Source organism: Sturnus vulgaris, chromosome 3 (genome assembly GCF_052056855.1).
Source record: "Sturnus vulgaris isolate bStuVul1 chromosome 3, bStuVul1.hap1, whole genome shotgun sequence".
NCBI lineage: Eukaryota > Metazoa > Chordata > Aves > Passeriformes > Sturnidae > Sturnus > Sturnus vulgaris.
Genome location: NC_142245.1, coordinates 68,972,537 through 69,044,625, shown reverse-complemented (window position 1 = coordinate 69,044,625; position 72,089 = coordinate 68,972,537). Strand labels below are relative to the sequence as shown.

At 38.2% G+C, this 72,089-nt stretch overlaps 1 long non-coding RNA gene across 1 annotated transcript; it reads left to right on the top strand.

Annotated features, from left to right (window-relative positions):
- The first annotated feature begins 24,291 nt into the window (after positions 1-24,291).
- On the top strand, positions 24,292-51,964 carry LOC148224396 (uncharacterized). Its single transcript, XR_015802882.1, has 4 exons — positions 24,292-24,416; positions 49,022-49,109; positions 49,950-50,205; positions 51,774-51,964. It is a non-coding gene; the product is annotated as an uncharacterized LOC148224396 (long non-coding RNA).
- Positions 51,965-72,089: the final 20,125 nt, after the last annotated feature.

Here is a 72,089-nt window from a genome sequence, read left to right as displayed (position 1 = left end):
CAGGGGGGAAAAAAAGGAGGCCTCATTTACATTCTGGTGCATAAATCAGCTAAGTGATGTTTCCTGAATAATTTCTGGAGGTTTGAAACTGCACATTCACTGGGAGATTATATTTTTTTATTACAGAAAAACTGAAATTCCCCACAGCAGTTTATCCGTAAAAATTTGTGTGTGGGGGGGTGGAAATACAATTGAGCAACAGGAATATTGAGCTAATTTTACTGTCTGCTCTAAAAAGAATAAAATGGATTATTAAATTATAATTACTAAAACAAGGGAGTTGGTTGGAAAGTTTTCTTCATCTGTGTCACAAATATGTTGAGTCGAGGAAACATCTGCTATGCTAAGTGACCCATTTCTAAACAAACAGCTTAAGAAAAGGAAGAAATCTAAATGCAAACAAAGCTCCTTTTAGTATCTTAGACAATTTCTTGGACAATAATACATTCCAAGGGGATGTGCATATTCTCTGATTGTAAGACTTCTGCCCTTTGGTTTATTGCTTCCCTCCATACAAGCAGGGCCTTAATCCTGAGGCTTTGAAGTGTATTCACACTTACAAGAGTGGCGGCTAAGGAACATCAAAGTTCCTTACAAATAAAAAAAAGGTATTTTTATATAGAATTAATGAATGCCTTTATTCCTATTGTGTTTTAAAGGACAATTATCTTATTTTCAGAGAAGTATCTTAATTTTATAATTTATCTATCAATTTGTGAAAAATCACCTTAAAACAAAAATAGATATTATCTAATATCCTCAAAACACCTTCCTGGCTTTAGTTTTAGACTGCCCATTAAGCATATGCCCAAACCCAGTCAGAAGTCCAAAAACTGCTCATTAGTCCACTATTGCCACCCTTTCAGGATGGGGCTTTGGTCTGGCAGGGTGAATCCAGGATTCTTGTAGAATCTGGGAGAACCAGCCACAGATGAATCTGGGAGTGCAAAGAGCAAAGGGCATCTCAGCTATTCCCAAGTTGAAGCTGGCTACTCTGAGGCTGCCAGACTGCAGACAGGAAAGAGAACAAGTTCATGTGGGCTGCAGAGTTCAGTGTCTTTATCTCTCCTCTGCCCCAAGAGTAACCCTTGCAATAGAAGTGACCTCCTTAGGAGATCCTTTGTCAAGACATTTTCAGCAGAAGAAATTAAATTCTGATTTTTTTCTGTATGTGTTGAGCTCATCAAGACCAATTCCAATGATTCCACTACAAAAAGATTTTATAGCTTTAATGTTAAGCAAGATGATTTCATCTCAATTTTGTGACATTTGATACTTTTATTTAAAGCCAGTTTACTGGAAGCATGAGATTGCATGAACATGCCCGTTTTAAATTTTTTTAAAGAAACTAGAATATCTTGGTTTGAAAGCATGAAACCTAAAGACCTTGAAAACATGAGGCAAATAACAAGACAAAAAAAATGAGAATAAATGTATCTTGCCTTTGAAGATAAAAGCATGAATGTTTTTGAAAGCATTCTGAGTCCATTTTATCATGCATGGCTGCAGAGGATTAACTTATCAAGGAAGAGCTACCAAACTGTTTGGGGATTTTTGAGAGAGTTTATAGTTTTGTTTTTCTGTGTCAATATATGCAAAAAATAAAAATACTAAAGATATACTAGATTACATCATTATTGGACATTAATATGAACCCTGTCGATTTATTTGCAAGGATACCTTTCATTTTGTGTATATAAGTGCCCTGATAGATATCAGCAAAGAGCAGATGGCTTCATAAAAGAGGTTTGAAAGCTGCCTCCCTCCTGCCAGAAGCTTTTCACACTCTCACTTTGTCTGGCTTCAGTGGGATTCCTCAGTGGGAGAGAGCTCTCTGTGTGCCTGTGCTGCTGCTGGTGGAAGGAGGCTCACACAAGCACTTCTGCAGTGATTATTGCATTTGCTCAATTCCAGCAGCTACAGCCCTTTAGGAAGACCACCTCCCAGCACCCACCTGTGGAAGGATATATTTTCAGAGCATTTGAGCTAGACAGATAACTAGACTAGATATTGGCAGTTCATGAGCTCTAGGGGATGGCTCTCAGGACATAGCTGGAGCTCAGTGACTCCAGGGGGGCAGCCTCGAGTCATTGATGCAGCACCACAGCAAGGGCAGAATGGTCCCACAGAAATGGCTGGAAGTTTTTTTGTATGACTGCTGGTGAGAGTGGATTTTTAACAGGTTGACCCAGGTCCAGGCCAAATCCAGTCTGGTCTGGTCCAAATCCAATCTGGTCCTGTCCACACCAAATGAACTGTGACAGATGGCAGAGATGTCACAATGCTTCTTCCAGTTAGAGGATCTTTCTGGGTCATGCCACTAAACAGAGAGACACTGGAGTTTGGAAAATATAAGCGTGCAAAAAAAATCCAAAGCCTGGAGGACTCTGGTCACAGTCACTGTGTGATGAAGCAAACTGCCAATACCAGCCTTAGAGTTGTTAATTAGGCTGTTTTAGGGACAACAAAATAATCTTTTCTGCCTGCTTGTGTTGGAAACATGGATTTTTCAATGGTTTTTCATTTTTATGTTGCAATGCTCCAAATATTAACAGGCATAATACCGCCATTAATTTTCATGGCTTCTACTAAATTTTGCAATTGCAGAACTTTGACTTTAGTGCATAAGCACTACAGATCAACTGTCCTATTTGACAAATAACTGCAATGATATTCAAGAAGTTAATTATTTGCTCAGCTTTTCTGCTGTTACAATAATAGGAAAGCAGTATAATACAAGTGTTGATGGAATAATTGGATGGATTTTTTTTTCTCTGGAAAAAGAAGGATATTTTTGGTAAGATATTACTAGTAGAAGAAACTCATTACTCTCTTGAACATTGTAAAAGATATATGTCTACTTCTGCCTCCCATATTTTTGGAAAAAAAATTAAGTGATAGGATTTATTTCCTTGGTTATTTTTTACTTACTTTTTCTAGTGTGATTCTAGTTCTGCTACTCCTAATATCAAATCCCTGAATAGGGATCAAATAGCTACAAAGTATGCTCCAAAAAGAAAGAAAGAAAGACCCTTTTTCTTTCCTCTAAACAGAAAGGATTTTTCCTAAGACTGTGGTAGTCTATGGAACTATCAAGAAACTAGGGAATGCTTCATATATTTTAAAATAAAACATATTGTGATCATCCATGTATTAAATAATGAGCCTTCACAATAAAGGCAGCCATAGCCACTCTGTTTAACTAGCCCTACAAAATATATTTGCTTCCTTCATTCAAGTGAGATAGACAAACCTGTGTTTCTAAACTGGAGGGCCCGGACATTAAAATCAAAACACTCCTTTAATAATTTTTAGATTTCTTTATTTTGTCTTTTCTTGGAGAAAACAGAGGCAGTCTATGGTGTTGGGACAGCCTGAATTTTCAAAGTGGGAAGAGTGAAATCTGTAACAATGCAACACAAAATGCAATTATCTGCTGAGAGGGGATGGATGACGTGATATGCACAAACACAGTTCCATGGAAAGGTGTTTCACATGACCAGCCTTGCTTTTGAGTGCTGTGGCTCTGGCAAACTGCAGTCTCACATGTTCACCTGGTGTGAGTCATTCCATCTTTCTTTTTTAATGTAATTTCCTACTCTGTTATAAGCTACAGAATCTCCCTCTCTTCCCGCATCTACAACTTCATAATTGTGCACTGAATTCCCTCAGTGTTTTTATTCACCGAGTAGCAGTGCATTGTGCTGACTTCCCCATATTTACTCAGTATCTTATTTTAAACATAGTGCTGGGACTGTCTCAATATTCAGGTTACAACATTTGCTATCCTCTTTTGTCTCAGCCCCCCAGGAAGGTGATTTTTCCTCCCATCAGTGTGTGGCAAGAGAGAATCATTGTTTGTTTCTATTCTCTGGAGTGTATTTCACAAGGGATATTCTGTGACAGATGGATTTTGTCTCAGCTCACAGTTCAGGCTCTGGAAAAACCTTTTGATGAAAAGGTGGGGTTTGACAGGTTGCTGTTTGAATTGTAAGTACCAGTCTCACATTTGTGTTTCAAATTCTACAACTCAGTGAGTTAATGGGCAAAATAGCAGAACCTTGCAACTCCTCTAGAGATGTACAGGAAGCTATTTACAAATGGGTCCCTTCAAAAAAATTTAACTATTTTTTTTCACACAGAGTTGATAAGTATGTTGGTTTCATGTCCTCTCCTGAATTTCATTTAGTGTTGTGGAACAACAGTTTAGTTTAAATAAATGGTTCCTCTGAGGCAAGAAGAGGAAAAGGAAAATATTTAAATGTTTTTACATTCAACGTACTGTATGATTTACATTATCTGGTTATCTTACTGCAACTGCTGACAAATTCCACTTGAGAAAGAAAGAATAATTTGTGGAAGTTGTAGCTGAAGGCAAAAAGCTGAAATAGTCTTAATTATAAACAGAGTTGTTTGTATGCCATATTTAAAATACATAGCCTCTTCTGCAACTGGGTGCATGACCCTCTACCTCCTGCCCCTTAATGCTACAAGAAATGTCTTATTTGTTTCTCTCTGACAAAAATAGTATCCAATTTTTGCTCTTGGTGAATAATTTCCATTACTTCATCATGCTTATTCAAGAACCAAACTGATTCCTTTTATAGCTTCTTTGATAAATCATGTATGTGATTTTTGTGCTCTTAAATGGCAAACATTACAAATTTGATAGCTCCAATAGAGATATGCATTGGAAACCTGGAGTTGGGATTTCTCTAAATCTGACCCACAGTCCACATAACATGTAGCCCTTCAGCTTGTCAACAATATTAAAAAAAATCTCGGCATTAGTCATGAACTTTCTATGTCATTAACACTTAGACAACAGACTAGTCAAAGGAAAAAACTAGCAGGAGGCATCAGAATAAATCAATGCCTTTGTTTCTTCTACTCAATTACCCTTAATGCAAATGAAACACCAGTTCAGCTTCAAACAAGACTAATTTTTTTTGAGCAAAACTTGCTCTCCAGAACAGGAGCAAATGTACTTATTTTCTAAGACAACAAACTAGGCTCGGTCTCATTTGCAATTACACATAAGCCTTTGAAAATGAGGCAGCTTTTGGCTGTCTTCTGGGTCACATGGCATGAGGCACCTCAGTTTCCACATGAAAGGCTCCACCTTCATTGCTCAGTCCCAGCAGACTGTGCCCAGCAGGCAGAGGCTAGAGATGATGATTTCATCAATGGAGTTGCTTTGCTGCTTTGTAGCAGAAAATCGGGAGCTTCTTTCTCTCTGACTTTGTAACCAAGTGGTAACACACATCATTACTAGAAAGTCTATTTGTTTGAAGTCTGTGGCGCTTATTTTGCCCCTTCTCCTCCTAAGAGAGGTGAGAGCCTCCTAGAAAATGAGTGACATCTACATTTTCAGCTCATTTCTCTCTCCAACCAAGAATCAATTTTTAAAAAGTCTGTGAAGCATTCTGAGGAATTGCTGAGTTGTTGAGCTGCATGCGTCCTATATTTCTTTCCTATGCTTTTAGTAGGACTGGGAGCATTACTTTGCAATCTTATTGGCCTGGATGTCTCTTATGCAGTAGCTGTACCCAACAAGAACAGAACTCATCAGTTTAACATGACCTTATATTCATTTTAAACTTTCTAACACAAATACAGCACAGTCAATAGCTGAGCACATCAGATGTAGTGGATTTGTCAGGATATTCATCTCCTTCCTCCTATTTCTGCTGCATGACTGGTCTGATCATAAGCAAAGTAGGTAACTGCCTAGGGCATCAAGCTGAAGGGAATAAGATTGCTGTTCCTGCCCTCAAGCTTGTGCTGCCTTTTGCAGATATCTAGAAATCCCCCAGTTTGCTGTGAGTGCTGTGGTGGATCCTGCATGAGTGACAGCAGAATCAGTGAGCTTTGATTCTTGCTCTGGCCTCCATAGCATGCATTGACCAGAAATGAAATTTATTTTTGCTCAAAGTACTCTGACATCTCTGCTGTCTTCCCTGGCAAAACGAAATAGCAGTATGGTATCCTGGAACTGCATTCAAATGTCTCTGTGTTGTGTTAAGCAGGTCGGCATTTTGATTATTTTGAAGGCTTTGTTTTTCATTTGCTTATTCACCATATTTAATTATCCCCAAAACAGTGAAGAAAGATCCCTGTAGCAAAAGCCGCAGTGTTTTTTGCAAATTAAGGAACTTGAGATAGAAGCTTGGTTTGAAAGACTTCTGTATGAATGGTTGTGATTTTGACAATATTACAAAATTTGACAATATTGCAAATGATAGGCTACTTCTAATTCTGACATATCTATTACTGCAGTGGTTTTATATAAACATACATACATACCTGCCTGGACACATACATATATAGAGTTATTTAACCTGAGCAACTAATGTAGAGACATAATGCTCTCATAAGCATCTTTAAGCGTGGTAATCTGATTCATGAGGAATAAAACCATTACAGTTCTTGCAAAATTCCAGTCAGAGTGGAGCATATCAGAGATTCCTCCCTTTCCTTTATGCTGGTGTTTGTTATGTGAGATTACCACAATCAGGATTAGTTATTAGTTCCCCAGATTGGCAAGACTGTGCAATGAAGGCGGAGAGTTGAGAAAATATGATCTTTTGATATGTAGTTAGAAATACTCTCACTGCAGTGTTTAGTATCTGGATCAGAGCATTTCCACCCCAACTTTGGGTTGTGCATGGCAGTGTGGATTACTATCTGCTATAAAAATAGTTAAATCTCAGTGAAAAGTTAATTTAAAAAAAACAATCTTCTCCATTCTTTTAGGAGAAAAAAATGAAATAAAATAACATCTTTATTCATACTTCTGGTGAAATTCCAGTAAAATGAGTTCTGCTGGTGATGAGCTACATTTAATTTCAGTTTCTTTGGGCAGAGTTAGTGGCTAAGTTGCTCTGTTAAGTCACTGCAATCCAACACTGTGTGTGCAATTTCAAATACTTTCAGTACCAGATTGGACTTTTATATCTTCTTTTCCACAGGGGGTAACAGAAAAATTTAAAAACAAATGTATTCAGTTGAGTTGCTGATGAGCTTCTAAAACACCTCTGATTTTTTTGCTTCTGTTTTTGTTTTTTTGTAGAAGGGCATTGTATGTTTACCAGTCACTTAGTTATACCCCATCCTTATATTACATCAGGCTACAAACATCTGCAGAGGCTTTGTGATTACTGGAAATGCACTAAGCACAGTTAACCAGAGAAACAATTTGGCTATTCATTTAATGGCTGATCTGACAGGAAATTTGAATGATGACTGTGGGTGCAATGTGACAATTATGGCACAGCCTGTTTTGAATGCACAACCTCTCTGTTGGATTAAATGAAGACTGTGTGTAGCAGACATGGGGCATCTTCCCTGCAATTCCATCTTGGAACTGTCGCTATAGACCACTAAAACAGTGTGAAATGTCAAAGACCACTGTATCAGAAAAGGACAGGCAGCATTGCTACATTCACTCCTAACTTTTATCTGTTTCATCAACTCAGCCAACAAGGGAATTTTAATGCAGTAATCAGAGGTTTTTAAAACTGAGAATTGCACATTTTTAAAAGGATAATTATCTACAGTTTAGGAAAAATGAATTATTCTTTTTGAAATAAATATTTTCAGCAATATTGGATTAGACTCATTAAATTTTTTTTAGTCCTTTTTGAGGCAATATTTTTCTACCTTAGAGATGGCAAGGTAACTTGGGCTACAGATGTCCCTGATTTCAAATGGTATTTTCTAGTGTGCAGACCTGCAGTTGCCTGTCACATGAAATATTCTCATTTCTGAGCTCTCACTGCTCTGCGTTTTACTTAATACTAAATCATATCTGAACTTCTTAGTACTGGAGGAATATATTGACTGACAACAGTACAAAGAGCCATAAACAAACAAGTCTTTTAAAGCTACTGTACTAGGAAGACATTTCCTTATCAGTTCAGAGTGCATGGATACAATCTTTAAAAAAAATGCAAACTCTGCAATGCAGCATAAGGCAAACCTCCCAAAATGTCTTACAAAAAGATCATTTAAAAACATTATCTCTCTAACCATTTAAAATATGCAAGCAGAGGCATTCCCCTGCTTCACTGCCAGTTCTCAAGTTGTAAGCAACAAAGAGGGGTGGGGAGAATATTCTGCTAATAACAGTGTTTCCATTGAAATCGCAATCAACAGTATCGGCGCAGTGCCAAGAACTCGAAGTGTAACCTTCCCCCATGGCTGCCCGCACGCAGCAAGAATGCATCCTTCTCCCCACATCTGTCCAGATGCTCATTCCAGCGCGATGACCTCTCCAGTTGTACTGCGATGAGCACCACATCCCTCCCGCGGAGGAATCGCATCGGATAAGGGTGTGGGAGGACTGCGGGAAGCGCTCTGAGCGTGACTCCTTGTGCCGCAGGTGCTGGGAATGATACGGGATCTGCTCTGCAGCACCCACGGGCAGCTGTGTCACACTGGTTGTGCCGTGCACTCCGCAAGACTTCCAAGACATTAGCCTGCCTTTATAACATTTTTTTAAGTCCCGTATGGAATCAGGTCTCTGTGGGATTGTTCTGCTTGGTTCAGAAATAGGGAGCTAGGAGAAAAACTGGAATTTATAGTGTGAAAATCGAATTTTGACCTGTAATGAATTTACATTTTTTGTAGACAAGGAGGAGTTTGGTTAACAAGACAAATATTGTTTCCAGTATATAATAGAGTCATCTTGTCTACTGGATCTTCTGATCTGTAAGTCAGCCAGTCAAAGTACACTTTTTTTTTCTTAAATGAAGCCATTTTTAGAGGCCATAACTGATGGTCTGTTGCCATCTAAAATGCAACAGTTTCCATAATTTAAATGCCAGCTGGATTTTTCTCAAGAAATCCCAAAGCTAGTATAGCTCAAATATATTTTCTTTATCCTCATGCAGGCTTTTCTAAGGTGACCTACCTACTCTCGTGTAAATGTCTCACCTGCATTGTCTTTGCAGATGACAAAGGAAGAACTTGACCAATATTCTTACTAATATTTTTGAAACAGAAATATCTGAGAATTTCTTTGTAGGAGTGTAAGTATGGAGGGTGGCTTGCACATACACAGTTGGCTCTCTCTGATGCATATTGGCCACCTTTACGTTATCCTTCAGGTGCACCAGGAACCATAGGGTGGCCATTAGTTTTTAATAATTGAATGTTTTTCTTTTCCATTCAAAGTATTCAAAACAAGAAAACATGTTGCCGTCCACCAAGGTGGTGTGGGTTTTTTTCAGGAAATGTTTCTCAAGTCCTCAGGTACCTAGCACAGGTCAGGATATTGGAGGGACAAATCTCTGTAGGAAACTTCTTGGGGCTTTCATGGGTTGCTGGTCTCATACTGAGACTGTCCCTCCCCATAATGTCTGTCCAGAGTAGTTCCTATTAGCTGAGGCCAGGCTCTCAGAGGCAAGAGCTGAGTAATGTCACAATGTGGTTACTCTGGTGTTGGCTGGGGTGAAGTTTAATTCTCCTCACAAGTGGCACAGTGTTTACAGGGTTGATAACATAGAGATATTGCTGTTATTACTGAGCAGGGCTTGCTGAGACCCAAGGCATTCCTGCTTTTCATGCTGCCATGCTGGAGGGGAGGCTGGGGATGTACAGGAGACTAGGAGGAGACATGGGTGGGACAGGTGATCTCAACTGACCAAAAGGATATTCCAGACCATATAACATCATGTTCAGTATATTAACTGGGGGGAATTAGAAGAAAAAGGGGGACATTAGCAGTGATGGCATTGGTTTTTCCCAAGCAACTGTTATGTGAGATGGGGCCCTCCTCTCCTGGAGATAGCTGAACACCTGTCTGACCATGGGAAGCAGTGAATCAATTCCTTATTTTACTTTGTATGTATGCACAGTTTTTCTTTCCCTGTTAGACTGTCTTTATCACAACTCATGAGTTTTCTGGCTTTTACCCTTCTGATTATCTCCCTGAGCCTGCTACTGGTGGGAGAATGAGAGTGGCTGTGTGGGGTTGGCTGCTGCCTGGGGTGAAATCATGACAGTGCCCAAATAATATCTAGAAACTCTATGGAGTAAGTAGCCAGAAAAATAGAAAAATGGGACAAACTGAAGACCCATGGAGAGTTGGGCCAAGTGACTTGCTTTAATTTGGACTGTGGGACCTTTCAGTTTCAATGGAAAGGAGGCCTGGATGAGTGCTTGTACAAGTCAAAGTTATGTAGAAAAGGGTATCCAAATTCAATTTTGTCACATTTATGGTAGTTCATTTAATTTCTTTCAACCAAGTCTGTGATATGTCCTTCAAAAAAGATGAGTTGTGCTCCAAAAAAGGATTGTCAGGAGTCCACAGATCTCCCTAATCCCCATAAGCCAAAAGACATATGCAAATATGTTTTAATGAACCAGTGATCCCCACTGCTGCTAACCTGGTCCTTCCTGCTCACCTATAGGGATGTAAAGCCATGACATCACTTTGCCTTCTGAAGATCTCCTCTCCTGTTGATTAATAATTGTTTGATTGGTATATTGATTGGAGACCTGTTATGAGGTGGCCCATCATATACTTATCTGCCAATGTTACGTAAATAGAGAGTGGTTTGGCCTCTCATCCAGTAATCAATAGCTCGATAATGCAGTACCTGCTCTTTTTTAACCACACAGTGTTGAATGGAGTTCTGCTAATAAACTACACAAGTCAGTTTTCCAAGGTACTAATCTATACCAAAAATACCACACATCAGAAGTCACACAGCATGAAATAGGATGTTCCAGTATATTGAAGAATTTCTCAGTACAGCATCAATAGCATTTAGAATAGTGAAAGGTTTGTATGAGTGCAGCAAAAGGAAATATTTTTATGCTCCTTTGGCCTGCACACATTAAGTTTGACAGTCTGTTTATATCCTTTTCTGCACTCTATTGAGTTCCAAAAGAAATAGCAACATGTGGAGTATTGACAATGGACAAACAAGCAAAATAAGTTATTTGACTATTCTGGTCAAAGATACTTAATTTTGACATAAATCCAATTTGGTTTTATTCATCAGCATATTTGTGCTCATTTCTTCTACTAAAGATTTAAGCTGCTTTATTGGCAACACCTGTGAAGAGCAGATTCCAAGAATTCATTGGAGCCAGGTGTCAAACTGTCCATTTACTACCATGTTGTAAATCAACAATCAACATGCTTTGCTGATTACTTAAGAAAGCCTGGGTGGATGAGGAGGCTGGAAGATGTTGTGAAAACCAGAATATGTCACATTAAGAACTATGCATATATAAGTTCCCTCCATGGTGCTATGGCTGATCTACAGGAGTCCTGACTCCCTGCTAAATGTATGCCAAGCATACTGGGCTGGGAGTCAGGTGAGAAGGACTTTAGTACTGGCTTGATGATTATCCTGTGCTGTGGCCTTGTGTGGCACCTTTCTTTTTGATGTGTTATTTATTGCTTTATATCATATGATCTTTACAGCAAAGACTTTAACTTGGATTTAGGAGAGGACTAGGATACCTGAAACACCATATTGCAGAGAGGAAACCCTCAGGGCATCTAGCCTGTCCTAGAGGAAATACAGGGTCAGTCTCAGGAAAAAAATGGAGAGTGTCTGATGGTATTGCTGTGTTCCTGCTCTGCTCTCAGAGCTCATACACTTTGAAATATTTCTCCTGCATTAGCCCAGGAGAAGATGCAGAGCTTGGATAAGGTTCTGTGAGGTTCTTGTTATAAGTTTGTGTGCAGACCAAGTCAAGGAGATCCCAGTCTCAGCAGAGGCCTCGTGGCTATGTGGGAACATAGACATCAAGCAACAGTGGGGTTTTTGTCTGGTTCCTCAAGGGGTTTAGTAGGAGCAAAGTGCCTGACAGCTGCTGACTCTGGGCCATTTTTAGTCAAGCAGGATGTAGAATCAATTTGGATCAGGAGGCAAGATATCTAATGACTGTAAAACCCTCTAAGGAAAGAAGAGGAAAAATATTTTTGGATGGGGATCTTTTATTTGGATCTAGATTTTCCTCCTGGGGACCTAACTTCTAATTCTCTTAGGTGCCTTTTAGATTAACTGTTTTTCTTGACTCAAGAATAATTTAAATTTGCACTTGTCTTTTATTTTAGTTCTGTGTTCTATTTTTGGTTTCAAGATATTGGTTCATAGCTATAACAAAATCCTATGTGCTACAGTTTTCTTTCAGTGATTAAAAAACCAGTGTTATGTCAGTAAAAGCAAGTGGTAGCTGCTGTAAGAAGAAACTAAACAATCTAACAGCAAATATTTAATTGTGCTTTTTTTCAGACTTTTGAGCTTTCAGAATAAATATGTCATGGAATTGAGAAGCTTGGAAATTGACTCCTTTCTATAAGCCTAAGGAAGCTTGATAAGCCTCCCATTGCTCTCTGTCAGGCTACACAAATAATGTTAGGAGAATATTGACTGGGATCCCTTCAGAGGGCTATAATGGAGTTACTCTTTTGAAAGTCCTGGACTTAGTAGTTGATAGGTTGAGATCACTGACAGGTCTGAATTTCAGCTTTTTCAGTTAATCTAAGCAAGCACGTTTGTTTTGTCTGTACTTTCTTATTTACTTCCACCAGGCAGAAAATTTGGGAAATTCATGTGGCTTACCATTTTAATGAATAGCTCTAAAATCACCTACACAGACTTTTTGCCCACATCTCAGTACCAAAGGCTGTCTCCTATTTGGTTTTTCCAGCAAAGCTGACCCTTGTACAGAAAACAATTTAAATATCTGACTTGGTGGGAGTAGAAAGGAAGTAATTTGTGCTGGAGAAAAGGGAAAAAAAGTGTAATTATGACAGAGGATTCAGATAAAAAGAAGGAATTAATAGATCTGAGAGTATGTATGTAATTTTTTTACTTGGCTCTGCCTTTAATTGCTTGTGACATCAGCACAGAGAACTGGATCTGAGGTTCCTTCAGGCAAAGCTAGTTAACCTGGCACACTTGTCATCACCAAGATTAGTCTCCTCAAATAAAAGAGAAAAAGTGCTGTGTTTGCTTCCATGTGTTAAGCACACCTCTGGAAAGCTCCAAATTTCTGGCTCCATAGAGAGCTGAGCACGTTCTTGTTGACTGGAAACGGGGCTGCCAGGAGATCCTGCCTGCACTGTGCCAAGACACAGTGCCCTGGGCATCCCCCAGCTGCCTCCAAGGCAGTGCTGCAGCTGTGCATCCCCCAGTGCTGCAGGAAGGAGTGGGGAGTTGCACCATTTCATTTGGTTGACAGCTGAGAGCTGCCTAACACAATCAGGATGAATCTGCTACTCAGATAGGCTCAGTGTGAACCTGCTTTGATTTGTCTGATGGATTTTAATAGGTTGCTCACGCCTTCTTGCAAAAACAAAAGTACAGGCAAGATTCTATTTATTTTGTTTTTATATATCTCTTCATTCTCCACTACTTATTATATATTTCCTTTTATTACTCTCTTGGAATTATTACTTTTAAAAATATTTTCTATTTTACTAAATAATAATAAGTAAATTTGTTTTCTAAAGAATTCCCTGTGCTGCACTTACTCTATCACACCCCAAATCCCAGGTTTTGTCAGAAAAATCTCCTTTCAAGGTACTTGCAATACTGAAATTGTTGCATAAAGAAAACAAAGAAAGCAGAATTCATGCAAGGGGGAGAAAGGTAATCTTAGGCAACCAAAAGCTCACTTGATGAAATTACTTTCACTGGTCAGGAAGAATGAAGCTTCATTGTGATAGGAAAATACATACAGGTTCCTATTTCATCTTCTGTTTTTACCTACCCTGCCTTTGTGCTTCCTTTTATGGTTGCATTTCAAAGCGGAGCACTTTGATTTGTATCACATTTCTCTTGCCTTTCCTCGTCTTGACCTCTTGATGTACATTTCTGCTGTGAGATTTGGAAGGAACCAGCTGAATTCAGCAGTGGCTACTGACTTTCTGAAGTTGCTGCATGTGAAGAGCGGTTTTAATAAAATAGTTAGTTGAAGATATTTTTTTTTCCTGCTTGCTGGAAAAGATGTCAGATGGGCTGGTGTCTGGCAAAGAATCAGTCTTGAGTGCCTCCATACAAATTTGATAGGAATGCACAAGTCCAATATTACGCCCATCGTAGATCCTGGATGAGTTGTTATTGCCCAGGGCAGGTTTTTAAGACCCTGTCTCCACTCAGCTTCTTTCAGGGCTGACTCCTGACATCAGCTGAAACCTCCCAGCTTTCACAAGCCCAGCTCCTGAATGTGCTTTTCTGAATGTGCATAGAGTAGAATCAGAATACTCTGAGCTGCATTGATTCTGCCCTTAAGCAGATCCTCAAAGGAAGGATCCTGGAGTCCAGCTCCTGGCTCTGCACAGGGCATGCAGGAGGAGAGGCTGCTTCTTACATTGCACTTGAACAGAACACAGTGTGTAGTGGCCTGCTGGCACAAAAGAAGTACAGTTCAACATTGCTGCAAAGGAAAGAGGCTTCCCAAACTCAAAATCTAATTTTTAATTGTTATGCTAACATCAAGGAATTAGCTTAACAATTGTTCTGCTCTGATTTGAGATTCTGCAATTCTTGATGCCCAAACATTTTCATTCCTGTGTGAAGGATTTTTACATTTGTTTTGCATGGACAAATCTCACAGCTGCTGGAGTATGGATTTCCACCTTGTGTCCATGTTTTATAGTAGAGAAAAAACCTACAAGGCACAGAAAAATACAGTAATTAACTGGATGCTCTCCAGGGCCTGTCATATCACTGTACTATTGTAGCATGTGCCTGTGTGGAAATTAATTTCCTGCCAAGCATCAAACACTATTTACTCTATCAAGTAATTTACACAGCCTTTCTACACCTGTATGTAGACCAAGTTTTAGTTACTCTTTTCTTCAGTAGCTAGTCCTATCAGAATGTATCTTTCACTAAAAGAAGCTATAGGTCAATCATGCCTAACTAGCTTGCCTTACATTCTAGAAGTGACAATTTTTCAGTTGTCATTTTGAAGTGTCAAGAAAATAATAGATATATTTGCATTACTAAAATATATTTATGAATTAAAGCCCTGATACAAACATCAATCATTCATACTGATGAATGAAAACTTTCAGAAATGTTTCTCAAAGGAAAGGAACTGGACTCTATGTCTGCTAGTGCTCCTTAATGACAATGACCATGCAAAGCATCTGCTTCACTTTACAGCACCTCCTTAAAGAAAACTGAAAAGTATCAACACAGAAACATTAATAACATAGAATTTTGTGTGGCCCAGTTACCTAATTTGCACTTTTATCTGGAAATAGCTCTGAAAATCTTCTCTGATAGGTAAGACGAGTATATCTGTTCCTTCTTCTATCACTAAGCCTCACCAAAAGAGGTCATGCTCTGCTTCTTTCATCTGCCTTGAGTTTATATCCCCTCATTGTTTTATATAATTTTCAAGCCAGAGTTTCAGACAACAGTTGATATGTCCTATCTACAATTATTTTTCCTATTTTAGTATCTTGGAAAAAGCAGTTCAGTTCAATCTTAATCTCTCTTAATTGTGTTTTCCACAATGAATTAAATTTGCTCTTTCATGGCTTTATCACATATCAAGAGGTTTTTGGAATTAACTACCACCCTCTCCTCCCCGTCCCCTTCCCATATACTGTGTCTTACAGCTGGTGCCCAGACCATGGTGAGGCCTAAGTTTAAATCTTTGTGAGAGCATTTTAGTTAGCTTTAGCTCTTCAGTGTTTGATGCAGTATCTGCATTGATGACACTGAAGACGTTTGGTTTCCTGTACTAGTTTAGCTCTCTGCTAGAACATCAGATCCTGAACTTTACTAAGATGGACGCAGGCCACAATTCTCCTTTGAAATGCTTGTACCAGCTGAATCCATAACTTAAGTTTGGATAAAAATGAGGATTAAGTTATGAAACAACATGATCACTTAGGGTAGGAAAATGATGATGAACTTACCTTAATGTTTCCTACAAAATTAAACTATTTTTACATGTAATTTCATCTCAGTACAGATTTCCTGGTCTGTAGATACAAGACCTTGTGGACTTAGATATTGAAATACTGTCCATCTGAGAAATTTCTAACAGCATCTCACTATCCATATGGTCAGCCTGTGCACTTGTGCCTTTACAAACAATACTGCTCAGGGTCTGAGTATCTGAGAAGCAAGCTACTAGCTTGCCATGAACATATTTCTTTAAAAAAAAAAATTTCAAATAATAAAAGAAAACTACCTAAAAAAGAAAAATGTATTTCTCCTCTGGCCACCTTCTTCTCCTTGGGAAAACATCAAAGAATTTAAAAATATTGCTTTTTAGCCTATATGGCCATGAGACTTTTCTGTGTTGCTCAAAACTAACATTAATTACAATCACACAGTTTCCTCAAACAAAATCCAGAGAATGATCCTCTTCTTTCATGCATAGAGTGTTTTTTTTTTCTGCTGGTATTTGACTCAGACAGAACTTGTATGAAACTGTTGATGAGATTCATAGGGAAGCGGGGAAAGTGAAAGAAAACAAATTTTTTTTTTCATTTCAACTGAACTGAGGGCTGAGCAAAGGCATGAATAATTTTCCTCTGATGTACATGTATGGATTAGCTTAATACGTTGCCAGCCTTGCAGCATCACATTTTCTTTCACAGAAACCAGTAGGGAGCCCTCTGCACTGTTGGGACTGAGCTGTCAAGAGGTGAGGAGCTATGTCTAAAGACAAGGGTTAAGTAGAAGACTGTTGTGGAGCTCATTGCCTAAAGGACAAGTGCTGAAATGTACCTGGGTGAGTAGTGAGCTCAAGAAAGACAAATCTGTTTAGCCAGGTAGCTGCAAAGTGGCCTTAAAGAGTCCGGTTTTAGACAGGCATTTGCAATACAGAAGAAAGTTTGGGTTGAACAGAACATTTCTCCCAAGGCATTCATGTTCTTCAGCTACTATCAGTTGCTGAAGAGATTGATGGAAAAAGGGAGTTTACCTGGGTTTACCATGGTGCCACACCTGTAGCTTTTTTTGTTTTCTTTGAGAATCACCTCTGCAATCGGTGTCATTAAAAAATACTTAAATTACCTTTATAACCTCATGTCTGGAGCTGTGATGATGTTTCTCTAGCTGCAGCTCAGGGTTTAAAGTGTCTTACTATTTGTAGGGCATGTTGCATGTAACCAGAGCACATAACATTATTAATGCAAAACTTAAGCATGTGTTTAAGTGCTTCTGTGGATGGTGGCCAGAACAGTCAGCAATTTACATGTATAATGATCAAGTCCTTAACAGTGCTGTCAGGGCTTCCTCCTACAATTTAAGAAAAGTAAACCGGAACATAAAATAAATATACTTCAAAACCTGTTAGTTATTGTTGTCAAAAGCTCAACTCAACTCAAAAACTAAAGTTCTCAGGAGACAGAAACTGCCTCACTAGGAATTTTTTGGATATGGACTACATTGAAACTGTTGGTCAGCTCATGGCCTCAGGTCTGGGTATAATGTGTAAGACATCTCTTTCCAGTCTGTCTCTTTTGTCTGAGGGGATGAATTTTCTATGTCCAATACAATATTTTCAATAATTTACAATTATTAATTTTATCCCCCACCTTATGTAGAAATCATTGAAATTCTAGAGGATTTTTAATACATGCACTTTAACATTAATGGAAAGTATGGTAAACCAGAAATAAGGGGATGTATATACTGAATTCTTATTCATCTTTATTCCATCAAGGTCTGTCTGGATTTCCACAACTGAAATTGAAAATTCATTGCGCTCAAGGGCAGAATCGATGCAAGAACTTTCAGTCAAATTTTCAAAATATTGCTAAGACTAAGTAATAAAAGATTTAGCAACTTTTATTTATTTATTAGGTTGTGACATCAGAAACTGTTATGCAGGGAGTTTTTGAAATTATTCTGCATGAAAAGATGTATAATGGTGCAGAGATCCTCAGAACAATGTCCAGTAGCAAATTTGGTTTGTGATGGTGCTAAAATGACTTGCTGATGCCAATGCTGATACAGTATCTAGTACCTCCATATGGCTCTGTGGTTTGTTATGGGGCCCTACCAAATTTTTTGGAGATGACTTTGTGAACTCTCACTCTTCCATATCACTGTATGTTTGATGGATCCTTCCTTCCTTCCTTCCTTCCTTCCTTCCTTCCTTCCTTCCTTCCTTCCTTCCTTCCTTCCTTCCTTCCTTCCTTCCTTCCTTCCTTCCTTCCTTCCTTCCTTCCTTCCTTCCTTCCTTCCTTCCTTCCTTCCTTCCTTCCTTCCTTCCTTCCTTCCTTCCTTCCTTCCTTCCTTCCTTCCTTCCTTCCTTCCTTCCTTCCTTCCTTCCTTCCTTCCTTCCTTCCTTCCTTCCTTCCTTCCTTCCTTCCTTCCTTCCTTCCTTCCTTCCTTCCTTCCTTCCTTCCTTCCTTCCTTCCTTCCTTCCTTCCTTCCTTCCTTCCTTCCTTCCTTCCTTCCTTCCTTCCTTCCTTCCTTCCTCCCTCCCTCCCTCCCTCCCTCCCTCCCTCCCTCCCTTCCTCCCTTCCTCCCTTCCTCCCTTCCTTCCTCTGTGTCTTCTTTACACTGAGCTTTTCTCAATGTCTTTTTTACCTGTTTCCTCACTAGCGAATTCCAATGGTTATGAGATTCAAATATCTAAATATGCTTACAGTCTAGGATACTGTGCGGTGTAAGACATCTAAGCCTTATTTGTTGGAGTCAGGAGTCTCTCTGATTTCTTCAGAGAAATCAGAGTGCAGGGATTGAATTAAAGTCTTTGAATGGAATGAGTAAGTGAATAAGTAAGAAAGTAATTGAAATAAATTTTAAGTGCTTTTAGTGAGTAAAAGGTCTGAGATGCCTGAGAAGTAGTACATGTTCTAGTGAAAGTTGAAAAACATACTAGTGTTTCCTTAGAGGCTCCAAGAACCTGGCTTCAGACATAATAGAGTTAAAAATACTGCTTACATTTTTCAGTTAGAACAAGATAGGTCATGTATGTAGTCTATACATAGCCTGGCATGCTAAGAAACTAGAATTCTAGTAGGTTAAGAAGCAGTGGTCCGAGTTTGTGTCTTAGCTAGTTGGAAAGTTTCTATAAAAGAACATGCATTAGGGAGAGCTGGGACTCTATGCCATGGCTTTATGCCATGTGCATTTTGCCGCTGCAGTTTTGCTGTATGCCATTGTTTTTGCCATAGCTTTTATGCCATTGCTTTGCTTTGTTTTTGCCTTTGAGACTGATGTGCTTCTACAATAAATAACTTTATAGCAACTATTAACTTGTTTGGTTTTTTAAAGTAGAAAATAACCTGACAGTGTGGGTGCCCAAGAGGCACTCAGAGGTCCACAAAACCTCACATTAAGGAGCTCATGGAGGTCTAGAGCATCCATAGCCGTTTGAGATTTGGAGTGTCCCATCTGGCTTCTAAATGCTACTTCTAAATGTCACCCATAAGTACTGCTGCTTCATAGGATCTAACACTCTGCAATTGTGGGTAATCCATTGTGGGTGTTTGTCCTAGGGTGACGTTATGGTGTTTGTATCTCCAATCGTGTGTTCTGTATATGCTCGGTATTATGTCCTGTGTTTTCAGGACTGACTCTGAAAGTGAAGGTTTGTTTTGTCTTGTTATCAGCCGGCTCACCTCCCCCATGGTCTGTGTTTAGGAGAGGCTGGATGGTTTGGCTTGCTTGCTTGCTCGCTCGCTTGCTTCTGCCTCCTTTTCTTTTCTTTTCTTTTCTTTTCTTTTCTTTTCTTTTCTTTTCTTTTCTTTTCTTTTCTTTTCTTTTCTTTTCTTTTCTTTTCTTTTCTTTTCTTTTCTTTTCTTTTCTTTCTTTTCTTTTCTTTTCTTTTCTTTTCTTTTCTTTGCTTTGCTTTGCTTTGCTTTGCTTTGCTTTGCTTTGCTTTGCTTTGCTTTGCTTTGCTTTGCCCTTGCTTTTGCTTATTAGTTAGTTCAGCTAGGCATTCCAATTTTTTTCCCGGGACTATTTTTTTCCCCCTCTCCCTTTCCTGGATACCATCTGAACCTGTTCTGGACGGGGACCTGGGAAACACCAAGAAACACCGGGAGTCTGCATTCTGTGACCTGCAGCAGTCATTCCCCAGCGCTGGAGACTGATAACTGGGCGACCACTCACAGGAGAGACTTTCTGACTTTGTCATCTCTTCAGAGCGGTGAAAGAGTTTTTTGTCAGCTGGTGTTGTTTTTTGTGTGCTGGGGAGTGGTTTCGCTTGTTCAATAAACAAGTTTTTTTTTCCCACGCCTCTCTGAGGAAATTCTTCCGAACCCGGTGGGGCGGGGGGTTTGCTTCCTGGGGACTCCTTCCGGAGGTTTTCCTCCAAAATTTGCCCTAAACGAGGACAGTGTTTCAAAAGTACACTTTGATATCTAGGTAGCAGACATCTGCATTGTCAATGCCATCATTTAGGTGGCTGAATCTGGAGCCGGATCTGATTCTCGGAGTTCCTTTTGTCTCCAGGTACCTCAGCACTGTCATACTTGGGAATATGGCAGCAGGAGGGATATATATGCTAGAGAATTTCCTGAGTACTCCCAGTCACTGGCTTTGGCAGGCCAAGCCTCATGCCTCTCTTGTGCCTCTTTCAAAGCTAAAGCAGTGTTGGAAATATATGCATGGTAGAATATAAGCTTTCCAAAATAATTAAGTAGTTTGAAAACAGAGTGTAAATAAAGACAGCACCGCTGAAAGGAAAACACAAACACTGTGACCCACATTAGCTGCAAGATTGAAGCCAGTCAGGCTGACAAAAAAAAGTGGTTTAAAAAGAAAATAATACTCTTAATTTACCCAGAAAACAAAACATCTTCATTACCACAATAATTTTTCTCTAAAATCATTTAAGGGGAATAGGGTCACACCTAGTAAGAAACGGTTCATAATCACAGAGAATCAGTGATTGCTTCTGTTTGATGCTCTTTTCCCAAGTGTTGTACAAAGTAGCCATGCTGACTACAGCTAATTATCTGTGTCTGAGTTATTCTTTTCTAATAGACGGCTTGAAGCATCACTGCACATGGGTGATAGTTAAAACAACAAACCACCCTCACAACCAATTTACAGTAGAATGGCATTTCTGCACTGAAATTGTAAACAAGATGCCCAGCAAATTAGCATCTTCCATCTTCAGTCTCTGCAACTGAAGTGCAGCTGGGAAGGATGAGCTGCTGAAAAGGCAGGATTAGGGGGATGGGGTGAATAGTTGTCACTCACTTTTTGAAAAGAAACCAAGTGAAGCACAAACTGAGCAGCACAGGAAATTGCTGCATATGCTTCAGAGAAGCTCAAAGGTCTGACTTTCTAGGGGAATGCCTGCCTGGAGGCTACCTCACCCCTAACTGCTGTTTGCCTTGGCACAGCATTTCCTGCCCTCGCCCTGGTGATGACTCAGTGAGTCACATGGGAATTGCTGCAGTTTAGGGTAGCTCCAGACTATTGCTAGTCACAGATGCTGAATAGCTCACAGAGTAAAGTTGCAGAGGAGGAGGTCCTCAGCCTCTCCTAAAAACCCTCAAGAAAAAGGAGATCTAGAGATTTTAATTTCTCTCCTCTTCTAGGTCATCAAGAGCCCTGTATTCCCTCTGTGGTTTTCCAGTTGCATTTGGTAGTGATTTTACTGCTCTGCTTGTTAATATCTGGGGATCCTCCACCGAGGAAGAAAACAGCTATCAGGTGCTGTTTCATAACTCACCTCCTCTGACAGTCACTGGAGGTCAGTTCAAAGCTGTTTGAGATGCATATCCTGAAGTCCATCTAACACACAGAGAAGGTGTGCAGTCTCTGATGAATCATGCACTATCTTTGCAAGTCCCAAGTGGATGTTTTGGATACCCTGTGGTGCCTCAGAAGTCCCTACCTGCAAATCTGTGTGCATCTGAGACCTAAGGTTCATATAACCCGGGCTCTATTGTTTCATTTTCTCCAGGGAGATTGTGGCCAAAATTCCAGCTGGAATTTGAATTTGAAAAATGAAAAAGGTATATTTAGTACAGGTTTGTGAAACTGCAAACTTAGGATTTTGAGAAATCACTCACTAATACATGGCTAAAGAACCAGTGAAAATACTTTAAATACTGGCTTTACTCATAGCAAACACCTACTTATGTCTTCAGCCATTCTTGGATCCTGGACTGAAACACTCTGTAGATGGATGACCCAGCTGTACCCTGAATTTTCTGAGTTCCCCAGATCATCCTTGTGTCAATACTGCCCACGGGTTCTGATGCAGCTGGGATGGATGGAGATCTCTTTAAGCCACAATGCTAACCTCATGTGTGGGAAATCACTCTTCCAGGTTTTAAGGCCCAAAACATATTTTTCTTAGAACTGTGTGGAATGACATAGCCTGCACGATGGTGAACAGTTAATATCACAGTAGCAAATTCTTTGCCTCTCTAACTTGCACATATAATCATCTTCCCATCTTCTAGGGGCTCTCCTCATGAATGACAGTAGCTGTTGCATAGCTGATTCAAATCTCTCAGAATCCCATTATCTGCAGTCTAATTGTAGCTGCAGAAGTTATTTCCAATAAAGTAATTCTTTTATTAATGAAATCTAGCATTACTGCACTAGAAAATTTGAGCATATAGCACTATGTCTCATTCACTGCAATAGGAGTCATCATCTTTAAAAATTACATAGAAGAATGTGAATTTCAATTATAAGGTATCTCAGTAAAAATAGAACATGAAGCTAAATGCAGCTAGTTAAGTGATAGGAAATAGTGTGATTATAAGGAGAAAATACTGTGCTCTTTGCTATGTATTTTTTTTCTTTGCCATTCAAATTGCACTCTAGATAGCATCTGAAGCAATATGAAGACAACCTTTGTCAATTCTCCTCACACTCTTGCAATCACCATTGTGGATACTCAGCCCTTGCACATGACATAGTCTAATGGAGTTCAAAGCCAGTCTCATTCCTTGCTTTTGCTGTATTCCTCTAGACAATGTAAGAAAAAACCTGAGGCAAATCATGTGAATTCAATCAAAGTGCTTGTGTAAATGTATTGGTTTCAGTGTTTATATTTATTTTAACAAATCACTAGCATTTGTTATGTAGCCAAATGAGTTATTATTCCATCAGGGGTTCAAAGTCTTATACAGCTAAAGCAAGAAAATGTATTGTTTTAGGGAGTGCTGGGTTTCTTTGGGGATTAAGAAATCCCAGCATATTTCAACATTTTCTGGAGTGACAAATGCAAGCAGATAACAACTGTAGTATCAGCAAAGTCCCTTGAGAAGCACAAGGGTGCACACCCACTAAGGAAGGTTGGTTTCTCTTTGTAAGTCTGGAATTTCAGTCCTGATTTCAAAACCTCTGGTGGGATGAAATAGAATCATCACTTAAATGCAACTGGGCTCACCAAAGTAGGTAAGAGATCCACCTCTGTTTGAGGCAAAGTGGGGATTGGAGCCAGAAGCCATTCCCTGCTCACAAAGGCTATGCATGTAGGGTGGTGTGATGGACTCACTGTTTTCATTGAAAATCTAGCAAGTGGCAGTGGTGCTATGCTTTCCCTAACACATCATAGTTTGGCCTCATGTGCACTGAGAGGACAACCTGGTTTTCAGACAGTAAAGGGTTCCATGAAAGTTTTGATTTATTTATGAAACACACAAAAAAAATAGCCATGGAAGGAAGATTGACACTAACCTTAAACAAATTAATGTTACAGTTAACAAAAAATGTCCCGGATTTTTTCCAATCCCATTCTAGGATAAAAACAGACATTAAAGACCAGCCTCTGTGGCAAAATGAACTATTCCTAACTACTACTATTGTACTTTACAGAGTGGTGAAGATTAAATGCATATGAGGACTGCCACAGCCTAGGCTTCAGAGCCAAACAATCGTATTGTCATACATAAATTCATCTGGCAATTATACTTAATAGAAGACAGAAAATACACTGGTGCCATTACATGAAAACAAATACATACAAGACTCAAATCAGTGCAGACACCCCCCTGCCTGAAACTGGATACTCTGAATGCAACAAGCTTGAGCTTCCTCCTGGAGAGCTTGGAGCAGGAGCCCCGCTTGGAGCAGTGGTGATCTCATGCTGCTCTGAGCAGGTTGGGCTGTCCGTGGGGTACAGAGCAATGATCTCTGCAGAGGCGAGGCTGGGCCAGCAGCAGCAGCAGAGCAGCGTTGGGTTGATGCTGCAGCCCAGCTAATGAGTCTCCTCTGCCCTGGCAGCATGCCAAGCTCTATGCTGTGCTCTTTTGTACCGTGGAGACAAGATTTTATTGGTGCTTTTGAAGCCAATGGGGAAAACGACATATGAATTAGCCAGGCAGAGACTTTCTGGGCCTGCAATTATTCAAGAGGTAAAGCATTCAAGCAGCTGCAGTAAAGCTGTAGTGCGAGCAGGCCAAATTAGGATATCATCAATATCAGTCCATGTTACCTGCTGAGCCAGCTTCTGCTCCTGATATGCCCATTTGACCCCTGAAAGTGGAGGTAAATTTGACATACTCTTTACAAAATTAGTAAAATAACTTAGAACGCCATTGGTTCTGACTAGCATGAATCTGTGCACATAAATAGTCTTTATTTTACATACCTAATGGAGAAAAGTTTAGTGAACTCTTTCTAAAGTCTTGGGCTTGTCTTTGATTACAGGAGAAATTACCTAAGTCTCATTCATCATCAAGTGTTTGACAGCCACATAAAGCTGGAATAACTATCATTTCTTTTGTCATATTATTTGCTATTTATTTCAAAATAGCTGAGAACACAGATTTGATTCACATTATTCAAATATTGGAAAAGGCTTTTTTTGCTGTACACCCACCTGCCTGCAATATACATATGTACATATATATATATATATATATATATATATATATAGTGAAAACTGTGTGCTGGGCAACAACTGAAGGTGAGTTCCATGTTGTAAAGACTAACCTGCTGTCCTGCCAAAAATGTTTGCATTGGTGCTGCAAATGTTTATCTTTCTAGCCATGTGTGCTTTCTGCTTCATCCTTCAGCTCTTATAAAGTGAATTCTTTCCTCCAGTTCCTGAGGTTAACAGCCTTTTGCTTTTGATTTTCATACCTGTTGCAACAAAACTATGCAAATTCCAAGCCTCAGTATTTCTGGCTGATTTGGTTTGGTTTCTTCCCAGCTGCACTAAAATGGCTTTTTGTGTATCTTTAACACCTGTATTAATTTCTTCTGCATCACATTGCAGCTGGCTCCACAATGCAGCTGAAATCCAGGGGGTCACTAATTTAACACAGAGCTGTAATGATGGCAGCACCCCTTGCTGGGTCCAGGTTGAACACCTGCATGCATCATAAAGTTGTTACATAGGTATCCTCCCCTTTGCTATAAATCCTTAAACTCTACCACTGAATTCACTAAAATTTGTATTTGTGGTTTTCTTGATGTTGCCTCTGTCCCACAGACAGACAGATTGGGGCTTGAGTGTCCTTGCTCCACAGCCTGGGAATTAGTGACTATTCTGTTTCTGTCCCACTGTGTGGATAATCTCCAGTTTGCTCAGTCTCAGCAGCTGTGGTAGCTTTAACCCTTTCTCTGTTATTTGGAGGAATTTCTCAAATTATCGGTGTCTTATTTCTCACAGAAGCTAAAATCACACATCCTACCATCTTAATAGGAACCTTATAAATTTTGAGTTTCGGAGTTTCTAGCTGTGATGCATAATTACCCTTTCCTCTTCCTCTTTTTTTTTTTTTTTTTTTTTTTTTTTTTTTTTTTTTTTTAATAATAATATGAGAATCTCTATCTTGTTAAAAATGAAATGCAGAAAAGTTTAGTGTATCAGCAACAACCTCATTTTCTTTAATCTGTCCTGAGATTTGTTTAATTTGTTATCCCCTGGAAAAAATTTTCCATGTAATATACTAGCTATGTTCTGGAAAATGCATTTTACTCCCTTGGCTTTTTCCCCCCTCAATAGGATAGTGAAAACCAGCCAGCAAAAAAACCCCAAACAACAAACCTCTTTATAAACCTCAGTATAACAGCAACAAAATAGCTCCATGTTTATTATCTTGTCATTATCTCTCATGGTCAGCTGTATATGCAGAATTAAGACTTTTTTGCACTTCTATTCTGCAAAATATTTTATATACATGTGGATTCCACAGGAATCAGTCTCTGCAGGCTGGTTTGCTCTGGTTCTGCTATGTTTACACCTTTTAATCCCTTTAGTCACTCTTAACTGTTCATATCCCATTTGATATATTGCAGATAATTCATGCCATGCAACAGCAGAGATCATGCTTATAAATATTTTCTCTTTATTAAAAGGTGCTTCAGCAAATGTTGTAGCACTGCGTGCAGCCTGACTTCTGGTATCCTTCTCAAAAGCAATTCTGTGCTGCAAACCATGTTCTCTCTTGTGTGCTACAGATCTTTTAAGATACATCCAGAATCCAGCAAAGTGAAAAGATTTCCAAGAAAGGATGCCAATATATAAAAGAGGAGAGAAAGTGAGGACAACTAAACATAAATGCTTGAGGTGAGGTTAAGGGTCACATTTGCACAGTTAGGCCACTCAATACTAAAACTTGACTATAGATTTTATTTTTAGGATTTGTTTCAGGAAATAATTCTTTTTTATTGTATTTGGATCGTCTAAAGATTACTTGTAAGTTTCTGTAAGACCAGAGAGGGAATAAAAGAAGCCACAGCCAATGTTTAGTGGATGAATTTCTAAACATCTCGTGATTGTAGCTTCACTCAACAATTTACTTGAAGAGTCATTGCTAGGCAGTGTTAGGCAATAGTTTTTGTTGATGCAGGAAATTCCCTACTCTCTTGTCAAAAAAAGATTTATATGCTATTGTTCCCTGTAATAGCAGGATGAACAACCACAAGAAACAGAAAATAATAACATGGAAAATGCACCTTTTTTCTAGCATTCATTCATTCAGACCATGGTCTGAAATTAATTTTGTAATTGTATCATTACTACAAGACTTTCATTTTGAAAACTTTGTACAGGTGAGCTACTAAAGCAACAACTCTGGAGCTGCTGCAAGTGACAAACAAGGTCTGATCTATTGTCCTATGACTACTCAGCTTATTCTGTGATTCTGTGTGACTATTGTCAAAATTTTAAAAGAAATTATTTCAGTGCAGTATTTGAAATTATGTCCCAGGTTCAGTCATCAGAGTGTGAATGTGCTAAGGCCACCGTCTCCTTGTAAAAGATGGGAATTCTTCATGGCCTACAGCTAGACCTGAGAAAACATATCAAAGGTGAAACCTTTAAAGTTATTCCTTTCCTAGTTTCTCTGGAAAATGTCTTACAGGAAGATCAATAGTCTCTAGTTTCTCATTTTCAGGAGGAGAAACAATCTCTGATGTGTCTTGCTTGTCACAAGTAGACTGAAAGAGTCTAAAGCTTTGAAAAATCTCTCAGCTCTATGGCCTGACTTTTGCAGGTTGTAAACATCCAGTTCAGTGTCAAAATGTTTCTCATGATGCACAATTATTTTCTAAGCTAGGCTGTGCAGATGAGAATTATAAAGGGAGCTGCTCTAAATGACAGGTCTGTCAGTCTCTGAACTTCCCATCATCACCATCTCTGCTGGCTCAGAGATGGTGGCAGAGAATTGCTCTGCATTGGCTTCTGCAGCCTAATGGCACATCAGCTCTGCTCTCCTGACTGCCTCTTACCACCCTGTGCTCAGTGGCTGAAGGCTCAGTCGTTCATCATTTACCATCAGTCCTGGCTAACCACAGGTCCCAGATGACTGGGTGCTCACCTACAAAAAAGGTTGGAAGGAGGATCTGAGCAACTACAGACCTGTCAGCCTGACCTCAGTGCTGGGGAAGGTCATGGACGAGATAATCCTGAGTACCATCATGTGTCACTTGTACAATGATCAGGGGACCAGGCTCAGACAATGTGGCTTGTGAAAGACAGGTCCTGTTTGCCAAACCTGATTTCTTTCTGTGACAGGGTGGCTGTGACTCAGTGGCTGAAGGAAATGCTGTGGATGTTGAGTGGCCAACAGGACCAGAGCAGTGATGGTCTCCCTGTACTTGATGCTGGTGAGACTGCACCTCAAATCCTGTGTCCAGTTTTGGGCCCCTCACTACAGAAAAGACATTGAGGTGATGGAGTGAGTCCAGAGAAGGGCAACAAAACTGGAGCACAAGTCTTACAAGGAAAGGAATTATTCACCTGGGTGGAAAGGTGGCTCAGGGGAGACCTTTTTGATACCTGAAAGTGGGTTGTAATGAGGTGGGGGCCAGTCTTTTCACCCAAATAGCAAGAGATATGACAAGAGGAAATGGCCTTTAACTGTGCTAGGGGAGGTTTAGATTGGATATTAGGAAAAAAATTCTTCACCAAAAAGTGTTGTCAGGCACTGGAACAGGCTTCCCGAGGAAGTGGTGCAGACACCATTCTTGGAGGCATTTAAAAGACGTGTGGATGTGGTGAACCTGGCAGTACTGGGCTAATGGCTAGACTCAATGTCCTAACAGACCTTTTCCAACTTAAACTATTCTATGCTTCCATAAATTCTGCTCTGGCCTCAAATCCATATCTCTCTCAGTCGTGGAAAGGAACCACCAGCAGACCTTTGCCCTCCAGAGGGGTGGGGTGTCTTGTAAACACTTCTTAAATCCCCAGCAGAACTGAAAGCATCATATTGAGGCACTCCACAGATCAAAACTGGTGGGTTTGGCTTCAGCTGATGTAGTTGGTGACTCGGACTGGATGGTCCTCAAGCACTTTCTTAGCCACCGGTATATTTTGACAAATGTCTAATGAAGTGATATTTGCTTCTAAAGTGTTATTAAAATGGCATTGGTAAATAAATCTGAACCTCTCTAAAGCTTTTCTATTTATATCTATTCCAGGAAATATATCTATATCCTTCTCTCTGTATATGTTTATTTCAATTACTAAAATACTCACTGTGACCATGACTGATAACCATGTCACTGCTGTTCCAGATAATATAATGAAATATATCAGTGGTTCTGTGGTTTGTAGATATTGTATGTGGGTGACATCAGTGGTTTTGAATAAGTCTCCTGCAGTTACCATAGAAACAGGATTTCCTCAAGTAGCACAGCAGAGTGGCGTGATGTTGAGTGGGGAGTTCTAACATTTAATTTTTAAATTAAACTGTTCAGATAACCAGTAGGGAACAGCGCAACCTCTAATTTAAAATTAAAATGATGATGAGCTCTGTTTTTCTGTGTTGAATGTCACCTCAATGATACCTGACCTAGCAGCTAGCAAGATGTTGTGAGTTCTCAGTCTGCAAAGATGCAAGCTGACAAATATTTTTCATATGTGCAAAGCAACCTATAGATAGATACCTGTGAGAAAGGGACCAGCTTCCCACACAGCAGTGCGCTAGCATTACACATTTTGATATGGGCTTATTTCCATAAAAAATAATGGTTTGTGTGCTAGTAACCAAAGTATTTTCAATTGGTAATAAAATATTGCCTATAGATCAATATGAAGTATTTCTAGGACCTGATGTTAAGGCATATTTCATGTGAATGACAACGACTTTCAGGGCAAATGGGAGCTGCTTAGTGGATCACCATGGTAACTGTGGTGAGAGTATATGCTTGACTGCAGTATTAGTTTTCTACAATCTGATCTATGGCCTGGTTTGAAGAAGCATTGCATAATCATTTACTCTTTTAATGAGGAAATAAAATTGATTGGTTTTGCAACTTTCTTCTGCAGCACAGCACCACGGTTTTGCACTGTGTCAGAGAAATTGCTAAAACCCAGGGTTCTTCATCTGAATTCAAAATCTCAAGGAATAGAAAAGGAAACATCACAGCAGAGTTTTTTTTTCTCCTCAGTTCTTATAGTTATTCTCTGCTCTTTTAATCACATTAGTATCAGATATGAATAACATAAGGACCAATCTGGAGAGAATTAAAGCATACAAAACTACTTTTTTTTTTTTTTATCCTTTCTTCCCCGCCCCCAGTCTTTTCCCAGATCTGTTCTTTTTTACCTTGTAATGAGAACTCTTGACCATTGAATCCAGGTCTTGATCCTTAATTTCTTATTCCTTCCAGTAGCTGTGATATGCATTGTCCATGCTTGTTTACTTCTAGGACTTTAATACATCCTCAAAATGAAGTTTGTATGAGAGGACAGCACACAATTTTCTGTCCCAGAAGAAATGCAGGTGTTGAGTTATGACCAAATGATATTTTGAGGTTCTTCCTCTATGACACAGATAGTGTCAGATGACACTGTTGCTCAGTCACACAGAGAAAAAAATGGTTTCTCAGGTGTAGACTCACATTTGAATGCAAAATCACCTCTAAACCACCAAAAACCATCAGGGTGTCAATAGCCATAAAATAAAAATTCAGTCCTGCTGATACAGTTTAGTGTTTATAGAAAACACAGCGGGTGGAAGACAAACTGTATGTTAAATAGGAAAGCCTGAGCTGCAAACACTGCATTATGTGGATACTGCTCTTCACTTCATCTGCTCTGCTCAAGAAGAGCTTGCTGGTTAGAAGATTAATCCAACCATGAGGAGGCACCCTTTAATTAAAAAGTTTCGTGAACCATACTGCTTTTTTCTGTAAACCTTTCTGTGGTGAAGAAAGACCCCCCATTTGATTTTTACATAATTGCACATCCCCCTTAAAAGCATATGCTTGCAATCAATCATTCCTCTCATTTGAAATCCCTGAGGAAATAGTGAGTTGCTGTCACTTATGAACAACTTGGCTTTGCAATATATCACATGATTTGAGCTTCCACACAATGCAGATTCCTGCCCCAGGGGAGTAAATAACCCTGGCAGGCTGTGTGCAGGCAGGGTGGCTGGGGAGCAGCTCTGTGGGATGCACTGGTGCCCTGGAGCATCACCAGCCAGGCAGGATGAGGCAGCAGGAGCATGGTCCATCCACAGAGCTGTGGGATTATCCCACTCCACACTCGAGAGACCATGGAGAGGTACAGTGTCTGGGTTTGGGTTCCCCTCAATAGCAGACGTGGGCAAGCTGGTGTGAGTTCACCAAGGGCTCCAGAGGGGCTGGCAGCAGACAGAAACCAAAATACAGGCAGTGGAGATAAGAAAATTTCCTTAGTTCTCTGAGCCTGAAGCACATGCAAGAAATTATCCAAAGGGCCCTGTCTGGAACTCAAGAGTCCCTTTCAGTTTGTTCTACTTTTTCAGGGGAATTCTGTTCTTGCATTTCTTCCCATGTGGATCTTAGCTGTGCAATAGTGATTTGAACAGGTCTAAGAATAGCTGTAATTTTGGTAAATGTAAGAAAAATAATTTTAGAAAAGATTTCACATCTTTCTCAGGTATTTGGACAGACCTAAAATTACATAAAATTGTTCCTTTAATGAATGAATTTTAATTAATTCTCTTACATGGAAAAGGGATGTTACATAAAATTCATGTTTCCAAAATAAATAAAAATATAGGTACAAAAACTGAAATTTCCTCCTTTTAGTTTTTCAAGAGCATTTCTCTTGAATCAGGATCTTATTTCTAGCCAGTGATATCCTAGAGGGATAACATTGAAGTAACTACCATCCACTTTAATAGTAGTTGTTGAAAGAAATTGTACTAGTGCAGTCAGAATGTTACTTCAGAAATATTTTCTTTTTAGAGCCTTCTCTAAATACATCTCCCTTGCATTGTACTGAGGACTTGCAAATCCCATTCAGAGAGAAGGACAGGTGGCAGCTGTCATTAGAAATTGGGATCAGGTGAAGTCAGCACAACCTTCTTATTCACACAGTTACTTTCCTGTTACTATCTCACATATCCCATGACAAGTTTCAGCTGGGCTGTCTGCTGACTTCACTTAATTCACAAATTACACCTGACCCAGCTCCTATTTACCTCCACAAAGTTCTTTCTGCTCCTTTTTCTTTTTTTCTTTTTTTTTTTTTTTTTTCTTTTTTTCTTTTTTTCTTTTTTTTTTTTTTTTTTTTTACATCTGGAGTAGATTTTACAGCTTCCCATATAACCAGGGAGGAAATATGTATATTGTGGTGAATTCAGTCCAGGGAAAGCACTCCTTAATGTAAGTTTTAGTACAGGCCCTTTACAGCTGAGCCTGCTAATCCAGTTGAGACCTCATAGTGAGCTTGTCATCAATAATGATTCAGAGAGAAGAAAGACACAGTGAGGGTAAGCCAGATGTGTGTGTCTTGTAGAGGTCAGCAAAGCCCAGGGTGGATCAGCAGGGATGCAGGGGAAAAGATGCCCTGGCAAACAGGGAGGCTCTGTTTTGTTGCAGGGGCATTTCTGCCAGTCCCCTTTGAAGGCCATCAAAAGATCCCCAGTGGCCTCTGGAGCACACCCAGTGTATACATGAGGGTGAGGAGGACAAAGGAGCGAGTGACTGCCTGAACTACTGACCCTCTGACCATTGTACATATTTTGAGGCATTTCAAGAATTTCTTTGACTGATAATGAATGGAGTTATGAACAGTGTTCTGGCCAAAGTGGCTGAACACAGTACTGTGGGTTATAGGAAATGTGATAAGTCATAAACAAAAATATTGCCAGACTTCTGAGAAATTTAAGGAAAATTGAATTCTAAAAAGAATTAGCTCTGCAATTTTTGATGGTCTAACATGTTTTAACGGTGTTCTTGGCAGACCAAAATGTCTAATCGTCTTTGGAGCTCCTAGAAATATTAATTGTGCCTTCTTGTGTCTGAAATAATTCAATTATATAAAAAAATCCAAGGAATGATAATGCAAATCTCAATTCTCAATTGGCAAGCAACAAAGAAACTACTCTTATTGATCTATCAATAATCTGTGTTTTGTGCTGCTGCAATTTAAAATGTCAAATGTGTATGAATGACTCCATTTATATTGCAGAGCTTATCTGTTTTAATCTTTCCAAACAAGTTTAAAACAAGTTTTTTGATCATTTTAAATAGTCCTCTATTTCATCATTCCTCTGTGCCATTCAATTGCCCTTTCTTTAAACCAAAAAATTTAGAGCTGTTTTTGGTCACTTCCAGTGTTCACATGATTCTCTCATACTAATTTATTTGCTGTAGATAAAGGCAGAGATTACTGTAATTTCCATTCCATGGGCAAAACTTTTTATGTTGCAAATTTGTAGAGGATTAAATTTCTCTTTGAAGAAATATTATTAATGTATTTTTTAGCTATTAGCATTAAATCATGGCTTTTCAATGTTTGGGACAGAAAAAATAAATACCTTTTTTTGGCTTGACCTATAAAAATGTTTTAAGTCTCATAAATACTACAGCAGTAGATTTATATTTTAATTATTTATATCATGCAGTATCATGCTGTACCTTATAACCTTTTTGCTTTACTGCATTTTAATAGATTAAAATATCTTTTTGCACTGAACACTCCCGTAATATGTGTCTCATCCAGGCTAAGGTTTTCCATCTCATTCCTGAAAACATTTGCTTCCTCAGTTTTCTACCTATAGGTATTATATTTAGGGTTCATGTGACTTATTCAGTGTCAGGAGGCAGCTCTTTTACAAGTTTCTTATTCAAAGAGTGAATTTTAATAAACTACACCTAAGATTGCAGAAGAGCTTCCATTGCAAATATCCCTTTTTCAGACAACTATGGCTAGGACTGAAAAGCCAGGATTTGGGAATACTCAGATATGAAACATCTTTTTAATTTCTGACAAAAAAATATCATAGAAAGGGCCTCGTCCAATAGGAGACTCTTACAGTTAAGGTACTTCCTGAAAATATTGGACTAGGAAAGTTTTAAATTAGCAATTAAATTGTCCAGGAAGAAAACCAGCAAGATGAGCCATTTAGACAATCAGATAAGATTAAATTAAAATTTTTTGTTTGTTTGTTTCGGTTTTTTTATGATGGACTTTTGACAGCTGAAACCTCAAACCAATAAAAATATCTGTAGTGGAAAACTTCAGAAGGGGGAATGACTGCATGGTGGTTAGCTCCTAAATTGAAGAGGAGGTGAAAGTCAATAAGCAAATGACTATAAATAATTCAATCTACAATTCTTCTGTTAACTTGTACAATAGAATATAGCTTTGGGATTACATTCAACACACATTGGTGGTTGTGATTTTTTTGTTGGTTGGTGGGTTTGGAGCTTTTTTTCTTTTTTTTTTTTTTCCCAGAGTCAGAACCAGACTAGCCAACTAACCTTAAAAAATCCCAGACATCTATTTTTCTCTCAGCTCTTGAGCAAATCTCCAGGGACATGTTTTTCACATCAAACCTTGTAGGAAATTCTGCATAAAAGATGAGATGTAGTATGACAGATGTCCATGTGGACAACGCTAATGAAATGTGATTTTGTCATGAGCAGTAAAAACCTGGACATCAACTGCAGTGCCAGAATAGATGCTGGTGTGCAATAGATAATGTGAACAGATAAGCAGCTGAAATGCAATATGGTAACAAAGAAGGGTAGAAAAACTTTGGTTTATGTAGGCAGAGGGATCTTATAATGGATTTGGGAACACTAAATTTTTCTGGGCTGAATATTTTTTCAGCCTAATCATTAAATATCTGGTCTAATAATCAATTCTTTCTCTCTCTTTCAAAGAGAGAATATGTGCTTTATTGTTGACTCAATCCTTCATTCTCAGATACCTAACTGTATGAAATAGCCTATTGAAATATCAGTATCTCAAAACTAGAGAAGAGCAGAAAATTAGCAGAGTTCATACCATTATCTGTCTAAAACTCTAAAATCAAATCCACGTGTGCCTTTGTGCATCTCCAGCATCAGGCCTGAAATAGTTTGCTTTGCACTGTGACCCTGGATTCACACCCACATTTTGGAGAAGTCACATTGTTCAGGTGTATAGACACGGCTATAAGCACTCATGTTTGGGTATTTAGCATCTGAAAGTGTGACAATTTGTTATCTGTGCTCTTTTTTAACTTGCTAAACAAGGACTGTGAATGTCATTATGAATACATGAGTATCCCTTACTTCTTCAGTGAATCTGTTTTCCACTAAGAGCTGTCAAGGTGGCCACTGAAGAACTTTGGTTGAGGACAGTCTTTTATTTACACAATTATTCTGTTGTTATTGAGTTATCTCACAAATATTTTTTCCCAGATGTTGTTTTTCATGTAGTTTTAGAGAAAATGAATACCAAGAGAGGGATCCTGGATAACACAAAAATTAATCTTGACCTTTTGAAGTTTTCCAGTTTCTATTCTTCATTGTGTATCAATGGCTGACTAATAAATAGAATAATTTCTTTATAAATATCTATATCTATTTATACAGATATATGTATATGGCATATTAAATAATATCATTTTTTAAGTCCTCCAAGTACATTTCTGAGCATTAGAAAAATGTTTTTCATATTCCTAGGTTAATGTGAGATTAGTAGTTATGATTTTAAGCTGAGATATATCAATGAACATCTTAGTAGGTGTTGGGAGTGTGTTGAAAGAGCAAAGTGGAGGTAAGCTGTTGGGTGGAGTCTGTCAACCATCAGCCTTAGGTGTCATCTTAATTATGTTATAGCTCAGTGGAAACTGGCACCAGTGCTAAAATGAGGCGAGCCCTTAATAAGCAGAAAAATATATCACTTAATATTCCAATTTATAATAAGAACATTAATTTGTTATTGTGAGAAAGATGCAGCCTCCTGTCATCCTAATTTACCCTAAAACTATCACCTTAAAATGTGCATGGTGGATCCTCACATATTTCATCAGAAATACTCAAATTCAGTGACAGTGTTGATCACTTGCTCGTCACTGAACTGGTACTTGGTGCTCTTCGCTACCTCTCTATGATTTCAGATGAGCTGGAAACAATACCAGTGAAGGGGATGATGATAATGATTCAACAGAGGGCAGAGATAGGGCTGTACCAATGAACTGTAGCTGACCTGAAGCTAAATAAAACTGTTGTACCCAATTTTCTCATGTCAGAAGAAAAATTACTAACTGATTGATTGCTAACTGGCTAAAAATGACTGACTGATTGAAAACATAGCCTCGTATCAGGACTGAATTTTAGCCCTGTGGCACAAAAGGGCCATGGCTGGAACTATAACTGCAAGAATGGCTGGGACAAAGTAATACAGTCAATACATATATTCAGCATTAGTTTTTCAGCTGGCCTGGTAAGTTGTCTGATTTTGCACATGTGGCAGTTTCACCAGATGTGACCACATTACTGTACACAATCATGCCTCTGTTATTTTCAAAATTACATGGAATTATCATGACATCATTTCTTCTATAAATCCAATGTAGATATGCCTACAGATTGTTTATAACCCGTGTCATTGTATAGATTTTATGTGACAAAACACAGCCTGGACCTACATAGTTTTCTGCAGAATAATCACCAGTTGGCATACCAGAACGAATGGTGGGAGGCCATCAAGCAGCTCATCCAAGCCTTCCACCCATCTGTCCACTTGCTGTTTGTGGAACACACAGTATTTATATTTAATGATTAAACAGTTTTCTGTATATCACATTTTCAATTTTCCCAAGCAATGCTTTCATGCAGCACTTAGTGTTCATTTAATACTCATTTCCCAATGTGGAACTTTGTGTCTAACTTCAACTGGTTAAAAGTAAGAAACACAATGTAAAATATTTATTTGCTACTTCATTTTCTTCTAATTTTCATCTGCACTATCCTTCTTTAAAAGCATCTATGTTTTATATATATATAGTTTGTTTGTTTTCCATTAGGGAAAATCTTAGGTTAAATATTTTTTAGAGAATCTTGTTCTGTCTGCATTGATAATAATGTTGCTAAAGAAAAATAGGTTTAGTGATACTTTCAGGTATATTTTTAAGAGAAATTAATCTAATTAGTAACAAGTGACTTAAGAATTAACTACTGAGAGAAAAATGTATTTAAATTGTTAGATGTGGTAAATGAATATATTAAAATAGATTAACATGTATCAGTGTCTGTGTCTTCCTCATTATATTTGGCATTAAATATTTTAAGTTCTGTGGTTGTATATTCTCTCCTGCAAATACAGGATGCACAAACCCAGTCGATGCTGCAAATGTTACAAGTTACTTTGAAGTAAAAGCTCTTATTTTTCTTTTTTTTTGTTTGTTTGTTTGTTTGGTTTTGATAACCTCAGTGAATTAATAGTCCTGTGCCTTGGAGATGGCTCTCTGATGTAAAGGGTATCACCAAAATACCTGAGAGTTACCTCTGAGCCCGTTGTGTCTGAAGCAGACATGAAACCTCTTCACTCAGTCCACTTCCCCCTAAAATCTGCTTAACAGCAGTAGATATGGGACACTGCTCCAGAAGGGAGTGCACCAGGCAGAGATCTCCCCGCCTGCCCCGTGGGAGGCTGTCACCTCCAGGCACTGGCTCTGAGTGCCCAGTCTGCCACCTGACCCTTACTGCAGGATGCCATCTTTTTTTAATTTATTTTTTTTTCATATCTTCCTTGTGCTCAGTGGAAGCTGGAATGTTTCTAGTCCCTCTTTTTTTCTCTGTTTCCTTGAAATTTCTGATCCTATGTTTTCAAGATGCTGGGCTGACACGTTAGATCCATGGAAAATTAAGCTGGATGAGGCCATGATGGATCATCCATTCCATTCCCTATTTCAAGGGAAGATCAGCTATATGTAAGTCTTTCCTGATAGATGTCTCTCCAACTTGTTTTTAAAAATGTCAATCTGTATGTTGACTCACTTTTACAAATTAAGCTTTTTTTTCCCCCCCAAAACTAAAACTTTAAATGTATAGATGCAATAGGTTAGTCTTGCCCCGGTGGACACAAGAAATAGTTTCTTCCCTTCTGATTTGTACCCTACTTTGTAATCTCTGATATCAGGGGTCCCTCAGTCACCTTAGGAAAAACCCTTCTCTTTTCAGCTGTGTATCATAGGAAACTTCCTAGACTTTGGATCCTTACTTTTCTCCATGGAGTCTCTTCTGCTCACTTATGCCTTCCTTGAAGTGTGGTGCTCCAAACTGGGTGATGTATTTCAGAGAACTTCCTAATTCTGCATAGCTTGGGACAAACTTTCTATTCCTAATTAACTGCGATTCCAAGACTTTAATGTACTAATTGCTGTTTGGTCAGCTTTTACTCATTTTGTGTTTGCAGTTGATTAAATTTGTTTTGACAGAATTATTTTTGCTTATACCCATGCAAAAGAAAATATTTAGTAGAGTAGGCCCCAGCAATAGGAGCTGCCTGAGAATCCTACTCAAGACAGTTTATTGCAATGATCTGGATTTCTCCATCACCAGCTCTTCCTGGAAAGCCATTACTTTGTGTTTGCATCTGCATGGTGACTTGCTGGCTTACAAAAGCCTGGCTGAACTTAAGCTAAGTGTGAGAGATGAGCAGCTCATACACAGTGGCACCCACGAGCCAGCTGTGACACGAAATACTTACAAACAAACAGCATGAGGGCATCATCTTTATCTGCAGAACTGTGCTTCACTGATGAAAATCAGAGTCTCTGAAGCCAAATGCTTGTCACAGGGTAAAAAGGGCAACAAAAATTTAATCTCATTGCTTCTGAGGCCACAGGAGTCAAGTATTAGTCCTTTATTTTTTTTCCCTACGTATACTTACTATAGATTGTGGTGAATTTATACCTTTACTGGAATGGGAAAATGTATTTGTGTGCAGATATATGATCAGACACTTAAGAGAGCAGTTATTATTAGGCAGCATTCCTATGTGGTCTATGTAGGATAAAGATGGAATTGACATCATACAGGCCTGTAAAATTAGCATGAAATGCATAAAATATGGATGCTTTATTTTTAATGATCTCAGTAATTTTAAGCTAATGGACGACTATGAAAAGGGGGAAAAAAACCCCAGTTTTTTACTGGGTGGGAAAATAGGACTGCTTGGTGAAGGTTTCTGCTACAGTAAGTCGGAAAGAATTTTCACAGATAATTCTTTGGCTGAGATTCCCTGGCTGACTTACAGATAGAAGGTGACATATGCAGCTAGGATTTGCCTGTTAGTCTTATATGAAAGCAGAGCTCCTCTCAAATTCCATGTGGCACTGCTGCAGGCCTCTGGGAATTTTGTCTGGCTCTCCTATTTTGGGGAATCATTTTGTCCTGGTAGACAAAATGCTTTTAAAATTATGCACACTGGCTGTGCACTTTAATTTTTTTTACATCTGACCAATCGTTGAAGATTCTCTAATATTCAATGAAATCAGAATCAAATGCCTAATTTGAGATTTATATTGAAACATATAACAGACAAGTAACTCATGACTCAGGCATTCTTAATCAAATAAATCACTAGAACAAAAAGTGGCTTGTCTCATTTTGTGAGCAAGCTCTTCTGGGGTTTAAAGGTTCTTTGTCTTATCTGACACTTCAACAAGGCAAATCATTTAGTGAATTAAAGAACGCGTGCATTTCCCTTGCAGATTACTTTTAAGTAATGAAGTTAGTGTTTGGGCACAACAATCAGCTTTATTTAATGGTGCTTTGAAACGAAGTCTCTAAGAAGAAGCTGAGTGATTTCTGCATGACTGCATTCCATGTCATCATCTGGTATGAAAAATGCATTGTACTCTCACTTCCTTCCTCTCTAAGCAAACTCAATTTCCAACACCTGTGATTTGAATAAACTGTACATGGACTCCTATAAAAGAATTCGACTGTAAAGAGGTTATGGATTTTTAGAACTGCATTTTGAAGTCTGATATACCCACATTGCCCAGAGGGAGTATGTGAAGCCAACAAGCTGTAGGAAAGAAGTCTCTCTGTTCATGTAACATAGTGAGTAGAAATGCTGCCTTGTGAAGCAGAGCAATGAACCAGAGAGGCAGGGAAAGTGGTCCTAGGCAGGGCTAGCATCTTTCCCCAGCTGGAAGGAAGTCTGCTTGGGATCTGTGGTGACAGCTTTGCTGTTGTTCTTGTCCTAGGCGGGCAGTAGCTAAGCAGTTGTCTACTCCAAGAGGGGGATCTGTGGGTCACTCCCATCAGTCATGAAGACAAAGCACTTGCTTATTTGACCTTGAGCTGCCTGGTCTCTGGGTACTCTGTCACTCTCATAATAACTTACTTTTGCTCTCCTGTTTTTCTTGTCTTTCACAAAAACTTTCCCTAATATATTTTTTTTGAGAGTGCACTAAACCACATATTAGGCTAACTTTTACCAAGCTATCAACATGATACCTTCCATGATTGGGGTTATTAGACTTTTCAAGATTGGGTATTTTAGGTATCAGAGTGCCAAATTTTGTGGAATGCCTAGTGTGCTGGTCTTTTTCATCATTGTATTTTGTCTGGTCATCTGATTGCTTCTAAGTTCACTTTTTTGTTATTCATTTTAATTTGTACAGTAATTCATGGTAATGATATGTATGAATCTTGGAGTGTTTTGGAAACTTGAATTCATTATCTTCTATCAGTGAGGAAAGAATTGATGGCTTGGTGTTACAGAACAATAAGCTAAGCCTTTAATTATAAACTGATTATAATTAACATGCCCTTAACACCAATGAAAGTGTTGACTGAATTTTGTTAAAAATCCAGTTATCTGAGTTGTGTATAAATTATGGGAAGGATGTGAAAGTGGTTTTAGTGATTTTAACAACCATATTGGCATTTCACACTTATCATTGAAGAGTTTTTCTGCTTTCCAGCAGTCTTCATTTTTCACGATTATTTTAAAAAAGAATCTCCAAAGTATGCACAGAAATATTACTCTGTAGAACAGATTGCTTAAGTCAATTAAATGAATTAATAAAATTAAACATGTCATTTCAAGATATTTTCTGCATTTTTGCTGCTTTCAGCATTATTCATAATAGCAGTAAGTGAATTCCATAATATATGCTACCCATACTATTGTAACTCCTACTATGAAAATTTGATTTCTGAAATCTCAGACTTTAATGTTTAGCCTTTTTTTTTTAAATAATTTAAGTAGTTTTTTTAAAATCTCATTGCTTGCATTTTGAGACATTGTACATGGTTATTTTACCCACTGCACTTTAGGAAGTATGGCACATCTTTCTGATCTCCTTCTGTACTTGACAACAATTATTCCTGCATACTCTGTAATTAATTTGCTGCATAGATCCAGCCAAGTTTCAGAAACCAAGTGTCTTCCAACCTCAGGGTCTTGTCACGCTCAAAACAAACAATATATTGGAAATAATAGCAACTGGATTGTATTCTCTTCAAATTTGAGTAGACATTGTTTGCTTTAAGATAAGAATACCTGTGTGAAAAGAAGCAGCTCTCTTCTGTTCATGGACCAGTCTTGTAGTTGGAACTTATGCTAGTGTTTATACACTTTTGCTTTGAAGAGATGCAGTGTTTTAAAATGAAGAAGAAGGAGAATTCTGGCAACAATATATCAGTCACTCTCGCTTTAATAGCCAGCAGGACACGAGAACAAACTGTAATAAATGCACTTAAAACTGCTTAGCAGATAATGAGGCAATAAATAAATGAATGAGCAATTCAAGTAAGTGGCCAACCAACCAGCAAGATCTGATTTGTCAAGCATTTCACAAGACAGGATCATGATTAAAAATGATCTTGACAAATGGGAGGAATAATCAGAAATCAACAGCGGGTCAGAGAACAAAAAGAAGTTAATAGTACAAGACTGATGAAGAAAAGCCAAACTTGTTTTTACACGTTTGGCTAAAAATTTGTTTATTAACCAAAATGGTGCTTGGGTACTGCTTCCTGGAATTGCTACCACTGCAGTTGGAAAGGATCTATAGACTAGTGGTGGGAATATGAGTTTTGGGAAACAAATTGCAAGGAATAATTGAAGGAATTCGGATTTTTTAATATTTAGGAAATAGGAGACTAAATAAAAAATGGGACATGTGGTAACAGTTTTATACTGTGAAGAAAATCATAATGAATAGCGGAGTAGATGTATCTCTTCTGTTGATAGAACAAGAAAGATATAGGTGAAGTTACACCTGTAAGAGTTATGAAACTTCTTCAGAAAGCTACGGAGTTTCCTTCCTAGACAAACATCTGTCAGGGATCCTTAAGATTTATTTCGTCTTGTCAGAGTGTGGCGGGATCTCTTCCTGCAAGTTTGGTACCTCTTTGTTCTGTATGTTGCTGAAAAAGTTGTCAATTCCACGGGGAGAAGAGTACCAGAACTGTAATTCCATCAGACTTGTAGCTAGTGGGGGATGACTCTGAGAACTGGATGAACATCTGTCTGGTTTATTTCTATTAAGAAAGTGCAGGCTCAGAGTTGACCTTTATTTTTATGTGAAATACCATATGCAGTTTTAAAAGGATGTTCATTCGTTCTGTTTTACCTTATCATGTGTGATCACCAGATTCTCTTTTCTTCTTGTTCCTTTCCAAGTTTCTCTGAATTATTAGGTTTAGGCTGAAGGATCCTAAAAGAAGGAATAGTCTTATCCATCAGATAAACACATTCCTTGTGTTCTAGTATTGTGGAAGTAAATCTTCAGTTATTTATGTGCACAGGAAAAGCAAATGCAGATTGCCTTTTCAGAAGCAGATACTTCCCTGTTGAGAGGGGAGACCACATCTTGTACATTCAATTCTGGTTCACAAAATATTATGACTATTTATCTTTAGCTGCCATTTTCAAAATCAATATTCTAATTCGACGTGACAGATGAACAAATGCTCACATGTTTTTATCTGAGATTTCCTCACAAAAGTCTGTGTAAGCTTTCAACGTGTGTTGCATGAGGATATGCACACTCATGCTATGCATGACACTGTTCTGAGTCTGTTGGATTTTCTGCCCTGACCAGAGGTGCAGGATCAGCAAATCCTGCACATCTGCAACTATAGGAACTAATTATGTAAGCACTATGGGGTAGACTAAAAGATGTAACCTAAGTTAACCTTATTTAACCTAACCTGACACATATCACATTTGTTTCCTTGGGGCAGAGCATTAGCACCTTCCATAAGTGATTGAATTTATCTAATAAGTCATAGACACTTTTTTGGACATACCCCATATCAGAGACAGAGGCAATAGGTGTACAGACAGATATCCTATACTGGTATCTATTTATTAGCATGTATTATTACTGGTTTTTTACTCATAGTTTTGCCTTCTTAGGCCACTATAAATCCAGGCCTGTAGGTTATTTATGAGTCACAGTTGGAGCTAGTTCTCTATTATTTAAGAGAAACAGCAGAAGACACGAGCAAACATCATTTGAAATTGGTGCTCACAATGTGCCAACAGCCTGAGTGAGCTCACAGCTCTACACTAGACCTGCTGCCTGGGAGCACATTTAAGTTCTTAAACAGAAAACGAGAAAGGCTTGGTCTTCAAACACACGGATGGTAGAAACTAACCAAACAACACCCAGTGATGTTCTTTGCACAAAGAAACCCCAAGCCTGAAAATCAATCATCATGAAGAAGGTTTTCCCTTCTAACCAATATAAAGGAGCTGCACTGCTGAGTGGTTTCTGCTGTGGTATGGTAAGATTATGTTCAGAAGCCTTTGCTTATGAACAGACATAGATGGATATTTCTGCCTATTATAATTCCAGCATCCACTGTACTAACTTGTGATCTCCAACTCTTTGAAAATATGTGCATATCTTTAGCAAAACTCTTTCAAATTCCTGCAACTTTGAGATGATTCTTAGTCAGTTTCAAATAAAAAATTCCAAAAGAGACTTTGTTGTCATTAATTAACATAAATAGGTACATCACTCCGGGATGAGAAGAATTTCCCTTGTTTATTTGTCAAGTTAAAAACAATGGATTGGGAGTATGAGCAAAAAATAAGGGTTTTAAAAATAATGAGATAGATGTCCTAGATTGGTGAAGTGCTAGAATTTTTTCATTAAAAAACTCTTGTCATTTCTTCAAACACACATGATAGAACGCACAGACAGTGCTTTAAATTCCTTTCCTTAGCAGTTGCAAATGTTCCTGAAAGAATTTAATCAAGTAATTTAACAGTGCATAGGTTTCAAATGATGTTTTTTGTGTAAAACAGAATTAAATTAAGCTTTTCAGGTTTCATGCTGTGGTGTAGACTCCATATTTCCAAACAGGAAAGCATGAAGATCTAACTGAAGCACAGACTAAAATGTATTAAAGCAAGAGAAGCTGACCCCCAGCATTGAATTTTGGATTAGTATGGGAGGGGGTGAGAGCCTTCTCCCTGTTTATTATAAGTGATGAATAAATATTGGCAGAGTAAAATGATCATATAGTTGCTAACTCTGAGTGTAGGTCATGGCAACATCCCTGAACCTGTGTGTGACTCTTTTATAGTAGAAGTGTGGTTTTAAGAACATGGGCAAAATAATAGTTAATAAATACATCCTCTGCACTCAGTGGGACTGGACTCTGGTGCATGAGTCTAAGGCAATAATTATGGCCTCTTGATGATTTCTGCCTTTAGCTCGAGTCAAAAAACAAGTATTGGGCAGATTCTCATGAAAAAGTGATGGATAAGAAGAGAAAGAGACCATTTAATGTGCCATCTATAATATCATGGCCTGGTATTAAGGTGGCAATATGAAAAATATGGAGGTGTGTTATTGGAAAATGGGACAAGAGAGAATTGAAATAAAATAAGAGATAATTATCTTAAAAGTTAGAGACAACATTTATTTAAAGGATCAGTTTAGAGGAAAATTATATCATGCATTTTTTCCAAGTCTACATTTCTTCCATTGTTTGACATACAGCTGAATTTCAAAAGCTTCCATTTCTTCTCTAAAGGCACCTTTCATACTTTTAAATACATCTTTATGTTTGCAATGGAAATTAACACATAATTTGAAGCTTATCTTTAGCACAGATGTCTGTTAATATTGCTTATCATCTGTCCAAATATTTTATAAAAGAAAATTGTTATTTTAACTGCTTCAGTTTATTAAGTTTGAATGAGACTGAATAAACTACATATTTAAAAATATTGCACAAAATAATGTGAACTTTATGATGTGAACTAATATGATGCTCTAATAAGACTAATATGGCACACACAAATGTCTTTGAGAATTACTCTATATAGCAGTTGTACGAAACCAATATATATTTATAAATCAATATAAAACAAGTATATACTTGTTTTTCATATTTCTAATTTTCTACATGTATATTTTATTTTTGTCCTCTTCTAGAAAAAAATCATGCAACTGATAAGGTTATTTTTACTTTTAGTAAAAATCTACATTCATGTCAAAATTTTGTTTCAATTTAACCATTGCTAGACCTATTTTGTTATTACCTTCAGGATGTTCAGGCCAGATTTTCCATGTTCAAGATTGTTTCAGAGAAATTCTTAGCTGAATTGTGAAAGAAAGAGGAGTGATATTCAGTCATAAAAGACTTCCTAAGGTTTGGTCTTTTTCTCCTTTAGTGGGAGATAAAATTCTTGGAGCAAAATTCAACATTTTCAGATTCTGAGGATGAGAAAATGTAATTTCACCCATATGACTGAAAGCTTTTCATAAGTGAAGAAAAATTATAAAGAAATTTGTCATACAGATAGGGACCTAAATATGTTATTTTTCCATATTACAGAAAATTAACTGGATGTAAATATTTTTTACCATTTTCTGTTAATTGTAAATATTACCTCCATAGCAGTGGATAGACTTCTCAAAGTCCTTCCCACGGGTTTCCTTCTTATTAGTTTAACCCTTCATGCTTCAAGCAGTACTTGCAAATAAAAGACCTGGAGGGATCTCCATCTGTGGCAAGAGCCATGGGAATCAAGTTAAAAGTGAGATATAAGTATTAAATTGAACCCTGCTTGCACTGGAGACACCCATCACCATCTAGAAAGCAATTGTCCATCCCATTTGGGAGATCTGACTTCCCACAGGAACATTAGTTATAAGGGATGCCAAGGAAGTTACAGGTCTCCTTTGAAACTCCTGCCACATCTTAAGCTCAAATGGAGCCCAGTTTTTTGATTGTTTTTCATGACTTTGGTGGAGGCTTTTGGTCTACTTGAGCCACAGACAAGTGAGGTTAGATGAAAGTTGCCAGAGAGATCTGGGAAGATGTCTAATTAACTTCCAAAGTTGTTGAACAATCTCACATTTTGCCACAACTTAAAGCCCTGTCCTTTCTTAAAATCTCACCAACCAGCAAAACCAAATCTCAAACCAATCTATTTTATACAGCAAGATTTATAGTAAAGCTTTTTAGAAGATTTCTTTCTTGAATGCTGTTTTTGTGTGCAAAAACAAACCAGGGATCAGATCATATTTTAATAAGAGAAGCCTCAAACTGGAAGCCACATTTCTGATTTTCATGTCAGGTGTGTAATTTAGAGCAATCTTTGAATAATACAAAAGGAAACTTTTCTCTTTGGCCTTGACAGGTTTTGCTAAATGATTAGTTTTCTTCAGGCTGAATTCTGCTCTGAAAATTCAATCAACAATCACGCTGCCTATTACTACTTAGCAAATGTTTTTTCACTTGTTTCCATCTTTCTTCATTGAAAGAAGTGAAAAACTAATGGAAAAATTACATACTCATAACCTGAATATGAATGATAATTTGTAGCATACAAAGCAAAGAAACAAAGCACGGGCTTTTTAGCATAAAGCAAGACCAGTCAGTTTAGAGGAATAGGATGAGGGGGGCAGTCAGTACTGCAGGTTTAGGGAACACTAAATGCTTTATTGCTTTTTTCTAACTCATGCAAGGTTGGATGCAGCTGTTAGCATTGAAGAGGGTACATTGGGACAGGTGAGGCATCTCACTTTATATGACATAAATTAAATCATTATTGATCACTAATATTATTTGGTAACTCCAAATTAAAAGCTTTGTCACTTAAAGTACTTAATTTCAATTCCAGACATGATATGTGACAACAGAGATGGTCTTTTAGAGTAACTGTTCATTCCTTTGCCTGAATCTAGAACTATTTTAAGAATTTTTTTTTCTGAATATCAAGGAAAAAGTGATAAATGTTCCTCCAAAATGTGTATTAAGTCTGAACAAACATAAAATTTAAGTCCAAATATACTTTAGGTATTCACAGGCTTAAATGGTTTATGTTGGCCTGGTTTGTACTTGAGATGGTTCTTAGGACATGATGGGATCTTCTCCGATTCAGTCTTAACTTAGAGGGGGACAAAAACCTTTCGAGGATTTATGTAATGTAGAGCTGTGGATATAGCAATTGTCTTATAACTAAGAGGTTTTTTTCCTTTAAGCTTTTTTACTTTTGTAAAGTAGTCCCTTGTAACAGATCTCTTCAGCAGACAGAAAATGAATCTTAAGGTTATTCCAAGAAGGCTTAAATAGATGAAAATAAAAACTTATACCAGGTCTTCTTTTACCCAAATCATTAGTGGCATCTCTAAATGATTAAAAAAAAGAGCTGTCAAATTTAATGGGATTTTCTCTTGCAAGTACTCCTCCTCCACAAGGTTTTTTATCAGAGGTTCGAGACCACTTTACATGAAAAAAAATTATAGTGAAAATCCCTTGCTGTCAGTGGAACTTACTTGAATGAGAATTGACACAAACAAAAGCATATTTCTACAGAGAGTGTCTAATGACAAAAGAAAATATGAATCTCATAGATGAGACTTTTTGTTTTAATTTCAAGTGGTTTTTTTTTCAGATTGCTTTAATGAAGAATACATTTCTTGAAGGCCTGGGGCACTGCCTAAACCCCTTGCTTACTGAACATTTCCCATGCCTTTCTGATTTGTTACTCTGCTGCACATTGCCTTGGAAACCCAAAAGGAGCTTTTACATTGCTATGGAAACAAATCAATATAACTATATTTACATTTTGTTTGCAGACCACATAGTGTAAAAGCCAAAACACATGCCTGCATGGATAGAACATGATATATAGTTGGGGGGGTTTGTTTTCTTTTCAATTAAGAGAAATATTAGGTGATGCTGAAACAAGTGTCTGTTTTGTTCTGCTGCAGGGGATGAAGAAACCATTCCCACTTTCTGTCGTGTTATTTTAATTCACAGGTTTTACAGTCAGTCTTTCAAGGATTATGACACTAATCTAAGATTAACACTGACTTTGGTTTTGTAAGTGCTTTAACTGGTATTTTACCAAACCTAAATTATATGCTCCTCTAAATGGCAAGAATGTAGTTATGTTTTCCTATAAACATTGGAGAATTACTGTCTTAATCTGACAGCTAGAAGAGCCTTTCAACCCACATTAAACCACAAACCCATACTGCCACCTTCTTTGCTGCCATATTGCCTTTCCAGAATTGTTGGCAAAATATTTTACACTCTTGTTTGACTTATGTTAGGCTCACAAAACCTCTTCTGAACTTTTCAAAGACCATATTCAAAGTAGAAAACTTCAACTTCTGGTTAAACTACGCAAAAAGTGACTACATATTTTTTTCTTTTATATTTTACTTTAATCATTTTCTCTGACTGGTTTCTCTATAAAGTACTCAGTAAACTGCTTTATCCTTCTCTGTGTCTTCACACACACCTTTATATAACTACAGAATTTTGCAGTAGGGCCAGCTTTTGGCTTACATGAAATATGCTTTACAGTGAGGTGACATTTTGCTTTTGCACGATAGTTTGGGTGTTTCGATTAGTGGCCAAATAGAATTTTGAATGCTTGTAGAAAAATACGCATGCGCAATCTTGTCATTCCTATTTGAGGAATCTCACTGATGAGGGAATATCAAACTAAACTAGCGATATATGGCTTTATCATGAAAATGTAATTTAGCATCTATTTTCTTTGGTTTAAAATTTATACCTACTGAAAAGCTTCAAATGTATAAAAAGTTTGAGTAGTCATAGGATTTAGCATTATGGCTCCACTCCTGCACTTGCATTTATATAGATGGATCCTAGCTCCTCTATGAAGCTCTACTGACTTGAAGAAACAAAGCAAGCAGTCAGTGGGACATGACATAAATTTCAGGGTCTTCTCACAGGAATTAAATGACATGCAAAACACAACAGTTTTTGCATTTCCTCGAGCTGAAACTCAATTTATATTAGCCTGCTTTAAACAAACTGGATTAACAGACAATATACAAGACCAAGTCAGAGGTTAGTGCCAGCCTGGATGTTTTCTAATCAAACATTTTCCCCATATCAATTTGTTTATATGGAAACTGTCAGGTTTTTGTGGCATTCTTTTCTTCTAATTGCAGAAAAATGCTCACTTGAAAGTGTTTTGGCCCCCATACCATAACTTCTTGAACTGAAGCCAAGAGTGAAAGATAAGAATAATATTGATGGGTATGGACATGAGTATTTAATTACAAGGATTATTCTACTTTTTCCTGTAATAGGAGATAATATGAGCTGCATCTGGTGGGAAGCTGTACATTCTCAAAACATTTGAAGAAAGAAGCACATGTTGGCATATTTGAGATGTAGGGTCATTTCAGGAGTAAATAAAGTAGCAAGTGGTGAAGCTGATGGTACTTCCTACCCCATTAGTCCTGTTAGAGCCCACAGGTCATGAAAGAGAAGAGTGCATGTACCAGACATACCTGTAAAGCATACCTTTCACAGAAAATTCTCCTTTATAATCACAGGAGGAATTATCCTCAATTTTGGGGAGACAAGGAGCTAAAGGCTTTGAAAACCCTATAGCAAGATTGCAGAAATGGAAGTCCATTACAGAAGTCCATAGCAAGTTGCTAAACTTCTTCCTCCACTTTGAGCTCCCACCCCCATTTTACATCATCTAATTGCTCTTTTTAATTAATGTTTTCAGAAGCACCATACTTGATCACCCATAGAAAGACACAGTTGTCTCTGATGTTTTCTGGATCAAGGTTAAAGTGGATGTAAGCCAGCTGTAAAGAAAGACAAAAACATTCATAGTCTCCCATTCTATAAGCATGTGCTCCTTTCAGAAAAGTATCTCTATTCAAGTTGCTGAACTGCTCACCTGGGCACTTTTCCAGAAGTAGGATTTTTGGTATTTATTCTGAATGCATACTCTTGGAAATGAGTTAAAGTTTATGCAACTCAAATCTAATTTAAAATCATAACTTCAAGTGATATTAATTTAATATTTGTAATTAGATCCCGACATTTGGTTTTCCTGTGTGTTTTCTGTTTTCACAGCATTTCCTCAGCCTTTCAGGTGTATCTTTTCTCTTGTGTTCTTGCTGCTGGCTGGTGGAGGGAATGGAAAACAGTTACTGAAATTATCCTTAACAGAGATCTTTGATATCAAATGTCACTTGTTGGTCAAGACAACAAAGACGGGCATTTTATTTCCAGTAATTGTTAAAACTAAAGCACAGCACTCCTGGAAATATACGGCACATCCTCCCAGACACTGAAATTCCTCTAATCAGATGAACTCAATTCAGTGATGGTGAGATGCTTAATGGTATTGACTATTATCAGATAGACAAAGGGAGAGATGGAAAGAAGCCAACTATACTTTTAGAATTTGCCTTTTCATTTTTTCCTGATCTCTTGATTGCATGCAATTTAACATTTAATCTTGCTTAGTTTAATTTGTTTTCATTTGCTGTGTAGAGTGGTCTATTATGTCTCCATTTGTCATTTAATACTTCTCTTTCTCTGGATGGTCTTTATTTATTGGGTAGTTTGTTCTGTGATCTTCATCTCATTTAGTTTTCTTGTGAAGTGTGATTTGATAGTTAGGCCTATAAAGTCTTTGTTTATATGCTTATATTTGTTGGGTTTGGTTGTTTTTTTTTTTTTAACTCTCATTTCTCCCTATCTAAGGATTAGGGGATGGTGAAATGTCTTCTGATACTTGCCTTTTCCTAGCAGACAGGATTTCTTGACAGTGTTAACTTCTTTCCTTTAAATACCTAGACAGGGTGAAGTTCAATTGCTCAGTCAGCTTGCCAAAGGTGTTGATATGAACAAGAGGAAGATATGATCCTTCCTATTGAGTTTGTCTAAAACTTGTGGGTCTTTCTAGGTGGAGTTTTGGTTTGGTCTGAGCTTGAGCACAGCCACATACAGAAAGCACATTGATGGATAAGTCCTGTGTGTTACACGTCAGTAAAAATGACCAGAATGTTAAAACTGCCAAAGGTCCTACTGCCTAGAGGAGGTTAGAGTAGTAATAAATTTTGCCAGTTGTTTTCCTGCAGGCAAGGTACAAATATTTCTACCTAAAACTGAAGAGCGCGAGTCTTTATGATCACTTTGTTTAAGAGAGAACAAAATGTCAAATGACTGAGCAAATCCACTCAGCCTTCTCATTTGATTGCTGTCAAAGGAGGAGTTTGAAACATGGCTTTGACATGCATCCAAAGCAATGACTCCCTTCATGGTTTATGTGGAAGGTGGCAATGCAGTGATAAATGTATTCTTTATAATGGAAAGAAAATTTTTTGCCTGCTTCCACTCTTTGGCTTTCTGTGCAGTGGAAAGGAAAAAAAACCCGAAGAAATCAGAATATGAAAACTTGGTCCTGACTACCCTGTACTTAGCTATCAAAATATCTGAAAAGCAATTTTAACAGTTGACAGAGAAAACTGTAAAAATCTGAGCAAATATTTAGAAATTGAAACTGCTCTTTCATTCAAAGGAACAGATGCTTCTTTCTGACAGAGGGCAGCCTTTACAGGGGTTATTTGAAAGCACTCATACAGTGACATGATATGCAGCCCAAAATGATCTGGAATAACACACACACAAGCAATAATTTGAGAGAAGGACTATATAAGAAATAGACGTACAAGAAAATGAAGGCCTAAAAGAGTAAAAAAACCAATGCTTTTTTATCATATAATGCTAAATGTTGCATTAACTATAGTAGCAGTAAGATTTCAAAAGGATCTATGATTTTCAAGATGACATTACATCTTTAAATTTAAAAAAAATCTTTTACCATTAATTTCCTGTGCCTTTTTTTTACACTGACACTAATTTTTTTTTGCATTTGAACTGTTTCTTTAGGTCAGAAGTGCGTCCTAATTGATGTGGCATGGCAGAGTATGGCTCATTTTCAACACAGCTTGCGGGAGAATTGAACAACTTTGATCACTATTAATGGGAGTCCTACCCCCTATCTCTGCTCAGTGTATGCTGAAGATTTGCCCCAATGTCAGGACATATTTGCAACACTAATAAAAGCCTTTGAAAAACAAGCAATGTTTTATGCAGGCTTGGAGGGCAAAGGTGGGGTGGGTGGAAGAGGAAAGAAACAATTTTCTGTTTGTAAAGGTCACATCTGATGTGGTTTTGAACCCTGTGGTATTGTAGATAATCAGGTGAGACAACTGTCATGTCCACTGGTGATTCAGCCTGACCCTTGTCTGCTTAGCTGATAGGAACTGTGGGTCTGGCATAACCTCAATTTGTAGGAGACCATATCAATGTCTGTCAGTATCTGAAAGGAGGGTGCCAAGAGAATGGAGCCATGCTCTGCTCAGTGGTGTCAAGCAATAACACGAGAGGCAATGGGCAGAAACTGGTGCACGGGAAATTCCACTTGAGCATGAGGAAGAACTTTACTGTGCAGTGACTGAGCACTAGAACAAATTGCCCTGAGTGGCTGTGGAGTCTCCCTCATGGGAGATATTCAGGCACTGTCTGAACAAAGTCCTGTGCCATGTGCTCTGGGATGACCCTGCTCAAGCAGGGTGGTTGGACCCAATGTGGTCCTTTCCAACCTGATCCATTCTGTTATTCTTTGATGCTTTGATTTTTTCACTGAAGACCAAAGAAACTAGTATTTTACCTCTATATTCACCTCTTTTGACTGTTATTAAACAAAAACTAGAGTCCAGTAGAGTAACTCATCTCCTTTGTATTTTCATGGAGTTCACTGGCTCCCCTTCCACTTTTCCTCCCTTATCTTGCATGTTTTTGCATGCAGAAATTATAGCTCAAAAGGAATGTTCTCTTGTTTTCTGATTTGTACTCTGACATGGAGAAGTAAAACAAAGAAATGACCTCATCAGCAAATGATCATCATTTCTATTCCTGTTACCTACCAGACCCAAGGGCTTTGGAGGAGTAGCAGTGGAGAAGAACCAACATAGAAATCGGATGTTGACCATGACAAGAGAGCTTTGGGCCTTGAAAGAGTCTGAAGAAAGACTCAAGCTATTATGTTTTTGTAAGAAAAGGTTTTGAACTGGCATATTTGGTGGAAAATAAAAAAATAGACAGTGGCACAGAAACATTCTTACAGCACATCTGCCAGAGAAACTAACAGAAGGCAGCAAGACATTGTTATTTTTAAACTGAATGTACCTTTTAATTTGAGAATTTGACCCCAAGTCTGTCTTGTCATATGTCACTAAGAAATTTTCTATACCTGAAACATTAATTGTGATTTGTGTGGGGTTTTTTTGCTTTTTGTTTTTTTTCCTGAATCACCAAAGCATTATTTTATTCTTGTTTCTGTCAGAAATGATTACATTTGTCATATCTTTAGTTTTGGAAAACTGCCATAGTTTTTATTTCATCATGCAAAATCATGTCATAGCTGAACATCTATTATTGTTCCTGATGGCCTGAGGGTTGTATCACACACTATTAGTTTAAAGAATGTGACTTAAGCCCACCTAAAATGGGAAAGGTTAAACTCTGTAATTAATCCACTACATTGAGTGAGTTACACCACACATGAACATCCACTTGATACTGTGAAGTTCTTGATCTTTTTCTCTCCCTCTTTAAAATTACCATGATAGAGCCCTATTTTATGTAAAAATTTACGGTCCAAATGTTCGGTTTTCATTTGTTTACTCCAAGCTTTTCCCCCCTTTCCATCTTATTTTGGGGACAACTATAATCTGTGAATGTTTCTTATTTTTCAGTACTTTGTGCAGGAACATTTGGCTTCAAACCTTCACACACTGTAGCCCTGTAGCCCAATGCCTCAAGCTCCTGTGTAAACACCAAGAGCTTGTTCCTGCCTCAGCCTTTCTTATGCTACGTCAGAGAAACTATTCTAGCCCCAAATTATTCCCCAGCCAGCACACCTGAAAATAAAAAAAAGGTGACAGTTGTTTCAATAAGATATTTTTACTGAGATATAGATGTTTATGGATTACTGAAGAGATTGATGTATACAGGTACAGCAGCTCCAAATAACAGTAGCTTTTATAAAAATTGAACTACTTTATACCAGCAGGTGTGTTGCCATACACTAGAAGTTTTTCAACATTTTTTTCAAATTAGTTTAGTTCTGCTCAGCTGTTGACTGAAAAGATAAGCCAATGTAGATCAAGAAAGGTTAAATAACCCGATGCCAAAACACAGCCCTGCTCTCCAGATGTTGCCATCTGGTCTCCAAGATTCTTTTCATTTATTCATTTCTCTTAAAATCCCTTCTCAAATCCCTTCTCTTTCAACCTGACTGCAGAGTTGTGGGACAGAGTAGGCAGCAGGCCTTTGTTTTGCTTGGAAAACATTCACACCATCACTTCTTTGAAGAAATGGCTGTGTTATGACTAATAGTTTTGAGATTTTTTTCCGTACATCTGTTTGATAGCAGCTTCCAGGGGCTGCTGCAGCTGGGAGCAGAGGCTTGCTGCAGTCAGAGCCAGCCTGCAGGAACTCAGCAAGTCCTTGGAGCACCTGCCTCAGCTACAGCAGGTAACACCATGGGATGGTTCTCCTCTGCACACTGACAGGCCCAAGCCCAAGAATGTTTACATGGGGGTGGCACCTTGCCATTGTGCCCATGGCTGCTCACATTGCTGCATTGTACCCACACCTCCTGCTCTCAGCCATGTGCTGAGTGCAATGCCTTCTCTTCCACTTCTGGTTTTCTGTCTGATCCTGACATAAAACATCACTCTAGTACTCCTCAGGTCTCACAGATCTACCTAATCTAAAAGATGAGAGAGGATCTAACTCTGCTGCATGCTACAGAGCACCAGAACACTTTCCCTACACTCATTGACAACTCCACTCCGAGCTTAATATCAACTGTTGTATTTGCTGTGGGCTTTTTCCTCACATTTCTTTCAATTATTGTGTGGTTACATATGGTAAATGAAAACTGCTGTATGCAAAGAGTTCTATTGTGCTATCAGTTATACTCACGCAGCCTGGCTGGCTTTTGAAATAAGCCAGAAGTGGTGGCAGTGATTAGCTGTCTGTTGGAAAATCTTCCCTTCCCTCAGGGAAGTGTGCAGGGAAATATGTTGGTATGCAGCCATACGTTCACCATGTATTCATCATTGCAAGTCAGTGCTTGCTGCCTCTGATTGCTCACAGTCTTTTACCAAGGTGTTTCAGTATGATCCTACCTGGGCCTGTCCCTGAAACCCCTTTGCCTTTAGGAGACAAATACCAGATCAGAGTCAGCCCTGTCTTTAAGGGGTCTGGTATCTCCAGATCCTAAACATGAAGGACCTGAAATTCCAGATTGCAGATGAACATTCTTTTAGTGGGAGCAGTTGTGAAACGGGCACAAGCTGAGAATTCTGATGAGAAGCCTGAAAGCCATGTTTTCCTCAGATGGTTTAGTGAGTCCTTGAGGAGTTGTGCTGTAGTTTGTCAGCTGTCATACTAAAAATGACCAACCACCAGAAATTTTTGTCAGCAATGTAGACAGTCTTCACTCTTTTTTTAATGAAGGAAGGCAATGTTTATCTCTTGGCTTTCTTTCCCCTTCCATTGCAGTAGAGAACAATGATACTGCAGCCCAGATACTCTTCAATTTGACTAGTACTAGGAAAGAGTCATTAGCATTGCAGAATAAAAATCTGCCAGTTTCCTGACTTTCTGTGCCTGCATTTTCCATTAGGGATCCAAATAGTTAAAGATCCATGAAGTAGATCTGGATCTTGTACTGCTTTGGGGCAAAATAAGACTAGTGGAGCTGTTTGAAGGTGATGGGATATTTCTCTGCCAGTGGAATGGGAGCAGAAGGATGGCTTTAGGGCCCATGTGCAACCCATTGCACTAAGCAGAGATTTTTGTTTCCAGCAAGGGCATTTAATCATGTCTGAAATGCCTGTCTAAAGGGATCTGTAGTCCTGAGATTATCTCTGTAAATTCCTGCAATAATAAAAATGGCTCCTATCCAGAAATGTAGGCGCCTGTGATATAAATCACAAACCACTATGGAATAGGAGTTAATCTACCAGTAAACCTGACTTCAAAACCTCTTTCAAAAGAGGCAACACAAGCCCATTCTGTCTTCACAGAGCCTCAAACACTTTCAAAGTTGGCCCTTTGCATCATTATTCAACAACAGTGAATAAAATTGTGTCTTACATAGCACTAAACCTTTCTATGCTTTGGCATAGGAAAAGATTCACCCTAGATTTTGTCTTGTACTATGCTGAAATGGTTCTCTCTGGCAACAGCACCTAGGTGTTACCATGACAAGAATTTTTGCATGAGGGGAGGATCAAATATCTTAGATGAATGTAATCAAATTTCAGCCTTTCAAAACGTCAAAGGAATATTTCAGTTTGATCCTCCAAGAGTATAACCTGGCTCCAGACATCCATCTTGCCCATTGCATTTAAAAAGTGGGGAGTCCTCCAGACCAGTTATGTGGGGCATTCAATCAGACAACAAGACTCAGAAAAAAGCAGGAAGGGCTGAACTCCCACAAGTTTTTCCATCATGATTTGATACAAGCTGCCAAAAATGATTTATTTCAGAATGTGTGAAGTTTGCTTTTGGCCTGAGAGATGTTGGTTTTCATAATGTCACCGTGGAAACTGTTGACAGAACTGGCAGAAAGTGATCCACTTATCCCACAAGATTCAGCAAAAAGCAGTGCAACACACAGCCTGTGCTCTTCATGCTTGGTATTCAACAAAGCTAATTTCCAGGGGTTATGAATACCAGCTAGCTCTTGTGTTGCAGCTATTAACAGTCAGGGTAGTAATCAATTATACAAATCTCATTAAAAACTGTATGAAATCTATGCAGACAAAATCACTTGTAATTGTGAAGAAACTGAAAAAAATATCTCTAATAGATATAATAGACTGATAAAGGCATTATGACATTTTACATTAAAACATCATAATTTACTATGTTAAGATTAAAATGTTGTTACATGTTGTTAAATATTGAACACAGCTAGCAGCTGAATTTATAAAAAGTGACTTTCATTGTTTGCTAGGTTAAAGATGGCTGATCCCAGGAAACGGAAGCTGTAATTGCAATCTCTTCATTTACTTGTTTAATAACTTTCACAAATAAATGATGTAAACTCATTTTGATGAAAGTCATCTCAGCACATCCCCTGGAGTGGTAAATATGAAAACTATCAGGAGTTCACCACTTTAGCTGAGCCACCATTCATGTTGCATCAAAGTTGTTTCTAAGTGGGTGATAGCAGAACTCTCTCAGCAGCAGGAGTAGCTTAAATGTAATTGGCGCCAAATATTTTAAGAAAATACGTTTACCTGGGCATTCAATTTCATGGTGAAAGACACCCATAGTATGTAGGAGGAGCAATGCTCTTGCAATGCCTTAACAATATCCTCTGCCAAGAAGGATTTAAATACACCTTGGACATTGTTTCCTCTCACAATTCTAGACTTCAGCAAGTTCTTCACACTTCTCTATTTTAGAACATCACTTTTGAAAATTGGCAAATGTTATCTTGTTTTAGTTTTGCCAAATAAGATCACTGAAAACCATGCCTAAGTTCTTTGTACATTTTCTTATCTACTAATAATAACTGAATCCCAATTAATTAAGTAGTTTCCTTTATTTTTTTCCCTAATCAAAATATGTAATTACAAAATATGTAATTTATGTAACTCACAAACCTTATTTTTAGGGGAAAAAAACCCAAACAAACCAAAACAACCTAAAAACATTTTTGATGATGTCAAGTATTTTTTAGTAATACACTTCATCTGATCAAGAATCTACCTATTTCAATTTGACAGTGTTTTTTCCAGGGGAGGTTAGCAGTGCTCCATACACATTGGAAATTAATTGGAAGTTCACCTAGATTAGATGTTTCCATGCAGTGCACCACAATAATAGAAGCAACAGGGAAGAGTAACAAGTCTCAAGTTTTCTATTTGTTGGAGCTCAAGTTACAGCAGTGGTTAGATGCAGGTTTGACAGTCAAATATCAGTGGTTGCATGGCTACTCCAACTGCCACTCTGATAGGTGCCACGTCCTGTTTTATTGTCTGGAAGGTATTAAAGAAATAAAAGCAGATATGAAGACGTTCTTCAACATATGGCAACATTTTTTCTGCAAACACATTCCAGGGTCGACACTCTCAATGCGAAAAGCATTTATATGCTTCTTCTTACCACCAGCTCATCTGTCTTTTAACCCTCTGGAGAATTAAATGAAAAAATCCCTGATACAGGAAGGTTAAGGGTGAGCTTTTGTAGTATAAAAGGCAGGAAATTCAGAGTTAACAGTCTATTGCAACTTTGCAATAAGTTCTTTTGCTATGACCCAAGGAAGGTCAGTGAGATACTTTTAATCTTAAACTTGGGTGCCTTGCTTAAACACACTGCTGAAATAGGACCCATATGATCCTCTTGATCTATTATCATCTTTGGTAAAACACCAGGATAATACTTAGCCTGAAATATGTTTCACAGGGACTGGCTGAATACAAATTGTGAGTGTGTTGCTATTAACCATAGCTTACAAATGTCTGTTGGGTGTTGCTAGCTCTTATCTGGTGATATTGACAATTGCTATCACCATCTAGGCATCTGCTAAGACATAGTCACAAGAATGTAACTGACAGAGAAATTCCAGTGACTGGAAAGTGAGTGGGAAAATTAAAATATTTTTGACAGGGGAGATTTGACTTTGACAGACTTCTGGTTGGAAGTGGTCACATTTTATTGCAAGAATATAACAAATATCTGCAAACACCACCTCTTAACATTTACACAATTACAGTAAAGACTTGAAAGGTAGAAAAAACTTGCAAGAAATCTTGAAGTTTTTCATCATCACTACAGTGATGATGACAGAAATAGTTTCCAAATGGAAAAATGAGCAATAGGGCCCTGGAAAAATGTATTTGTAATCTTCACTGATATAGTATGCCACTGGAGAATTATAATTTCACAGAAAAAAACCCATTTTGTTTCAGTGACAGCTCTACAATATTCTCCAATATTTATTGTAAATGTTTTAAAGCTTTTCAGAGGGAAAATTCCCTCTTTTTTTAAAGCGGAAAATTCTGCTTTCATATTCCTTCCCTCTACTTTTTATGAAGCGGGAAAAGCTAGAGAAAAGTACAGTTATTGTTGCTTCCTCAGCACAGTCAATCAACATCCCGGGCACCATGGGCTGTAGCCTTTAACAGATGACATTGATGAGATATGTCAGGTATGTCTTGGGTAAAATCCAGGTTATTAACCAGGAACAAGTCCCCGTTTCATTCATCACGGAGGAAAAATGTCAACAGCAAAGCAATCTCTTTGTCCAAATACTCAACTTTTCTCTAGCAAAGTATTGGATCTTTTAGGATCTCAAATGCTGTTTTCTCCTGGACCTGTTCAGCACCAGCAGCTCTGTGTATTCCTGCCTGAAAATTACTTTTGTGTCTTACAGCAACGGAGGCACATGCTGCCCCAAACTGCAAATCCCTCTGCTCCCCAGGGAAAGCACTTTCACAGATTTCTCTCCAGAAACTAGTGAGACCCCATGCCAAGGACAACAGTTGCCATGTTCTCTGGTGATCCTTCTCTATGAATGGAGAGTATTTGAATCTTCCATTGCTGTGGGCTTTGGTTTTCAAACACATCAAAGAAAAATTGCCATTGCAACTATGAAAACCTCCTAGTAGATTTTCATTGTTGTCATAATCTTTCATTCTAATAACATAAAAAAAGCTCCTCTTTACATTCCTCTTTGCTGTATTTATTTCACTCCATCCTTACTAGTGTGGATTTGTGAAAGTTAAAAAGGCTTCCCCCCAAAACAAAACAAAACCCAAACCAAAACTTTTGAACCTCACTGGAAAATGTCTCATTTTATAGATTTTTCTTTAAGAATTAAAAAAATTCTATTTATATTTTTTCAATATGCTAATTAGTATGCTAATTTGAGTGATACTTTAAAACATTCTGCTACTTCTGACATATATTATGCACAAATAGGTGAAATATCATAATATTACATTTCAAATGAACTGGAAAAATATTTTTATTATTACTGCTTTTGAATTTTAGGTTCATGCAATTATAAAAAGGAAAGTCAGTGAAAAAAATCAGCAAATAAATAAGTAAATAAACTTTTAATAAAAAAAAAGATTCATCTGGAAGTACCTAAAAAAAATCCTGGAGAGAATTTTGTTTCTCCAAATCTAGAATCAACTAGCTGAAAAGTTAGAGAATAATTCAGAAGTGTGCTTAAATTTAGGAGTGATTGAATCTTCAGACAAAAGACTGCAGGCCTGTGAGCATTCAGCTGTCAACCAAAGACATATCCTTTTAAGGCAAGATTTTCTAATTTAAATATACTTTTCTCCCCAGTCAATTGCTTTATATTGATTTTTTTTTCCCAGACAGAAAATACAAGTATCTATGTGGACAGGGAAGGAAAAACCTAATACGAGCAATCCTGAAGGATAGATTTTGGTTGAATTTCTTGCATTTGACGCCTCTGCTGGGTAAGCCCTCGATGCAACAGTGTGTGTTTTGTCTCAGAGCCTGCAGTGTGCATGGGTGGGTCATAAGTATGCTGATACAAAGACGTCTCAGATCATATGATACCAGCTTTGAAGAGTAACTAGAAGCTCACTCTCCTAGAAAACTCATATCACTGATTTTTACTACTTGCTAACCATTATGACTGTTTACGACTCAATGTTTTCAAGGCATAGTCAATACAAACAAAGAAAGCACCTTTTCCATTTGTGTTGATATTTACTCATTTCTGAAATTCACAAAAACCCAAACAACTGCTTTCTCTGGTTAGAATCTATGACATTAGAATAGAGTTGCTATGTTAGCAGGCCATTAGCAGTTTTCCTGTGCTTAATTTGCACTGTTAACTTAGAGCTTTGTCTCTAACCTCCAATTTAATTACTTGATAGAGTCTGTTAGAGGTTATAAAGCAATCACTGGAAAACTAACACTGTTGCAATCTCTAAAACAATGAGATGACAGAGGTAGTTGAGAAGCGCAGAAAGGAGTTCCAGCTGTCCCCAAACAAGCCAGTCCCTAAACATGATTGCAAAACACTGCAAAGTGTTCTCAGCTATGTTTCCCTAGCTGTAAACAGAGCAAAGCCCTCATCATGCACTATCCTCTATTTACTCATCTACACCACACACAAGAAGTCTCTCAAATCTTCATGGGAGCTATAAAAGAAGATAACTCAGAGTCTCTGTGGATTATCAAAAGATGACTTTGCTAGTTGAAAGAATTTTCCAACAAACTGAGGAGTCACTGAGTCTCAGGGAGCAATAATCTGAACATTCAGTTTAAATGTCTAAAACCACATAGACACAGATTATTTCAGTTGGGAGGGACCTATGACTGTCATGGAGCCCAGGTGCCTGAAAAGGTTATGCTAAGCAGATGGCCTGAATTCTGAGGATGTATAGACAATGTAAAACCAAGGAACAGCATCAAGATTTGCTATTCTGTCCATGGAACCATCTAGAAGATCATCAGCTAAAACATCTTTTAGTTCTATAAGGAGTAGTAGATATCATCACCTTCTTGTTCAGAGGTTCCAATTAAAAATACAAGTTTTCTGCCTCATTAAAAAAAAAAACCAAACAAAACCAAAATCCAAACAAGAATTTAGTTTAGTGGGAAAGTGAGCTGAAATATGACACATTTAGCTGTATCACAGTGTGCCTTTCATGATCTCTAACACTAATTACACTCTTGATAAATAATTTGGAAAACAAGTGGATGTACCTGTTGATAGCTAGCACCTGAGCATTATCCAAGTTGCAATTAAACAATCAGAACTTGTTTGAGCATTTTAGGAGGCCTGCAACTTAATCTTTACATGGATGCCAGAAGAAGAAAAATTCAGCAGACTTTTTTAGTATTTATCTTAAGTGCCCTCAGCAGCTTTTAGATAGATCTCCCCCATGAAGTGTAAACTATGACTTTCATAATTGGTTTTTAATAGCCTTCTGATAAAAAAAATGCAGACATCTCAAATGCAAAGGGTTTAGAAAGGTTGTTTTCTAAATGACAAAATCTGCATTTCCTGATGTTGCAAAAGCTCCAGCATTGCATGCCAGATAACAGGAGTACAGAAAAAGGAGTTTATCTTTATACTTTCTTTCCTGCTAAATGTTCAAGTCTTGACTAAAATGAAATCTGATTCTGATGAGGCAGAGCAATTGTCTGGTACACACCTAAGTCATCATCAAACAGAAACCTTTCTTCATTGACCTTGATATTCATCAGGGTACCAAAAACCTACTAAAAATCCTGTAGACTGCTGAGACAATTAACACATTTATACCAGCATCCATACTTTTGTATACCATGAAGCTCTGGGAGTGAAATGCTATGTTTGTGTGAATTAATTGATTTCACTTCTTTCTGAAAGAATACACACAAAATTTAATCTTGTTCTATTTCTTCCTTAACATAGCGCTTGCTTGATGAGATTTTCAATGCTACATTGTCAAAATTATTTTCCGAGAAATCATTGCTTTTCATGGAATTCCTTTTCTTGGACCAAGAAGGGGAGCTTGTCAAAGAGATTGCCTCATGTACTGAGCAAGTGTGGGATTGATGACTTGCTTATAAGACATTCTATGAAATGGACTAGGTCATCTGGAGCAGCAGTAGCAGTCTGATGTAAAGTCCTCTTGCAGCACCCTCCTTGTGACCATAGAATAGTTTGTGTTGGAAGGGACCTTAAAAATCATCTAGTACCAACCTCCCTGCAGGGACACTTTCCACTAGACCAGTTACACAAAGCCTCATCCAAGCTTCAATGCTTCCAAGGATGGGGCATCCTCACGTTCTCTGGACACCCTGTTCAACAGTACCTCACCACTCCCACAGCAAAGAATTACTTCCTAATATTTAATCTAAACCTACACTCTTAGTTTTAAACCTTTCCTCCTTTGTCCTGTCACTTCTGTAGAAAGTCCCTCTCCAGCTATCTTGTGGGCTCCCTTCAGGTACAAGACTGAAAACAGGCCACCCCTAAACCACCTGTTTTACAGGTGGAACAAACACAATTCTCTCAACCTTTCCTAGGAGGAGAGCTGCTCTGTCCCTCTAATTATCTTGATGTCCCTCCTCTGGACTTGTTCCAACAGGTCCAAGTCCTTCCTGTGCTGGGACCCCGGAGCTGGATGCAGCACTGCAGGTGGGGACTGAGCAGAGCAGAGGGGCAGAATCCCTTCCCTTGCCCTGCTGGCCACGCTGCTTTGGACAGGACACAGTTGCCTTTCTGGGCTGTGAGTGCACATTGCCAGCTCATTTCCAGCCCCTCATCCACCAGGAGCCCAAAGACCTTTTGGGAGGACTGCTCTTGGTCTGTCCATTCCCCAGCCCAGACTGATACAGGAGTTGCCCTGACATAGGTGCAGCGCTTTATGCTTGGCCTTCTTAAACCTCATGAGACTTCCATGGGCCAACATCTCTAGCTTGTCCAAGTCCCTCTGGATGATTCTTCAGGTGTGTCAGGCCCCAGAAAATTTGACCATCAAGGTTTTTAAAAGCCCTTATGGTTGTTCTTGTACCCTAAGTTAGACACACAGGAGAAACACTAAAAAGACATTCTCAAGAGGTAAAAACAACAAGAAAAGACTTTACTGGCAACTTTAGAAAGTCAGAGAACTTTGGCAAAGATTTAGTAAAACATTCAATCAATGTAAAACACTTTTCAAAGTTTTATCTTACCCCATTCAATATAGCAAACTCTAAGCCCATCTGATTTTAAGTTACGCAAAAAATTTTCAGAAGAAATAATTACAAGAAAGACAAAAAGAGATATAGAAAAGGACACATATAGATACCAACTCTGGGGTTCCAGGGGTATTCAGCTGATAGAAATGCCCAGAGGAGGGAGGATCAACATATATGCTTGTCTTGTGTTCAGCCTTAAATACTGTTTGGTCTTCCTGGGCCTGTCCCCCAGGTGGGATTTCAGGTCATTTGGCCAATTAGGAGCTGAGTTAGGGGCTCCAGGGATGGGTGTGGAGCATTGCCTCCAATGTGCCAGTGATTGGCACCAGTACCAGCTTACCAGACCAGGCTCTGGGAGGGGGGGGCGTGTAGAGGAGGTCACTGCCTCACCAAGGAAGATCCAACATGCCCCTTTCTCCCCTCATGTGCACTTAAAAGGTCTCGAGACATCAGTCTCTCACACAGCTGTGCCAACTGCACCACTCAGCTTGGTGTCATCAGCAAATGAGAGGAGAGTGCACTTGATCCCTTCATCCGTATTATTTATGAACATATTAACTAACACTGGTCCCAGTACAGACCCCTGAAGGGACATCATTTGTCACTGACATTCATCATGACTCTGACCACTACCCTCTGGATACTGCCATGCAACCATTTCCTCTTATGTGACCCAGAGTACAAAGTGGAGCCCTGAGTATTGCCCTGTTGCTTTAGCCAGGTAGTGCTGCTGAAACATACAGACAGAAGCTAACAGGGGATTGATTCGAGAGGTGTAAGTTTTAATTCCAAATGGAGGCTTTTCAGGGACCCAGCCTGCTCCCCCCACAGCAATACTCCTAATTCAAATCTGCATTCTTGTAGGCAGAGGTTTTCTCTCAATGCCGGTATCTTTCAGTGTTCCCATTGCACACAAAAATGCAAGCTTCAACACAAAATGAATCTTAGTTGGTGTGACTGTTCCTCCATTCTCTTGTTTCCATGACATATTTCTGTGTGCTCAGCAGTGAGCTATAGCAGAGACTGTATGCGTTGATGTACCCACAGGTACACATGAACAGTCATGTCCTATCTATTTTATGCAAGGAAAAGAAAGATTTACTTCAAAGGTCTTACCTGGTAGAGAGTTTTTAATAAGATAGCAAAATCAGTGCTCTGTGTGTCTTAAGCAGAATTCTCTTGACATTAGCAGTTATTCCTGATATATTGGTAGAGCTATTATGGTTTTAACATATATGGAAAGAATTCACTATATAAAAGATTGTTTATGACCAAGGAATTTACTATAATGCTGCAACTGGATGGGGAGGAAGTTCTGATGTTACTTCAGAGATTAAGTTTATTTGTTAAAACAAAAATCAAAACCCACCCCCAAAAACCATACATAACAATATGTCACCTAAGAGATCCATCACTCCCTGTTCCATTTATTGTGTTCCCACAGGCATAGGCTGAACTAGACAAGCTCACAGGTATTTTCTCTTGCACACATTTGTGCAGAGGAAGAGTGAGGAGGAGCCGACAGCATTTCACCTTCTGCCTACTTTCCTTGTTTCAGCTGGAAATATATGCAGTCCACTTTAGCATATACTAGCTACATAATTTCACAAAAAACTAAAGTGACAAGTTGTGTGGGATTTATTGCTCAGTATGCATGTTTTCAATACAGTAAATAACATCTTGACTTCAGGGTTTTAAAAATATGTTTGCAAGTTTGGATGTTCAGTAGTGATATCTTCCAGGTGGCTTGGATAAGATTGACTCAAATCATCTCCTAAGGATATTTTGTTTTAAAAATGTTTATACTCTGCTGCTGAATACTGATGCTAAAATGTATCTTCTTTTTTTTTTAGGTGATTTCTTACTTATTGTCAGAAATGGGTGGATGTTATAGATGAAGGTTGTCAATTCTTCATTTTCTTTGTGAATAACATTAGTATTAGATGCTTAACAAAAATACTGTGCTCTTTTCCCCTGAATATTTAGAGGAATAAATGGTTTTCTACTGTATATTAATGCACCTCTATTAAGTGATATGAAAACTATCCTTGTTAGAAAAAAATTCTAGTAGTGTTATTCTGCTTTTGTGTCCATTTATTGTGTAGGTACAAATATCTAATAATCCATCCAGCTAAATAATATGCAACTACAGTGAAATATTTTTCAACATTTAAGGGTATATAATGTTCCAACATCTATGAATGGCAAAAAAAAAACCCAACTCCAAATCTTCTTTCTGGCCTCATGACATTGTTCAGGAGCTATAGATCTTAATTTAAACAGATTTTTGCTCTTTGATGGCTCTGATAATATATCATTTTATTGTATCACATATGAAATCACACAGAAGATTTCTGTAACACTGTGAGGCATCTCTGGAATCTTGCTCACTGCTCTGCTAATGAAGCTACTAGCCTTGTTGTCTGGGAGATTTATTTTTACATGAAATGACTATCTGTTCACTCTTAGAGTTACTATATGAGAAAGCCATCAGTTCATTTAGAATCCATCAGTCTCTGTAGGTGATAATTTTTGCCAGTTTATTCTATTTGTGGTGATAGAAGCCATCTGTCTCTCTCTGCTTTGCACATGCTCAAATTAGTTCTTGCCTATTAAGGAAACCTTTTCCCCTTTACTGTTGATGTACAGTTGCCATTTTGATAGTAATTATAACACTTTCCCTTAAGACATTCTTTTGAACTCCACCCTTTCAAAAATATCTGCTTTGATGGGCTACTTATTTCTAGCTACAAGTATGGTTGAAATGTTTCATATTTCTCCAAGCTGTGAGTATTAAATAATTGATAGCTGGAACAAATTCCTAAGCTGCAACTTAATCACTAACTTCTCAAGCTGCTGAAACACAGCTTTTTATTTAATCAGGCCACATAATGTATTTTTTTCAGAATAATTGCAATCTTCTTCTCATGAGGCCCTTATCTCAGAGGGTTGCCTTGTTAATGGTTGAAATGCAGTACCCATGAGAAAAAAATCTGCCATAGCTTGGTCTTTGGAAAGAAGGAAGCATATATATTTTTTTGGCTTTCCTGGGTAGGATTCTTTGCCTCCCTTTGGCCTCTTGTTGATGAGAGCCTCGCTTCGTGTACAGCAAGCTCACTCCCACCCTTCTGCAGCTCAAACCTGGTGCATCCCATAAGGGTGGAGTGCTCCAAGCTGTAACAATATGAGGTTGCTGGCACTCTGCAGGTCACTGTTTTCTTTGGAGGCAGATATTTGCTGTACTTTCCAATAGAGCAATGGAGTCTCTCACTGAACAGCATGACCCTGGCTGCTGAGACTTCCAAAATACTGTCAAAAATATTTTTTGTTGTTGCTGATGCTGCAGAAAGATATAAGTGATAGCTGAGTAAATGTAATGAAATAACATCAGGACAGATATCAGTGGTTACTCACACCTCAAAAATTTCAGAGCTCAAAACAGGCAAAGTTTGGACACCTAATCTGACACACTTCATATATGCTTTTTCTGTTTTCTTGCAATGCCCCAAGAGGTTTCCCGAGAGATTTCTGATATTTATGACACCAAAATTTAATAAAAATAGTCCTTATATTATTTTGCCTAGAATCGAAAATTTCTAAGAAATGAAAATGTGGAAACAACTTTCTGAAGACATTTTCTTTTCTGTGATTAGCTTGTTTTAAGTGCAAGATCTTCAGCCTTTAGTTGAATAAGACATTGTAGTTGTGTATCTAAGGGAAATCAGCATTCTTATATATCTTGCACATAAAAAGAGGTAATTTATATGTAGAAAATTGGAACAACCTATATTTGCTTTGGAATAGAACAACCTGCAACACTGGAATAAACCTTATTGCAATGGGCTGTGGAAATAAGGGAAACATATCCAGCAGTATCCTTGAAAACTCTTGCCAGGAAGCTTCAGGTATGTGGTATGCGTTGTGAGTTAACCAACGAACACATGGGCCCCTTAATTTGCTGATAGGAAAGTGAGTGTTGTGGCAAATTCACTCTTGAGGGTTGTAGAAGGAGCTTTTACCACTGAGAAATATGTGTGTCCTCTTCCTGCTGACACTGGGAAACACTCAGGAGGTACTGAAATAGAAGATCTTGTCAGGACTCCCCATGCACTCACAGAGCTGTAACAAAAATATGATGCCAGCATAGATATTAATCTGAAACATCACAACAAGGTAATAATATAAGGACATGAGCCTGAGATACACTGAATTAATTTAAATCTGATCTCCAATGAGTATGACACCCCTGTGTTTTCATCTGTTAAATTCATGTGTCTTTAGGATCAGCACAAAGTTCTTCAAAGCATATTTTTCATGTCTGCTAAATAAAGAGTCAGCAGTTGATACACCATAGGAATCTGATCAGATGTGCATGTACCAAGGTTACCTCAGCAGGCTCGAGCAGTAATCTTTTACCTAATTCAAATAATGTGGAGACACATAGGTATAAATATGCTCCATATTGTGTTTTGACCTATTAAAAAAAGAAAGGAGAGAGCCTAATTTTCTTTCCTAATTTTCTTTTCCTAATTTTCATTCCTAATTTTTATATGACTGTCTGGATGCAAGCTAGGAACATGGAATGGATTACCCTGGTCTAGGTTGCTGGAGGGCATGAATGGCTCTTAAAATGAGACTATTGTTTGGACTACATTGTCTCTAGTTCAGCAGCAATGTCAGCTGTAATCTGTAAATGCCCATTGTGACTGGCATAAATTTGAAAACCTATGCACCCACTCTGAAAAAAAAAAAATAAAATTGTGGTAGGGAACATACTTATTTTGGGGTGTGGAATGCTGGCTGAACAATATTCCTAAATAGACGAATTAGAAAAGAAAAGGCTTTCTCTGCTTGAGGGAAAAAGGAGTCAATGATATATAGAATACATCATCAGGTGTTTCTTGATAATTTTAGCCTGGTAAGGCTGTACCAGGCCAGCTATTTCTGACTACCCAATCTTCTGGTTCCACATAACTTAAACTCCTGGCATCTCCGAAAGTTCATCTTTAGTTCCTGGTACATAAAAGGAAATAGATGGTTTCTTAAAGGAGTGTTCTATGCACAGCAGGATATTTTTTTAACCAAATATACTTTTTGCAAAAAGAGTATGACAATCTCCTTAAGCCTCCTGGGAGTGGAAACGTGGAAGATCTGTTCTCATGGCTGTCTAATGCTGAAGTCAGAAATGCAGACTACCCTTGTCTTACTCAGGTGGGTACACACATTCCATACATTTTCATACATTTTCCAGAGGCACAGGCAGTTCTTAGATGTTGTCTCACGTAGGTTGTCTAGTATTCTATACCTGCTACTGCAGAAGGAGTTCATTTGGTGCTTGCCTTTTTTTTTACAATTTTCTTTGGAATAGGACTGGTCATCATTGGTGAGGAAAGTTTAGAGCACCTGTCAGTGAGAGGAAGCAATTATGATGTGAATGTGGAAACAGGACACTCTCTTTCTTATTTCCCACAAGGGTGTGGTTGGAGGGAGGTACATCTGCTGACTTTCATCTGTGTAATGTGAGTGGGAAGGAGCAAAATTATTTCTATTCAGAAGTCCGGCAGCCTTCCACAGGATGTCAGCTCAGATCAACACTTGACATAAGACAAGGAATTTTCTCAATCCTGGAGTTCAAAACAAGCAGCAGATAGGGGATAGGTTTGGCTGAGTCCTCCAGTCTCCTGACATCCCAGGTAGGTTCAGTTCCTGCTTGGCTGGGGTTAAACCACAACACCATGCTAACCCTTTCCAGCCGCTCTCAGGCCTGAGTTTTGGCATCAGGAGAGAAAGATGCTGATTCTTCAGCAGATGTTGCTGCTGTATCTGGGAAAACAAACAGCATCCCACCATGGACTGCAGATGTTTGCCTCCCCTGCCTCCCCCAAGGCATCCTACCTTAAACATGTTGGGTCAGACCACAGCTTTTTGCAGTATTTTGTCAGATGCCTCAGCCTCCTTCATGGGGAAATGCTGTTGACATGCAAGATGATGTGTTATTAATAAATTTGCCTTTGTCCCACTAATCTAAAAATACTTAGATAATGTTACAGAGGTTCACATGGTTTGCCAACACATTTGGCTGAAACAAAAAGTATCTGCTGCAAGAACTAAGCCCTGGGAATGACTTTTCCATTGGGTTCAATTAGTGGAATCCTATAGAATATTTTATAAGAATACTGTTATACAAATGCAGTATTTGAATTCTAAAAAAGCCTTTGAATTTGGAGTCAATTTGTGGCATTCTGCTTTTGCCCATGGTGAGCCAAGCATATAATTTTACTGCCTGGGAACAGCCTGGGAGGAAAATTCTTACCTACAATTTCCCTTGAAAAATCGCTTTGCTCTCAAGGAAGGTTATGCTGTGGGATGTTACTGTATTGTCTCCCATCTATTACTCTGCACCTATTCCATTGTGGAGTCCAGTTTCTATGACTGAGACATGTCCTGGGAAAAAATAGGAAGGCATAGGAGATACCAGGAGGGAGAAATACCTGGATCCATCCAGAATGCATCAGCCCTTATTGCATTTTTGTATCTTGCACGGCACCATTTGCTCATGTTTTGTTTAAGATTTCCTAGATGTACATGGAAAAGTTTACTTTGCAACTCACGTGGTGTGTTAAGCGATCGTAAGTTTATTCAAAATGCTTCAGAGTTATGATGTGTTGTGCCATGGATCTCAACATGTGTTGTTGCAATTTGTCAGAACCATTGCCAGATGTCCAGAAATCTCTGTTGGATGTCCAAGTGTGAGGGAAGGGGAGAATGGAGGAGTGGGATTTGTTCATTCTTCGATTCCCAGTCTACTGGCTGTCATGGGAGATTGCAAAATACAAGGAGAAGGGAATGTCATGTTGTTTTGCACTGTAAAGTTTTTTACAGTATCCAAACCACTTTGCATCATCCTCTTACAGGCCTCACCAGGTCTGAAATGATATTACCTGGAAATTCAAGTACACCAACGCTCTTAACAGCACAGAGCTGATAGCAGCAATATTTTAAAACAAGCAAAACTTGGGCCCTCAGCCCGGTGGCCTTGCCACTGCCACAAACACAGACCTCTGATAAAATAATGGATGCCATATGTTGTTTCTTAGAAATGTCATGCAGTTTGAGTAGGAGAATAATTTTCTAGTCCAAGAAAGCTCATGGGGAGCAGAAAAGTCAACAAAAACTCCTTAAGAAAACAGTAACAGCTTATTACCACTAAGCCCTTGACTTACTTTGCATTTTATTGAAAATTACTTGCAAAATACATTATCTGGTGACCAAACTCTGCAACTTCCTCAGTTGATTCTGACTGCAAAAATCTTTACCTGTTTCTGCTTTTTATTTGCCCTTTCTACGAAGCTCATGGATTAGCATATTTTCTGGGTCATCACAACTGATACTGGTTTGCAAATGATTGTAGCTTCAGCATTGATTTTAGCTGCCAAATATTATTTTCATTATTCAGTTCAAAAATATGAACTGTATGTAGAAATCATCTATTTTTTTTTTCATGAAGTTCTGTTTTTCTCATTAAGTGCTTTTCAGGCAAAAATATTTTATGAAAAGAAAGCCATAAGCGGTATAATGCCAGTAGATCATGGGATTACAGCCATTTCATACTGACATTTTATGTGGTTCTTAACACCAATGTGATCAGTGCTATCTAAACAGTGCAGGAAAGAACAGCCTTGGATGTTAGACTAAAACCAGGCAGAGGAAAAAAATCACTGTTCTTTTCCTAGAATCTAGAAAATGTTTCTAAGCTTTTTGGAATGAATATGGCCTTGAAATTCTTTCTTTTTTTTTGCCTCCACAAAAGTCTTCATATCTTTTGGGTTTTTTTGCACATCCATGGGAGCTCTTTGTTGTAGGTAAGAGTGCTTGAAAACACTTCAGAAGTAAAATGAAGTGCTTAGTTTTGTATGGTTGAGAAACTTACTCAGATAGCAACGTCCCTGCTAATTTAGGAGATGTAGTGACAAATCCCTAAAAGCTCTCTTCAGCCAACTGGATAGCAATTTGTAACTGGATTTCTCAGAAATCCAGGATTAAGAGAGACAGGCAAAAAAGACCATTCTTCAGCATGCAGAAGGCAGTATAAGAGATAAAGAAAGTGATAGTAGCAGATAGTAGAAAGCTGTAGGACTTACTTTCATAGCTCTTTTCTCTTTAATGTTGAATTTACTGTTTAGGAATCTCTGTGTGTGCTTCTGTGCTAGTATTTATGATACAAATGGGAATTTTTTTTCACTTTATATTTCTGCAGCTGAACACAAAAAACCCCTGCAAATTACACACAAACAAGATGAAAGATTTCACAATTCTTTAGTAGAGAATAGCAGGAAACAATTGCCTGTTTCTCCATTTCTCTTATCACACAACTTGTACAAAAAATATCATATATGCAAGAGAGTACAGAGAAAGATGTAGAGGAAAACAGCTAATTTTTTTTTTTTTTTGAGT